We start from the raw sequence: 72,089 nt of genomic DNA, 5'->3' as shown, positions 1-72,089 counted from the left end.
TCTAGAGCACAGGCTCAGTAGTTGTGGCGCATGGGCTTAGTTGCTCCGCAGCATGTGGGATCTTCCCAGACCAGGGCTCAAACCCGTGTTCCCTGCATTGGCAGGCGTATTCTTAACCACTGTGCCACCAGGGAAGCCCTGACAGTAAGAATTTCTTGATGAAGAATGCTGGGTCACTGATAGACACATTAATACACAATGAGATATTTTATAGTTTGTATTCTAGAGTCCAGACTTAGTTGCATTTTTCTTTTTTTGCAATAAAAACCTTCCCTTATAGCACAAGCATAGCTAAATTTCACATACTCTAAAATAATTACTGCCTTAGCATTATATCAACGTGTCAACTTGCAGTAAAAACTGCTTGCTAACTTGATTTGTTCTGTGTTGAGCTTTTATGCTATGGATGTCCCGGTTCCTGAATATGTTGCCCTGTGGTGCAATTGTCAAGTGGTCCTCTACCTTCCTCACACAACATTTAATTTTAAGTATATTTCTTTATACCTTTTATGGAAACGATGCTTAATCATTGAGAACTTTATTACTTCATTAGCCGGTACATCTGTGCACCTAGCACAGTGTGATTTTGCACACACCATCAGTTATTACTTAAAAAGAACAAACTCAACACATACTTGTGAGCAAGCTAGCATGAACTCTTCTGGTCTTCATTTCTTTGGAATTCCTTCCCTCTCTTCTCTTAGATAACTTCTGCTGTCATGTTCAGAAAAGTCATGGCTCTTCTCAACAAGAAATCTAACGAAGCTTATTTCACCTTCAGTATTTTACCACTGAAATAATACAAAGTTTTCCACCCTTATTTAAAAGATAAGCTTGGAGGGGTGGGATACAGAGGGTGGGAGGGAGGGAGACGCAAGAGGGAAGAGATATGGGAACATATGTATATATATAACTGATTCATTTTGTTGTAAAGCAGAAACTAACACACCATTGTAAAGCAATTATACTCCAATAAAGATGTTAAAAAAAAAAAAAAAAAAAGATAAGCTGTAGGGCTTCCCTGGTGGCTCAGTGGTTGAGAGTCTGCCTGCCGATGCAGGGGACACAGGTTCGTGCCCCGGTCCGGGAAGATCCCACATGCCTCGGAGCGGCTGGGCCCGTGAGCCATGGCTGCTGAGCATGCGCGTCCGGAGCCTGTGCTCCGCAACGGGAGAGGCCACAACAGTGAGAGGCCCGCGTACCGCAAAAACAAAAGATAAGCTGTATATTTAGAAAAGGCTTACTTAAATTAAAATTATTGTAAAGTAACAACTTAACATTAATACTTTTTTTTTTCAGATTTGTATACACTTCTCGATTAACATTGGCTAACTTAAAATACCACCCCATGTGACGTGGTCTTACTGCACCTGTCTCTTAGGTGCCTTGCCATTTTGTTCAAGGATATCTGAACAGGTCTACAGCTGGAGTAAAGGTGTGAATGGAGTAGCAATTTCAAATTATTATAAAAGCTTTCAAATGCTTACTAGTGAGTTTTGTTCTTATCATAAACTATGGATGAAAATCTTTGGATCAGAAGGCGTGTGTGGACCCCACTGAGCAGAGGATGTATGCTACCAAAACAGGGAAGAAAAGCATGAAAGGGGAAGACACCAAACATATGAAGATCCAGAATAAACGAAGTCACAGGACAGCAACTGAGAAGCAGGCATAGAGCACAACTTCCAGATTGGACAGGAACAGAGGACTCAAGGAAGAAGCTGAAAGGAAAAAAAGTAAAACAGTTGCATTGCTGGCTCCCTGAAGTGCTTGACCATGTGACAAAGAGTATTCGAGAGTCTTTTAATGCACATGGAGAGCTTGGAAAGCATTAATGGTAATGACAGAAAATCATAAAAGCTAATAAAAAAGATGCAGTTGTTAGCTGCAGGAAAAACAAAGTCAATCATGCTTAAAACCATCAAAATAAAAGTATGATATAATTGCATTGGAGGATGTAAACAAAAGGATGCAGGGCATGGGGATGTAAGAATGCTTCTTGTTTTCCGATAGAAAGCTATTAGATGATGTCTAAGAAGTATAAATCAAGAGCTAACAGGAAAAGCTTATTATTTAGAAATAAGGAGGTGGATGAAATAGTAAACTGTTAAAGGAATTGTCAGTAGTTATTTCTGGGGAGCAATATGCAGACTAGAAGTGCAGTAGGAGACTTCCGATTTCAGGATAAGGTTTGTAAAGTGATTTGTCTTATAAAGCTTTGCACATGTATAAAATAATTTAATGAAGGATACTAGTCCAATTTAGTATTTTTATTCTTAACTGTATCAAAATTTTGATCTACTAAAATATCTGTTTCACACAGAGTTTTTCTAAATATGTGTATATGTCAATCACTATTAACTGTTTAAAATTACTCAATTATCGTGACTATGTCTAATATTCCAATATAATTTTAAGCCATTCTTAAAACTTTAAAAATTTTACCTGAAAAATAAATTAATTCTCATTCCATGAATCTTTGTGTTTAAAGTTCAAGAATTTCAATGGTCTCAAGGTTAAATAGGGTTATTGTTTTTTGTGCTTATGACTGAAAAGTGGCTTAGACTTCAAATTATCTTTTTAGAAAGTCACCTCACCTCTGAGCAGAGAAACCCCTGCCCCTTAGAGGGAAAGCATTTGTACTAATTTCAACCAAAAAGAAATGAGGTTAGAGTGGAAAGTATTTGGCAATGATCAAGTTTAGCCCTTGCCAGAATTACAGTTATTGTGCTTTAAGTTTGTAAAATTTCATACTTAATATAAAATAATGGTATTCTTTGAATACATAAGTTAAATTTTACATTAAAGCAGGTAGAAGCATAGATGAACTTGGCTTCATCAACTTGCTAACAAATTCTGACAATATCTTCATTGAGATTTCCTTTTTTATTATTATTTTAATTACAAAGATAATAAAACCTTGAGGCAAAGAGTTTAAACCAGGAGTGAATTCCATTCTGTTTAGTGACCTGGAACATTTTCCTGGGAAAGTCTTACTTCAGCCATGTGATCCTTTCTTGTTCTTTAGTCCTCCACAACCCATAACCTTTCAAGGATTCCTATCCTTCTAATGAAAAACCACTCTTTGGCTGCAAGTTAGGATCTCTGAAATTCCCACTGGAAATGCTACTTGAGGTATAGAGAGATGGGTGCCTAGAAGAAAAAAAAAAAAAACCACATAATAAATTGCCTTGAGTTTTTCTAGAGCAAAATAATACCTGTGTTTAAAATGGAAAAGAGCTTACTTTCCTGTGCAATACCTATGCTCCAAGTAAATCATATCCTCTGTCTGAAGATCCACTGTAGGGTTCTCATTGACTTGGAAGAAATTCAATCTGCAGGGGTCAAGGCAGGGGGGTGGTGTGGGGAGAGAAATACGGCATAAAAGCCAATTCATGACAGTAGTCATCCATTCCCAAAATGTGTGTGCAGTTGCAACCAGATTAATATGACAGTCACAAAGTAGCATAAGGAGGCCATGTGGAAATGCAAGGGACAGAACATCCTGCTTTGCCTGGATCATATCATGACAGGTAGATTTTAGTATTAGGCTACTTTGGCAGCATATTATGAAATTGAGACCTTCTTTTCTACTAGCTACCTTCCCAAGGCACTGCCTAACCCTCTGTTTCTGTGGAGTTCCTGAAGCCTCTGGGTTCAGGTTCACCAATTCAATTCCTACATCCCTGTTGTGATTAGTCACAGAGAGCATAACAAGAGAGAGGTTAAAGATCCATCAGATCCCATTTGATTCCCAGTCTGAATTACTCCAACCAATAGCTGATCTCATTCAATCCCACCCCCACCCAAAAGTCAGACAAAACCCTTCAATCCAACATTCTCAAAACTGAACTCACTTTCCTTTCTAAGATCTGCTTTATTCCCTTATTCCTTTAGTATGTGAAATCAAATTCTGATCAACCATGCAAAATAAAAACTTATTTTCTTTGATTCCTCATTTTTCTGAAAACCCAAAGTATTGTAGAATGTTTTTTCTTCAAATACGTATCGACTCTGCTGTGTCCTCTCCATCCTGTACTACTTCATGTTAGACTACTATGCAGATTTGAAGTTGGGTATGTGTCTCCCCTGGACCTATACAATCCCTTCTCCCCATGGCTGCCAGAGTCATCTATCCTCAGCATATAACTTCCCACATCACCCCCTTGCCTAAACCTCTTCAACAATTCCCTTTGACCTACAAGAGACTGAAGTACATGTTTCTCAATATCTCCATTATAATTTGATCCCCACCTTCCTTTCCTGTGTTATCTCTTGCACCATCTATCTTGCACATAATCAGCAACCACACTAAACCACTTCTAATTATCATGTTCCATGTGATGCTTCCTGCACCTATGTTTTGCCTGGCATTAATCACTCTCCCTGGAATCTCCATTCTCATCTGTGTCAACGTTCTACTCATCCTTAGTCTCAGGAAGCTTTTTCTGCCTCCCACTTTTACTTCGAGTCCTACAACATTTACCTACAGATTTAATTATTTTGCTCTCTTCCCCATGGAAGACTCATTACTTCTACCTGGGATTCAGGTCCATCCCTCTTTTCATTGTGATCTGGCCTCTGAAATTATCCCTTACTTTATGCATCAACATGATTGCCGGCTCCACTGGGTGTTTCCCTTTAGCCTCCAAGTGTGATCTATCTCCTCTTTCAAATGTTTTTAAAAGTCTTCCCTTGGTCTTACTTGCATCTCTTTTCTTTCCTTTGTCACCACAAATATGGGAAGGGTAGGCTATACTTGCTGCTTCAGTTCTCTCACCTTTTACTTATTCTCAGCCCATTGTAGCTATTTCAAATGGTAAACATAATTGAAACTGGGGTCTCAAAGTCACCAATTATCTGCTGATTTTAAAACCAAAGATTGCAGTTTTATCCTTATGTTATCCCATCCCCTTGAAATAATCAAGATCAATGCGTATCTCTGAAATTCGCTTTAGTGTGGTTAAATGACAGTGCCTCCTCCTGTGTCTACCATTATTCCTTCTCTTGCTGTTTCACCTGTTTCTCTCCTGCTTGTCCCATGTGTAGGAACTCCCCCCAAGTAACTGTCCCTCTCCTTTTCTTGTTCTTTTCATATGATGTAACTACAACCTTCACTCCTCTACAGATAAAACCCAAATGCATGTTGTTTACATTTCCTTGTTCTTTGTCTTCTGCATTTCAATCCTATGTTTCTAATTACCTCTCCAGTATCTCTCAAATTCAACAAGTATAAAAAGGACCTAATCAATTTTCATCTTGTTCTTTCTTGGAATGATCTTGCTCTCCTGTGTCCCTTCTATCAACTATGTTTTGGAGCCTTACGTTTATCTTTAGAACAGCCTTTTCCCCTTGCCCTCCACCATCCAGATGATCCCCTAGAGCCGTCAGTTCTATCCCTAAATGCCTCCCAAATAATTTTTCTCCCTTACGTTCTTGTTGCCATGACATTCGTTCACAGTCTGTCGTTTCAGCTTTTTAATAGATGCCTCACTGGTATCCCTTCCAATCCATTCTGTACATTGTCACCCCAGCGCTTTCTAAAAGCAGAGATCTGTCCACATCATTTTCCTGCTTACAGGTATGCTTTGTTTTCTTCTTGCTAACAAAATAAGTTTGAAATATAATTTAGAAGAAAAACCTTTTGAGGCTTAACATTTGTCATCATCTGAGTCAATCCTTTTTTCCAGCCTTGACTTTTCCAACCGTATCTCAGAATTAGTTGAACACCAGTTGTTTCAGAACTTGATTGACATATTTCCATGTTATTTCTCTATTTATAAATAATAATTAGACACTTGCTGTATACCAGATTCTATGCTGTGTACCAAAGAAACATAATGAATGTGGCTAAAACATCCCTTAATATTCATAGAGATCACAGTCCTAGTACAGGAAAAAATAAAAATAAAACAGTAAATAAAGGAAATGGAAGTGTATACCATGCTGTGCTAGAGGAAGTGTAAGATTCTAAAGCGTACATAGTAGAGCACCTTACCTCATGCTCCTGGTGGCAGTGGTGGGCATATGTTGGGCAGGAAAGTTGGTTATAGAAGTAGGCACTATTTAACTTGGTGGGGGGATAGGTGAGTGGGCTGAATCCTGGCAAGAGAAAATGGCCACACATAATATAAAAGTTAAATATGTTCAGCACAGTGATTGCTCAGAATATAAAGGGGAGAATGTTGACTCTAGCAGTGCTGGTAGGGTAAGAAAACACCAGATAATGAAAGGACTTGTAAACCAACACAGGTTTGGACCTTATACGAGAAGGAACTGGAAGTCCACTTTTTAAAAGGAGTGTGATAGAATCACATTTATATTGAGAAGAATCATTCTGGCTGCAGTGTGAAGGATTAAAAAGAAAAGATGAGAAGAAGTGGGAGCATTTAGTAGCTGTTGCTGAAATTCTTGGAAACAAACACGTTGGCTTTAATAAATTCTTTGTTATATGGACAGAGTAAGGTGGGTTGGCTTAAAAAACAGGTAAGAGGAATGAAAATCAGGATTTAGTGACTGCTTTATTGCTGGTGGTATACGATTAAGCAGGATGGCTGATGGTCAATGGGGAGTGGATATATAAGTCTGCAACTCAAAAAAGGAATCGGGGCCTGAGATGTAAATATGAAATCCACTAGCATATAGGTTTAGCTAAAACCGTGGACGTAGATTGCTCAGGGAGATATAGTACCTGAGAGGACCTGTGGGGATGCCAAACTTTCAGGTATCATTGAAAGAAGACAATGGTGGTCCTAGGAATGTCAGAGAAGCTTATTCAATGAGACAAAAATGTCAAACACTGCCTAGGGAAGATATAAGTTTACTTTTTTGTGGGGAGGGAGTATTGAGTGTCAAGGATATCATTAGTGAGCTTAATGAAAGCACTTTCAATAGAGGTTTGTGAGGGAGGCGACATGGCTTTCTTTATTCACCTATCTACACGTCCATGTCTTGCGTGGGCCAACTCGGCATCAGCCCTAGCCCTGCTCTGGGTGGTGGATGTGGGAAGGGGTAGAGACCACAAGCCACTACACCTTACATCTCTTTTTGAGCACAAGTGCAAGTCAGTGTTGACATTTCTGTCTTTATTGAAATCCCAAATACCCTATGGAAGACGACAGCAGCAAACCCCCCTTTCAAGTATGATTATCCTGGTCTCCCTGCTATAGCTGGTCGTTCCAGACCCCACTCTCTTGTAAGGACAGAACTACTTGCCCTCACCTCTCTGTTGAAACTCCATTCAATTTCAAGAAACAGATCAAATATCATTTCCTCCTAAAGACATCCTCACTTCATAAGAGAATTATTGTGTTTAAGTATTCCCAGAGGATTTTGTATATAAATTCCAAAAGCGTTTGAAACATTCTGCTTTGTAATATAGTTATATATGTAGGTCTGTCTTTCCCTCTTGGGATACCATCTTATTCATTTTTGTACCCCAGGTTTCACCTAGTAAGTTGAGGTATTTAATCCTTGTTTATGGAATTGAATGGAAATGTGTATATACCATTGTGTGTCTGATTACAGTTTTATTTTTAAAGTCCAGACTTAGTTTTTCCATGATGGAGAACTCCATTTTTGTAGAGAAAACAAAATTATAAGAGAGTTGAAGTTACTTTTGCTCCTTCCTCACACTATGAAGGTATGGTACTGAATCAAGTAGAGCTCTACTCTTTGTGTCTGAGCTAGGCTTAGTTAAAACTTTCTTGCATGCAGAGGAGAGAGATAGACTCCATAAATAATATTTAGTGGCTATAATCTGTGAGCAGCATTCCAAAACGTACACAGTAATCTTGGGTCTGCCTATAAACTGGGTTTGCTCTGAATAGGCGGCTTGCATCATACAACAAATAAAGAGACTTGCTGCTGGGAGCCATCGTCTAATTTCCCATCTTCACTTAAGTAAAGAAATTCTAAGCTAGTTCCTAAATGAGGTTTATGTTTCCCACCAATCTTTTGTCTTTAAAAGATATAATTTTTATTTATATGGTCTAGGACCTAGAAAAGTTATGTTTAGTACTTTGAGATGATTATTGCCATGTAATGTCGGATTTGTGATATGGTTTCTTCTCTGCAGTAGGGTAACATTTGAAATAGGTATAAATTTTCAAGTGTCAAATGAATTCTCAATATGCATGAATACCATAAAATTTGAACATCAACTAAAAATTTATCACTTCATAATGTAGCCAATAGCCTTAAATGAGTTGTGAATTTCAGGGTTTTTTTCTTTCTATCCAAAATATTGCCTATCTGTGAGCAAACTGATCCTTGGCTAAAGACTTGATGAGAATAAGTAATACTGGAAAGTGTTAAGAACTCTTGAAATGTCCCATGTTTTACTTGCTATTTGACCCCATTCCTCTTCCCACCAGACACAGCATAGAGCAAATCATATGATGGATATCAAATGCAGATTCATAATTCACCACAGTTAGGAAGACTTATAATGGTGTATTTTTAAACTCAGTGAAAACGCCCAAGCAGATCAACATCTTATTCAGTAGAGTTGGTGCTAGTATAATGGAATGTTTTCTTCAGTATATTCAGTGAAGCATGGTAAGGGCTAAGGTCCAATTATTTCTTATGGTGATGGAGGTGGGGTATGGTCACAGATGCAAAAGAGGACATGAATCAAATCTGTGTCCTCTCCTATAGAGTTTGTATGTGTGTGTGTGTGTGTGTGTGTGTGTGTGAGAGAGAGAGAGACAGAGAGAGACAGAGAGAGAGAGAGAGATTGAGAAAGAGGGGTGAGTCTAGGGAAAAATCTATCTTTAGGTATTAAAAATGGTTTAAAGTTCCTCAAGTGTTACACAAGGAAAAAAATGTCATTGGAAAAACAATACTTCTTTGTGTTAGCGTTATGATAATGTATTTTAATGAATGAGTTCCCTGCCATTAATACTTTAAGCAGAATATTTAGCAAAAATCTAATAAAGTGGAATCATTTCTTCAAGACTAACAATGAAACTTTGCTTATATTGGTTTACAAAGGAAAATGACAATAAATATTTTATACATTTTTTGAAAACAGTTCATTGAGAGTTTTCCATGAATAAATGATTTTTTTTCTCATGTGTCTAAATTCATTGCCAACATATTTGTGACTGGACACCTGGGACACTTGCTTCCTCCTTGGGCACAGGCCTCCTTCTCATTTCAAATACTGTTGACTCAATCAATTCCATCTGTTATAGTCAGAACCCACATGTGGCCAAATTCAAAGAGAAAAAACTTGGCATTGGTGCCCACAGCTTCACTTCCTGCTTCACTGACCCCGCTCCGTGGTGCCCCTCTAAAGCCCCATCCCTTCAAGGAGCTCAGGCACTCCTGATCTCCCTCTGTCATTCTTCATTAAGCTTCCAGTAGTATTCAGTTACTTCAGACTCATTGTGAATTTCATTTTATGGGTACTTTTCCAATGTCTCTGCATTTTATCCAAGCTCTGATTGGAGGATGAACGGCTCTGCTTCCCATAATGGGATTTCCAGGCATCAGTGCGCCGGTAAGAAAGCAATGGTACTTTCCTGGCCCTCAGAAACCATACCACACAGGCCTGTTCTGACTCCCTATCTTACTATGAATATTCAAGGCCATGTGACCTAGGACTCTCAGTGGCTATTGTCTCCATTAACTTTTAGCCCTTCTATATTTCTTCAGTTAACTTTGATAGCTTCTCTGTGGTCTGTACATTATATAAAAATCTATGCATATCAGTTTATAGCTCTATGCATACATATTTTGGGGGGAATCTTCTAAGCTTTTCTTGTAAAGAACCTCCCCTTTGATTCCATTTGTTCCCATTATTCAAACTTAGTGTGTTCTAGGGGACAAAAACAACCATTAGATCCAATATGGACCCGATTACAGGATCTTTTCTCCTGTTTTTAAAAGTATGTGCACAGAATTTTTATGAACTTCACCTCTGTCACTGCTGGGCACACGATTCTGCTGGAGCCACAGTTATTTTGCAAGTCAGCGAGGACTCCTCCAGCCCTGGGTTGGAGTTGTGTTGGTAACTTTGCTCTAAATTCCCCATTTAATGGAAAAAAACATGGATGGAAGACAGAGGAACATAAATCTTGCGAGTTGCTTTTCCGAGTCGAGCCAGAACAAACCCTAAATAAAGACAGTGTATGCTGCTGGCGGCTGCATTCTCATCCCGATTTCAACAAGTAACCGCCAGCCGGAGAAGCATTAGAAGGAAAAAGGGGATCAACCAGTTGTTAATCCAGTTGTGACTTTGGTTTTGGGTTCCTTTCTTCAAACGGCCAAGCCGTGCATTGTTCTGTGATTGAGTGCCTTTGTCCTGACAGAGCTTCTCATTTTGTACCTTTCACCATTGTTTTTGGCCACAGACCAAGCCTCACATCTTCTGGTCATAGAATTCCTTTCTACAGGCTCCACCGCAGGCCGAGGCCCCAGCGTAACCTGAGATGCCTTGATTTCCCCGCAGACAGCACATTAAAGGGAGGTCTGTTGGCCAGCTGCAGGAACAGGTGTTTTTCTCCTTTCATTCACACCCGCCCCCATTTATTTGTCTGAAGAATTCCTCTTCCAGGATTGTTCACAAATGCTGAAAGAATTGGGCAAATTGTCTAGGTGCTAGAGTCTGGGATTAAAAATACTTCACCTGCTGGGTAGCAGAGCCTGGTAAACAATGCTACCAGATGCAGTGCACCTTCGCTCTGTTGTTTTGCTCGCCCCTTGCTAATGAGCAACAGGGGATGCGGGTCACCTTGGAGGCCCACCACACCATGTGTTTACCGACTGAGATTCCACCTCCGCTCTTTGGAGAAGGCTGGCTCATGTTGCTTTCTGAGAAACTGGAGAAGTAAAGTAAACACTATGATTATTGTCCTTTTTTTTATCCACAGAGTGAGCCATGAAAACCTGTACTGGTGTAGTCCTATCAAATTTAATGTTGGTAGGGCTAATCCAGATCAATTTTTTATAGCTCTATTGTATAGATACAGAGGGTCAAATATCATAGTGTTTACTACAGACCCTGCTGTTACTTCAAATACGTCCTTGGAGATTGTTGTGGGATGTGGAGATGTGGTCTTTCTAGTATAGATCACCATGATCCATTATTACCTTTTCTGATAGTGGCAAATCTAAGCTGACAGAATTTGTTTCTCTTCCTTACCTGAAATTTGGCTGTAAAAATCCCTCTTTGAGTTGCCTCACAATTTTTTCACAAGCCACACTCCACGTGCAACCCTCTGCGTTATCTCCCACAGGCTTGGGTAACTGATTTTTCTCTCATTTGCAGGATTTGGGGGTAAATAGGAATATTTTCCAGAATTAAAGTAAAGGTTTTTAAATACCAATGAATATTATAAACAATTAGCATAAGATACTACTTTTTTGATTTCAATAATATAAGTAAATACTATGCACCAGCGGAACTACGAGACTACCAGGGTGACTGTGAGTTCATTTCATTCCTTCCTGACATTCAGAATTATCTTTTTTAAGATGTTTGGATGGAACATGGGCCACATAGGAGAGGATATCCTTATCCCTGTCTTCCGGAATTTCTGGAAGCTGGTCCTTAAAGAAAATGGTATGTTCTTCACTTGAACGCCCTCGGGTTATTGGTATCTTTGGACCCTTCCTCCCCTCCTTCAGGCGGGAAATAAAATAAGCCAGGCTGGTAGCAAGACTTCATAAGTGGACTCCTACCATACTGTTACTTTTGGCCTTTTGAAAACTCCTGTGTCTTTACTGTGCTTGGCAAACCCCACAGGCTGTCACAAAATGTCCTGTGTTCCAACCACAAACATCGCTAGGCACACTCTGAGCGTGCTGAGTTCTTCTAGGCCTTGGTGCTTTTGCACATGCCCTTTCCCCTGTATAGGCTGCTTCCTCATGCTCTTTTTTCCCTTTTTTTTCACTTGGCTAAGTCCTGCTTTTCTTGTATCCCTGAAAGCAAGCATCTTTTCATTTGAGAAAACTTCTCAACGTTTCCTAAGCAGAGCTAGACACTTCCTGCTCTCTCGGTCTCTTTACCACACCTCATTTTGTCACGCACCACGTGACTTTTGTGACCATGAACTGGACCCTTATTTCCTTGAGGGTAAGGACGGTACCTTATTCATCTCCGTGAACCTTTACACCCTTCCCTCCCATCTCCCATTCTACTGCCCGGCAGAGTCCCACACACAGTAGGTGCTCAGTTACTATTGATTAAATTAATGAGTGAACATAGCTGTACTTATAACTGGTCTTGAAAAGTTTGAGGGAGTGAAGGCAGCCTCTAAATCTGGGAAGGGACCTGAAGAAGGGAAGCTCCTAACTTCAGCTGCTCATTTTCTGGGACTTAGCACCAATTGGCTAAAATGAACTAAGTTATACATTTCACCTAACTTCTTCCTTTCCATCCATTTACTGCTGCTCTGTTCAAGAGGGGCACCTGATAAGCCAGGCAATGTGAGAAATTCACAGTTTGCCATCCTTCCCTCCCAAACAACTGTGATCATGGTCCATTTTATCTAGTGTTTCATATTTACAAGTATAAAAAGAGACTGATCTTTGCTTCAAAGTAAAATCAGGATTAATATATTGGTGCATCACATATAAATATCAAAGAGCACAATGTTTTTTTTCTTTGTTTGTTTGCTTGTTTGTTTTTAGTTTGTTTGGTTTTATTTTACTGTGTGTAAAGTAGTTATATTTCTGATCTCTTGATCTTCTTGTGCTGATGGATAGACCATCTTTCTTTCATTTTCTTTCTGTTCCTCTCATACAGCTATGGGCGAACAGTTCCAGGCAACGTTCTGAGCACTTTTAAAAACCCTCAAAGCAACCATATAATGGGAGTGCTATCAAGCCTCAGTTTTATAGCAGAAGAAACAGAGAAGCTGAGAGGTCAAGAAACTTGCCCAAAGAGCGCACAGCTGGTAAGTGACAAAGGTAGACTTCAAGCCCGTTCAGCCTGGGTCCAGAGTCACGCCATGATAAACTGTCTCTTCTTCAGAAGTCCGCTCTAATGCTGTATGAAGGAAAAATTATTTACAGGGAAAGAAACTGAGCAGCTAATGTAAAGAACCCCTATAAATGTTCCATAAAAGAATAAAGACAATAGAAAAATCATAGTTTAACTTGTATGCCAGAGCCTGGTAAACTTTTGAATACTCATGCAATTTGTACCTCAGACTAAACAATTGAATATTTCCTGAAGTAAGTAACTAGTTGTGCAACTTGGCAATAATCTGACTACTTAACCCATGTAGAAGACCACGGCTTATGGGCTAACGGCCCGAGAGTTTTAAGTCAATATATACTGAGACAGTGAAACTATTTTTATTGTTGTGGTGGTTTTACCCTTTCCTTCCACTTGGAAAAAAATTAAAGTTTCAAGCTGTTTATAAATTGTATTTTTCCCTAGAAAGCAGAGATCACAAAGATAAATGTTAGCTGTCAGAAAAGCCACAAATGAAGGTGATGTTCTTTTATTATGGTATCTGAGAAGAAACCCAGTAATCCAGAATTTTTTATTCCAAGTTTACTGAGATGTTCAAACTTGAGTGTGGCCCTTGGTAAAGTATTGATTTCTGAAAGGTAACTTTGTCTCATGGAAGATCTGGAATGAGATCTAGCAGAAATTTCCATTCAAGTTGAATGGAAAACACAAAAGGGAATGTTCTATGGAGCTCAGAATCTGGTAATGAAAGATTTACTCCATGTGTGAAAGCCTGGAGTGTCTTTCCCATAGTTGATTCATTAATTGGTTTATTAAGAAAATCCTACATGGTTAATGTTTCAGTACCTGCTTGAACATAGTTATAAACTCCTAAGTAGAGAACCCACAAATTAAATATGAACACTCCAATACCCATCAAATAATGTTTTTGCATTTATCTATCTACCTAACTATCTATGTAGTCATTTCCTAAGAAACAGTATTGTGCCTAATTTGAGTATAATACTGTGTTTTTATTTTATTTTTAAATCTAGATATATCTAAAGATGATCAAGTATTAATTTACAGGGAAATTATTATCCTTTTTGAAATAAGCCTGTCTAAATCTATGGCATGAAATGCACCCATTTATGACTGGATTACTTTAATGATACTCTCTCATTTGATGAGACTTCATGGCTCCATCACATAACTGAATAAATTACTTTCCATACATAGCCTAATTTCCCATAGTCATAACTCTTAAATATTTTTCAGATTTTTTTAGTAGGGGAACTCTTGTAAGATTATCAAATTCAGTATTTTGCTAAAGGACAAAACTTTACCTGAACTGTCTTAAAAGTGTCTCTTTTCAATTAAAAAAAAAAAAAGCTATAGCAATGGAAGTCTTCTATTATGTAACTCCCTAGGGTGGGTCCTTCTGTTAACTAACTCAAATTTTCAGGAAGCTTGAATTCCTCTGATTCCATACTAATGCCATTTATTTTTTCTCATTCTGTTTCAGTGGCAATGAAGAACAGCTGGCCACCATCCTCTGTGATAATAACCTTCATATAGTCGAAACTAGAGTGGTTTTGGACATGGTACTTACAAAAACATCTCCATGCAAATGATGTGGCCTATTTGGTATTTCACCCTGTAAATAGCTAGATTCCTTATAGCCAACCCGTCCACTTACTATCAGATTTTAGCTCTGTTTAGTATAATGCAAGCATTTTCTGCCTCATCTACTCAAGAATGTCTTCTGAGAAGTTTTCACAATAAAATTTACTGTTTTTAATTTATGACATACAATGTAAGAAGAATAGAATGCTCTTCTGTTAGGATTTGCATTGATAATGAAGGGTTACCATAGTGCTGGTCTGCTTTTACCAAATTTGCCAAATTCTGAAGGGAATTCCAATTAGAAGGCTGTAATGTTTTTCACTGCAACAGATTGAGACCAATACCTGGTGGTGAGGACCCATCACTGTTGGCCAGACCCTACTTCTAATTGGGAAGAAGGCAAATGCTAGATCATATAGTGTTTATGAAGTGATATCAATCATTCCGAGTCGTAGCCACACCCCAAGAAAGCTGAGGAAGTGATTCAGTCTTTCTTAGGTCATCTTTTCTATTAGTAGCAGGGGAGCCAAAAGTCTGAAAGCGCTCACATTTTGCTCTCTTTAGGAAAAAACAACATTGATTTTAGAGGCTTTTGTTATGGAGGCCAGGGGGATTTTCCCATTGCAGCACAGAGGAAGCTGGGTTTGGATCAGGAAGCCAGACATTTCTTGGCCTGAGTTTCTCACTTGAATGGGATTTGAGTGTGCCCCCTCCTCTCCTCTCCAACCCCCAAGCAGCTAGAAGCCCCACCTCCTCCCTTGGACCATATGGGGAAGCTGGCGCAGTGGCTGTTATTCTACTGACTCCAAGTTCACGCAGCTGTTCATTCCCTGCTTAATGTACCGGTAATTACAGCAATGTGCTCTTCTCTTTTTCCAATCATGTAACTTTTTCTAATGGAAAATGATTTGTTTTTAACAACTTCCATGCATTCTGTTCTTTAATAAGAAAGGGTGTTTTGTGGCATTGAGGGAAATCAAAATCAAAAGTTTCTCTCTCAGTTCCCAGCTCCATAGAAGGGTTCAGTGGGACAAGCCAAAACTGGGGCTAGGGAAGACTTAAGTGGGTGTAACTAACTTGATATGAATAGGTCAGTTGGGAAACAAAGCAAGCTCGTAGCCTTCTGCACATAGAGGTGGTGAAAGAACATTTTTTAAAAATGTGAAACTGAGAAAAATCAAAAGTACAAACTGAGCTCTGCTTTCATGATGCAAATTCAATATGCTCTCAAAGGATTTTTAAAAACAAATATTTGAAGAGCTTTACACTTATGTTGTTTCTATCTTTCAGAGCTGGCAAATTTTTGGCTTTGATGTTTGGGATTGGGTGGTGGAGTCAAATGACAGTAAGGACCGCTTCCTTCCCTTTAGCCATGCCAAGCTCAGGGGCACAGTGCAAACATCTGTTTGCTCACACTATCATTTCGTTTGTGGATAAAATAGATCAGCATGGGAATCTCTGCCCTTGTGTCTACCTAAATGGCACTGGGAATCATCTCGCACACACAAAAAACATTTTTTTTTTAAAGCAGTAAATGTTTCCACTCATTACAATGTTTCATTTGGGGATTTTTATTCTTAAAACTTAGTTAAGCAGCAGTTGTAGCGAAGAACACCAAGTCAAATCCCTGTGTGTGGATAAAGATCCTAGTTCTACACAGCAGATAGAGCTGATTAGATCAGAAGGCTGATAGCAAAATGAAAGTTTCCTTCACGAAAATTCAAAATTTGATGAAGTTGAGAGCACCACAGACTATGATTGCAAATTGAATATGCCTCATTTGACATTTCAAAGATTTGTGTAATTTAAGATTTAGCTAAAATTATAAGATGCGTACTCTGAGCCCCAAATCTTTTAGTGCTAAAATGTATCAATATCTTCTAAGGACATTAATTTTATTACTTGTGTATTACCTTTATACTAATAATGATTAGTAACAAAGTGATTGCCAGAAATCACCAATCTTTTCCTCTACTCTTCTTATCTAGCCCATCCCCCGACTCCCTACAAAAATCTTTTGTTTTTTTTTTCTTAGAGATTTTTTCAGAAATTTTTATTCACACCAAAGTGAGGAAATTTAATTTCCTCAAATTGAAACTTGGAATTAAATAATTTTTTTAACATCTTTATTGGAGTATAATTGCTGTACAATGTTGTGTTAGTTTCTGCAGTATAACAAAGTGAATCAGCTATATGTATACATATATCCCCATATCACCTCCCTCTTGCGTCTCCCTCCCACCCTCCCTATCCCACCCCTCTAGGTGGTCACACATCACCGAGCTGATCTCCCTGTGCTATGTGGCTGCTTCCCACTAGCTATCTATTTTACATTTGATAGTGTATATATGTCCATGCCACTCTCTCACTTCGTCCTAGCTTACCCTTCCCCCTCCCCTTGTCCTCAAGTCCATTCTCTATGTCTGCATCTTTATTCCTGTCCTGCCCCGGGTTCATTAGAACCATTTTTTTTTCTTTTTAGATTCCATATATATATGTGTTAGCATACAGTATTTGTTTCTCTCTTTCTGACTTACTTCACTCTATATGACAGACTCTAGGTCCATCCAGCTCACTACAAATAATTCAATTTCATTTCTTTTTATGGCTGAGTAATATGCCATTGTATATATGTGCCACAACTTCTTTATCCATTCATCTGTCGATGGACACTTAGGTTGCTTCCATGTCCTGGCAATTGTAAATAGTGCTGTAATGAACATTGTGGTACATGATTCTTTTTGAATTATGGTTTTCTCGGGGTGTATGCCCAGTAGTGGGATTGCTGGGTCATATGGTAGTTCTACTTTCAGTTTTTAAAGGAACCTCCATACTGTTCTCCATAGAGGCTGTATCAATTTACATTCCCACCAACAGTGCAAGAGGGTTCCCTTTTCTCCACACCCTCTCCAGGAAGAATTAAATAATTTCTTAATTTGTAATAACTTTGGCAAAACAGTTCCTTTCCTCCAAAACCACAATAGCCACAACAACAGCATGGCAGCATTTCTGTTTCTCTGAAGTCTTGGTTAGAAGCTCTATATGTGCCAAACGACAGCGAGAAAGATCTGTGCTTCATTCCTTATGAACACAGCATGTGAGTCTAGATCTGATTTCACCTGGTAGGAAATCATTGTTTCCTGTTTTATGAAAAGCAAACATGCTATTTAACATATTTAAGCAAGCTCTGAGAATTAGGGCCTTCAGAATTTGTAGCATGACTCTAATCCAGGTGTGTATGCTGCCTCATATTCTATTTCCTTTAATGTACATCAGTATCTTTGAAATGAATTGTTTTTAAAGCTTTGGGTCATTTTGATATATGTTAGACCATCAAAGCTATACATTCGATCTGATGAATGTCAAAATAAATAGTTGTATGAGGAATGACTTCTCACAATCCTCATTACACTCATTCATTCAACAAATGTTTTATTTTTTCCAGCTGTATTGAGGAATAATTGACAAATAAAATGCTATATATTTAAAGTGTATACTCATTCAATCAGCAAATACTTATTTAATTTTATTTTTTCCAGCTGTGTTGAGGAATAATTGACAAAATTGTTTATATTTAAATTGTACAACATGATGATTTGATATTTGTATACATTGTGAAATGATCACCACCACCAAATTCATTAACACTTCATTTTTAAAAGTTACTTTTTGTGTGTGTGTGGTAAGAATGCTTAAGATCTACTGTTTTAGCAAATGTCAAGTATGCAATACAGTATTATTGACTATAGTCACCATGTTGTACATTGGAATCCCAGAACTTATTCATTTCTTAACTGAAAACTTGTCCCCATAGATCAACATCTCTCCATTTCCTCCACATACCCCCTCCCCAGCCCCGGAAACCACCATTTCACTCTTTTCTATGAGTTTTACTTATTTTTTTAATTTATTTATTTTTTAGATTCCACATATGATGAGAGATCATACAGCATTTGTCTTTCTCTATCTGGCTTATTTCACTTACCATGATCCTCCAGATTCATAATGTTGTTACAGATGGCAGGATTTCCTTCTTTTTTATGGCTGAATAATATTCCATTGTCGATATACATCACATCTTTATCCATTCATCCATTCATGGATACTTAGGTTGTTTCTATATCTTGGCTATTGTGAATAATGCCACAATGAACATGAGAATACAGATATCCCTGAGATACTGATCTCATTTCTTTTGGATAAATGCCTAGCATTAGGATTGCTGGATCATATGGGAGTTTATTTTTAATTTTTATAGAGTCTTAATACTGTCTTCCATAGTGGCTGTACCAATTTATATTCCCGCTGACAGTGCACAAGAATTACTTCTTTTCCACATCCTTGCCAGCCCTTGCTGCCTCTTGTCTTTTTGATACTAGCCATTCTAACAGGTGTGAGGTGATATCTCATTGTGGTTTTGATTTGCATTTCCCTGATAGTTAGTGATGTTGAGCATCTTTCCACGTACCTATTGGTCATTTGCATATCTTTGTAAAAATGACTGTGTAGGACCTTTGCCCATTTTTCAAGTCAGATTATTTGTTTTTTTGCTATTGAGTTTTATGAGTTCCTCATATATTTAGATATTAACCCTTTACCAGATATATGACTGACACAAATTTTCTCCCATTCTATAGGTTGCCTTTCATCTTGTTGTTTGCTTTCTTTGAACATCTTCTATGTGCCTGGCATTTTCTAGGAATCAAGGATTCAATAGTGAACAAAAGAAACAAAAATCTCTACCTCATGTAGGTGACAGTTTAGAGTTATTAGTAAGAGGAGATGGACAAAAAAAAATATCAGTAGGAAAAAAAATTAGATTAAAAAGCAAGAAGAGTTAAGGAGAAAAAATAAAACACTGTAAAGAGATGTTTATTTATTTATTTTTTAGTATGAACTTAATACATATTTATTGAATATTTGAATAACAGTATGATTTTCAACTCACTTGGAAAATGCCTTTTTATTTAAACATCTTTATTGGAGTATAATTGCTTTACAATGGTGTGTTTGTATCTGCTGTATAACAAAGTGAATCAGCTGTACATATACATATATCCCTATATCTCCTCCCCCTTGCATCTCCCTCCCACCCTCCCTACCCCACCCCTCTAGGTGGTCACACATCACAGAGCTGATCCCCCTGTGCTATGCGGCTGCTTCCCAGTAGCTAGCTATTTTACATTTCGCAGTGTATAAATGTCTTTGCCACTCTCTCACTTTGTCCCAGCTTACACTTCCCCCACCCTGTATCCTCAAGTCCATTCTCTCACTGTAAAGTGATGTTTAGAAGTTACGGGAAGGTTAGAATTTTACATGAGGTAACAGAGAAGACCTACTAATAGAGACCTTTGAGCATATATTTGAAGGGAGTGAGATATGAGCTACATGGACATCTGAGTGGAGAACTGTCTAGGCAAAGAAAATAGTAAGTGCAAAGGTCCAGAGGAGGTGTGGATTTAATGTGCTCAAAGAGCACCAAGGAGGCCATTGTGCCTGGATTGCAGAGAATGATGGGGCAGATGTCAGGATATAAGGTCACAGAAGTAGGAGGGAACCCAATCACACAAAGTCATAGTTCATTATAAGAACTTTGGCTTTTATTTTGAGATATGGAAAGCCATTAGAGATTTTTAAACAGAAAAGTGACAGAATCTGACGTACTTTTTCACAAGACGACTCTGGCTGTTATGTTGAAAGTCAATTCAAGGGCAGCAAGGGAGGAAGCAGAGATCAGTTAGGAAACTAGTATAATAAGCTGGACACAAGGCTAAAAGGAAGAAGTAGAGATAGTGGATATTAAGGGAGTTCCTACTGTATACCAGGCACTCTTTTAGGTTTTGTAGATATAGCAGGGGGAAATAGAGTGTCTGTTCCCAAGGGATTTACTGAGAGGAAACAGACAATCAACAAATAAGCCAATGTATGCATAAAATATCAGGTAGTGATAAGTTCTATTTAGAGAAATGCAAAAGACTCTCTGGAACATATTCTCAGTAACAACTCAGTTCCTGATGCAAAGTTCCTAGAAATAAGTACATGCCTCTACAGAGGGGACCAGAGAAGTAAATTCTGGCACATTCAATCAGGGAAATGAAAACGAGTGACCACAATTATATGCAACACTATAGACGGACCTTAGCAATATACATATAAAGAAAATATAAGCATATAGATATTTTAAAAATCAAGATTTTTTTCATAAAGTCAAATACATATACAACAAAACCATATACTTTTAAAGGAACACACATGTGTTAAATGTATATAAAATAAATTTTTAGAAATTGTTAATACTAAATTTGGAATAGTGGTTATCTTGGATAAGGGGAAGCTTGGAGTGATCACATAGGTTTCTATGTGTGTTCTAGTTTCCATGTTGGATGTTGGAGTCATGGGTTTAATTACATGTTTTTGAAGGAGAAAATGAAGGAAGAAAGAAAAGATGGATGGAAGGAAAGAAAGAAGAAATAAGGAAGGAAGAAGGAGAGAGGAAAAGAGGGAGGGGGGAATGTAGGGAAGAACAGACTTTTGTGAGCTAATTAATACTGAGTGTATGCCATGAACGAAGGATTACGATTAACTTTCATGCTCCTGGGGTGGGGAACTGGGTAGAGTTATGGGGTATTTGTTTTCAGTTTGTTTGTTTGCTTATTTTTTGATAAAGTTGTCGGGGAAGTCCTCTCTAAGGAAATGACCTTTGGGCAAAGACATGGATGGGCTGAGAGAGAAGCCAGCAAAACAAGGAGATGCTGTGGCAGGGATGGAGTAAGTGAGGGGACCAGCAGCGGGAGGTGAGGTCAGGGAAGTGGCAGGAGCAGGTCGTCTTGGGCTCCACAGACCATGAGAAACACTTGGAGGTTTATTCTAAGGGCAGCTGGAAAGCACTGGAAGACTCTGCGCAGGAGTAACATCATCGGTTGTATATTTTAAAAGGATCACTCCTGCTGCCGTGTGGGAATATACCGGCATTTCTCAGCACCATTGACATTTGGGCTGGATCCTTCTTTGTTGTGGAGGGTTTTCTGTGCATTGTATGACATTTAGCAGCATCCTTGGCCTCTACCTTACAGAGCTATATCACACCTGATGCAGCTGTGGCCACCAAAAATATCTTCAGACATTGTCAAATGTCTCTCAGGGGCAAAAACACCCCTGGCTGAGAAACACTAGGAGGCACTGAAGGAGACTAAATACAGAATCCAGGAGAGAAGGTAAGAGAATGTTTCTGTGTCCACTAGAGGCAATGGCTGTGATGATGGTAGAAGTGTTTGGTGTCTCCTCTTTCATTTTTTTCCTTTTTAAAATTTATCTTTTTTTCATTTTGTTTTTCATTTTTTCAGCTTTATTGAGCTATGGCTGACAAATAAAATTGTAAGATAATTAAAGTGTGCCTCATGATGATTTGATATACGTATCCATTGTGAAAGAATTCCTTCCATCTAGTTAATTAACACACCCATCACTTCACATATTTATCTTTTGTTTGTGTGTGAGAACAAGTAAGTTTTACTCTCTTAGCAAATTTCAATTATACAATACAGTGTTAGCAACTTTAGTCACCATGTTATACCTTAGCTCCTCAGACTTTATTCATTGTATAGCATGTCTTCCTCTTTTCTATATAACACACTTTCACAGTTTGGGTCTATACTCACATGTCTGGAATCTCTACAGTTTTAGGATAATCCCCAAAGATGAGCTATCAAATATTCATTCACATTCAAAACAAATATTTTACAGGTGCTATAGAAACAGGGTATATTTGAGCATGAAATCATTTACATGGTTATTCTGTAAGGACTAATTGTATACTACCCACTTCTTTTTCTATTGTTTTTTTTAGCAAGTTCTACTACTAATTTTCTGACTTGCATCCAGGTGAGTTCCTGAAGCCCTGAACTGATGCCCTTCTATACACATTAGCACTTGGTCAATCTTAAGATAGTCTGATTGACGACATTTTTAACACACTGTTTTAAAAAAAAAATCACAGGCACACTCTCATCCATAAAATGCTCACTTCTGAAGGCAGGTTTCTTTCAGAAGGTACAGGAGGCTGTGACTGTGATCATCAGAGAATCAGCCTTGCACCCCAAACATGATAGGGCAGGGGAGTCAGATGGGAATTTTGTTCTGTGCAGGATGCTGGGCAAAAAGGCAGGGTCAATACATCAGTTACCCAGGAATTAGGGAATATTGTAGAACAGGCAACAACAGAGCCCGAGAGCAGAGCTGACAGCACGAACCTTGAATGCTTTCCCCTGAGGACTCTGTTCTGTTTTCACAAAGTCCTCTCAGAAAGCCAGATATGAAAGGTAGAAATGCAAACACAAGGACACCGAGTGGCCTTTGGTCTGAGAGTGAGCCCCACAGGCTCCTATGTAAAACAGTTTCTAGTATTCCAGAGTGATATAGGGAAATTGTTTTATAGGAGAGACAAATCATCCAACTGCAGAAAATGCAACGGCACTGAAGCAAATCCAGCTTCTTCCCTGACAAGGAGAATGTAATTAAACCTTTCAGGACCCAGAGGCTTAGCATCCTCTGCTGCTGGGGGTCTAGACTCATGCATATTGCTGGTAGTTTACCAGATGACATTCCTTTCCGGATTTGATGTGCTAAGGTAGCCCTACCTTTCAGAAGGCCATGGTGCACATGGGGAAAGGAGATGGATGGGACTGGGTTTTTATTTGACTCTTCATCTCTCATATACACACCTGAGATTAGAAGCCCACACCTTCCTTGGTTTTTCCAAAATAATGACTCTAATATAACTCCAAAAAGAGCTGTGTCAACTCACCTTTGAGAAGTAGGCAGAGGGACATACATCATAATAATAAGGTGAGAGAAAGGAGTAATTATAATATTAAATGTTATTGTCACCAGCCAGACAGTAGTCCCATGGGATGAACTGACTTGAGCACAACTCATGATGTGATCAAAATGCAATTGTACTTTATTTATCTAATTAATTAGTTGCTCACTTGTATTTCAAAAATATAATCACTTGCAGTAACTACCCTATTGGAAATGAAAACTGCAAGAGGTACATGAATGTGCTACTCATTTTGGCCCTGTAGTTACTCTACATCACATAGCCTTAATTTAGAAAATGAAATGTTCTGTCCAAGATTGTAATCAAAACTGTAGCTTGTTATGACATCAAATATCAATTCTTCTTCCTTCCCAGTTTAGACCTGCTTCTGGCTGGAAATCTACAAAAGGAAAATGGCAGTGAGAGCAGGGTTTGGGATGCATTTAATTCCCTCTCTCTTTTTTTTATAGCGCAGTTCTTCCTCTCTCTCCAACAGCTTACCAGCCAGTGTCCATCATCCAGATCACAGCAGTTATGAAACAAAGGAAAAGCCTTACTTGAGCTGGCCCTCTCCTTGACAGTCTTCAAGTTTTCCGGGTCTACCAGATGGTTAAGTTTAACTTTTTCCTTCAAGAGTCTTTTGCATGGATATGCCTAGGACCCTACTCCCACAGTCCCCTTGATGTGAGCAGATGCATCTGTAATTAAGATGGTAGATTGTGAAGCTTTGCAACACACAAGGATATGCATTTATTTCTATATTTTCCTCGTATCCCTGGCTCATCTAGTTGTTATTGTTAGAAGGACTTCAGAGCTCCACTTTGGTTCTCTGTCCCAGGTAGCACATGTAAGTAAGATGTGTGTTTCCTTACTTCAGCACTCTGGAGTGCAGTCCGGTCCACCCCAGGGCTGATACACCTACTCTCCTACCTCAGGCTGCTGGGGCTTTCTCAGTCATGAGTCAAGCTGAACCCACATTTCACCCACATGTCATGACTCTGAGTTATTACATGGCCATGCCTCACTAGGTTTGGGACAGATGGATTATCACTACTATCTGAGAAAGGATGGGCACCACAGCCAGCAACAATTCTCTCCCAAGACAATTCTTCAGTACATTCTCTTTCCAGTCCCTCTGTAAAGACTTCTATATTCTTGAAGGGAATGAAGAGATGCAAGAATCATGCAACAGATTCTTACCATTTTCTTCGTAAAATCTGTTTATGGAAAACTCCTTCACACACACTGTTATCTGATGTTAATTTTCTTGGGACCTCCTTCAAAGCTAAATCAGAAAGAGGCACATTTCAACCTGCTAAATTTGTAAAAGAAAATTGTCCCCAAATAAAACTGTAAAGAAAAGAAAGTTGATTTTCTGTATTCTTCCATCCTTGGTCTCATATGCTCATGGACCCCCACCCCTCATCTTTTAAATTAGTTCTTCACACCAGGAAATATGAAACCGATGGTTCCCAGCACACGACAATACTCCACCACCATCTTCAGTAACAGATTTTCTAAACCTTTTATCTCCACTAAAGTACTCTACCACAAGACACCCTAAGGATCCGGTGCTGTGCACACCAAGAGACAGACCTTGAGTGGATATCTTGTGCACTATCTAGAGTTCTAGATGCAGAAGGGGATGAAAACAATTTTGTGCCTTAGAAAATTTCAATATTTATTCTAGTTCTTTTCATTAGAATCTGAAACAGTACATAGTTTTGCCAATATGTTTTATTCAACACGAAAATTCATTTTTACAAAAGTGGGGTGTGCATACAACATATTGTGATGTTGGCTGTAAAACTGGGTCTAAAGATTGAGTTTGGACATGTGGGGTGGGATAGGGCAGAATATGCTCCTTTAGGTCAAGAGACTAGCCAGTGCCACTGAAAGGATCCCTGTTTACTACAAGCCATAACAAATTTTAACTCTTTGTATTTTATTTCATAAGACAAAGTCAGGGAAATAAATACTTCTACTCAAATCCTCAAATAGTACTGAAAGAATACCAAATGAATGTGGTTAAAATGGTATATATTAAAAATTGCTCTTTAAAAATTGACATTGACCTTCTAATCCCTTCAATGTCACCCTAAATTCCAGTACTAGTAACTCAGAGAATTTAGCAACTACTGGTCCATTTATTATTAAAGAAAACATTATAGACTCATTCGGACTGGGCTGTTAATTGTTGATTTTAAGGTTAATGGTTGACACTAGTTTTTCTTAACCTTCCAGGATAACATTTGCATTTTATGTTTTTTAAAAATCTTGAATGTCCTTAAACCTGAAGGACATTGTTAGATAAATATTTGAGGAACCATGTCAAAATCAGCTATGATGATGTTTTGATAAGGGGATTACAAGTACTAGGCAATCCCCCCCGCTAAAGAAACGTACTAAAGTCCAGTATTGGTCCTTGGAGACACTGACAATAGAGGAAGTATCTGTGGAAAATTGAAAATGAAGATTATTTGAAAGACAGATTTGGCTGTACCACCTCTTTAAGCAGGACCATATCTTAGCCAATAGGGATCAGTTACTGAGGATTTAAATATTTAACCATTCTTTTCTGAAAATATGTGACATTGAATTTTTAAGACATGATTTTTTAGCTTTGGGTCTATTTTCCATTTTGAGAAATTAGCTCATGATGTGTTGCTGAACTGGGGACAAAATGTCAAGATCTGAAAAATAATTGGTCAAGAATGGCCAAGAATTGATAAAACTCCATCTGGTTCAGGCCTTATGATGTTGCCCCTCCCTAGAGAGAGTTCCAAGATGAACTCTCCTCTCCTCACACTGCTGTCCCCCCAACAAGCTGCTAAAATGTACAGTGTTGGGTAAGGGTTCTGATTTTCAGGGCCTCGACAAACCATATTGGAGCCTGCAGCAAAAGGAATAAGGTACACCCTTATATATACTTAACAAAATATCCTACCATGATTTGAGCCAAATAGAAAAAGTTAATAAAAGCTCCATAATCAAAACAATGACTGTATGTAAAGCTCTGCATTGCCCAATCTGTTTGTTCACCATTGTCAACCCTCATAAACCAGCCCAGTGGTGGAAGCCAAAGACCCAGAATCCGGGGCTGATTGTAAACGACTGTTCCCATTGCCCAATAATGCAGGGTCATAAAATAAACAACAGCAGCCTGTCTTAATTTAAAATTCTGATATTTTGTTCAACATGAATTTTTCAGAAATATTGCAATAAAGTATTATTTATCTTGATTACTGAGTTTTTTGAAGACTCCTTTTGCATCAGAAGCGAGTACATCCCCTCATCTTAATTCTGGATGCTGGTTTGTTGCAATCTGCGTCTAGATTTGTGAAAGCAAGCAAACAAACAAATGAAACAACCGAAACCTGCCCTCAGAGACGAAGGATGTCCCTCAATGGAAATCTCCTGGAGGGTCTATAGATGATGATGCTTTGTCTTGGTCAGGGAACAATATGCATATTATAATGAATGAGAACTCTGGATCCTTCTTAACCAGATTTAATGAACAGAAAATGGGCAGAAGAAACTGAAAGTAAGTGGCAAGAATGGCTGTAAAGACTTTAAAGGCAATCTAAAAGATTTTGAACAGTAATTATATGTGTGTGTATGTATAATTTTTTTCAAACAGACTTTTGTGGCAGAGAATAATTTTCAGAGATGAGTAAAGAGTGAGGGCAGGTTTCCAATCACTGACCCTAATTTAGAATTTTCCAACTTTCCTTGCTTAGCTTCTAGTGCCAAGCTGCCTGATAAATATTTTACATTGAACACAGGCCAGATTTCCTAAACTTTGCATACAATTTTTTTCCATATGAAAAAAAGAATAGATTTAAAAGTTACATAGTAAATTGAACATTAGATTGGCTGAAAAGTCTTCCTGAATATTTGATGTATAATGATGCTCAGAAGTGAGACCCACCACATCAAGAATTCAGAATCCAAAAAAAAAAAAAAAAAAAGAATTTAGAATCCACTGATGTCATCAAGGAATATTTTTGAACAAGCAAGGCTGTTTTCTAGGATGACAATATAAAAAAGTGGAGTTGAGCCATAAAATCTACTTACGTTGTCATGCTCATCTTTTATAAATCTATTATCCATGAAGTAATTTAAACTTTTACTATACTATTTCTATTTTCAGTAAACTTACTTTTACTACATTTACAATATTCCATTTAAATGTGTTTTTTAATGTTGTGAATATATTTGATTTTTTAAAATTGTGGTAAAGAACACGACATAAAATTTATCTTAACTATATTTCTAAATATACTGTTCAATAGTATTAAGTATATTCACATGGTTGTATAACCAATCTCTACAACTTTTTCATCTTGCACAGCTGAAACCCTATACCCATTAAAAACAACTCCCTATTTCCCTCTCACCCCAGTCCTTGCCAACCACCATTCTAATTTCTGTGTCTTTGAGTTTAAATACTCTAGATACTTCATATAAGTGGAGCCATACAGTACTATATTTAACTTTTTGTGACTGGCTTATTTTATTTAGTACAATGTCTTTAGTTCATCCATTGATGGACTGTTATGTTGCTTCCACTTCTTGGCTATCGTGAATCGTGCTGCTGTGAATACAGGTGTGAAGATATCACTCCAAAATTCTGTTTTCAATTCTTTTGGATATATACATAGAAGTGGGATTTCTGGATCATATGGTAGTTTATTTAATTTTTTAAGAAACTTCTGTACTGGTTTCCACAGTGGCTGCAGAATTTTATATTTCTGCCAACAGTGCACAAGTTTCCAATTTCTCTTCCTTATCACTAGTATTTGTTATTTTCTGTTTTATTTATTTATGTTTTTAGTAGCCATCCTAATGGGTGTGAGGTGATACTGTGATTCTGATTTGCATTTCTCTAATTATTGGTGATGTTACGCATCCTTTTAATATGCTTGATGGCCATTCATACATTCTTTTTAATGAAATAGCCATTCAAACTCTTTGCCCATTTAAGAATTGGGTATAAATGGTTTTTAGTGTTTATCTTAAATGTGCTTCTCAGATTTTAGTTTCTGAGTTTTGATGAGCATGGCATAATGTCCATAGACATGGCTCTCAGAGCTGGAGCCTGGTTGTAGAAAGATTGATTAAACTGAGCAGAACCAGAGCCCAGAACTCACACAAGAACAGGAAAGACAGTCCAGAGAGAAATCTGTGTTTTGATCTAGTGGTCAAAAACTGAAAAGCCTTTGGTTTTGATAGGAAAGGATAGCAGAACCGAATTAGGAGGTAGAGTTGGGGAAATATAAAAAGAAAATAAATCCATGTTATTTAATCCTCACTAGAACCCAAGATATGGTTGCTACTACAATTAGCTCAGATTTACACATGACAGATGTAGAAACTAAAGAATGGAGAGGTTAAGTAACATACTTGATAGAAGTAGAATTCAAGTTTAGGCCAACTTACTCCTTGTATCTACTGTGCCCGAATTGCACTTTCCGATTGTATTTTAAATACTTTGTTCATGCTTGTTTCTGCTTCTAGAACAGTGGTTCTCAACAGGAGGCCTGTTAGAAAGTCTGGAGACATTTTTGGTTGCCAGGACTTGAGGACACTACTGTCATCTAGTGAGTAGAAACCAGGGACATTGATAAATACCCTACAATAAACAGAACAGTTCCCTACAACAAGGAATTATCCAACCAAAAGTGTCAATAATGTCGAGGTTGAGAAAACATATTCTAGAGTATGAAACACTAAAAGACAAGAATTATGTCTTAAAATTGTATAGCATCTGGAACAGAGTTGGCTGAAAATAAATGTTTATCAATGAAAAAGGTAACAAACATGTCAAAAGGAAGGCATTGTACTTAATAATCAATAAGGTACCCTTCGGCTCTAACCCAGCAAATTAATTCATACATATGTACCTACTGTGTACCTGCCCCTTAACTGTGTGATTTCATAGTGTGAAATTTGTACTTATATAGAAAAATAATCCAGATATACATGGAGTACATTCTGTTTTTGTTTTTTTTTTGCGGTACGCGGGCCTCTCACTGTTGTGGTCTCTCCCGTTGCGGAGCACAGGCTCCGGACACGCAGGCCCAGCGGCCATGGCTCACGGGCCCAGCCGCTCCGTGGCATGCGGGATCTTCCCGGACCGGGGCACGAGCCTGTGTCCCCTGCCTCGGCAGGCAGACTCTCAACCACTGCGCCACCAGGGAAGCCCTACGTGGAGTAGATTTTAAAGCAAGAGAGTATAGGTGGATATTATTAGGAAATAGGTAAGTAAACATAAGTAAATACGGTGAGTTTTACAAATATAAGAAATAGATGGAAAAATGATAATCTCATACTTTAAGAATTTACCAACTACAAGGGAAGTATAACATGTACAAAATTCTGGAAGAGTTTTATAACGTATTTTGGCTTATAGCAGTACAAATCATTAGAAGGAGATACAGTTTTACTTTAATGAATCTTATTATGAAAATTCCTCTTGTAAAATTTTTTGTGCTTATAGAACAACAGACAAAGACTATGATTCCTTAGGTTACCCCAATCTGATTCCCAGATTTCTTGGTGTCTAACTCATGAACACAAAACCCACACTAGCTCAAAGATAATAGCATCACACCTCCCCTTTGCTTTTACTGCCTACTGGTAAGGTGCCCTGCTTGCTCTCTCTGTGGGAATGCTAAAATAAAAGCACTACACAAAGAGTAATCACTTCAAACTGATATCATCTCTCTTTCATGGACTTTCAGAAAACAGGCAGCCAAGATACTCTTGTGAACTAGCTCCCTAAGAAACAGAAAATAGGAGATGTTCTGACATCACTAGTAAGGTATTGCTTGATTTAATAGGAGTCAGTGCTCTTAGAAGCAGTTAGTGCCCTGCCAGGACACTTCTTGCAACTGAAGAGTCTCACAAATTCAAACTTCTTTCTTCTTTTAACTTTCACAACAGTGGTAGCTCAGAAATTCTTTGGCCTGCTCCATCTTCATGAAATTTTGATTTTTTTCTGTTTTCCTGGAATCAGGGTCTGAAGCTCAAACTTGGGGGCAAAGTGAGCCTAAAAGAGTCAGAGCTTCCAGTAACAGAAAGCAGAAAACCCAGCCTATTATAATCAGATCCTCACCCAGCCTCAGTGAGTATAAGCAAAACACTCGCAAGGAAAGCTTCCTCTGGAACAACACAATACCATAAAAAGCAATAGAAGATATTACTAGGAACAGAAGCATTTGGGATTCTCCTATACTAAGCTAAGGTAATAAGACAATATGTCATCCTCTGTCCCAGAAGTTCTGAAAATGCCCAGGGCAAAGCAATCTCCTCTGATCCTGTGGACTGACAGATCCCTCAAAAGACCCCATAAGGCTGTCATGAAACTCACCTGGGCACCTTTTCAATGATCAGTGACCACTAAATGTAACCACCAAGGCACCTCTCTATGTGTCCATAGATCTCCAGTTCCAGGGGAGAGTTTCACCTTCAAATGTCATTGAAAACATAGGTTCAAATTCCAAGCCCATAGAGTTGGCTTTACTTTCAAAGTCTCAACCATGACATTTTCATGGGAATAAACCACTCTGAGAGATCCATTTAATATGTATCATTGTTTTCAGAGTTAACAATATTATTTTGTGGTTTTTCTGATAGTGTTTTCTTAGCATAACATTTTTATGAGAGAAGTTAACTATTCCTAGTTAGAAAGGAGGACAGCAATAACAAAAAGACCACGTTGCAGGTTATCTAGGGCCACAGAGACCTTTATATGTATGTAATATAATTATTTTTATGGTAATGCTTTAAATTTATTTCTAATTGTGTCTTTCACATCAATGATTCACATCACTTATTGCCTTTAAGTATTGTTTATTTTATAACCAGAATATATCTCAAATAAGTGGACAGCTCTCCATCTTCACTGCATAGCCCTAGTCCAAACTACAACATCACTTCCTAGGTCACTGTGATAGCCTTTGTACTTAACTTCCACAGTTTGCTTAGCCAATTCATTTTTCATACATAAGCAGCTGTGGTGTTATGATCACCTAATGATTTTTTTTTGGAATCTTTCAAAGACCTTTAACTTTCCCTAGAATAAAAACCAGATTTAAAAATATGACTTACACTGAAAGGGAAAAACCTGCAACCTAGGATGCTCTACACAACAAGATTATCATTTAGAACTGAAGGAGACAATGAAAAACTAGAAGAGTTCATCAATACTGAACCTACCCTAAAAGAAAAGTTGACAGGTCTTCTCTAAGTGGAAAAGAAGTAAAAATCTATGGAAAGGGAAAACATCATTAGGAGAGGCACATATACAGTAAGGGCTGAGGATCAACCACTTAAATAAGCTAGTACAAAGATTAAAAAATAAAAAGTTATAAAAGCAACTATAACTATAATAAACAGTTAAGGGATGAACATGAAATTGTAAAATATGACATCAAAAACACAAAATGTGGAGGAGGGAAGTAAAAAACATAGACCTTTTAGAATGTGTTTGAACTTAGATGACTACCAGTTTAAAACAAGTAGAAATAGTTATAGGTCAACATTATGAACCTCATGGTAAACACAAATCAAAAACCTACAATAGACACACACATAAAAAAAGAAAGAAATGTAAGCATACCATTAAAAAAAATCATAAACCAAAAGGGAAGAAACAAAAAGGAGAGATGAACAGAGAAGAACTCCAAAAATAACTGGAAAACAAGTAATAGAGTGGCAACAAGTGCATATCTATCAATAATTACTTTAAATGTTAATAGACTAAACGCTCCTATTGAAATACAAAGGTGGCTGATTGTATTAAAAGATCCATCTATGTGCTGCCTGTAAGAGATTCACTTAACAACTAAAAAACACACACAGACTGAAAATGAGGTGATGAAAAAAGATATTTCATGCAAACGGAAATAACAAGAAAGTGGAAGTAACAATACTCATATCAAACAAAAGAGACTTTAAAACAAAGGCTATAACAATAAACAAAGAATATATGATGATAAAGGGATCAATACAAGAAGCATATATTATACTTGTTAACATATATGCACCAATACAAGAACACCTAAATATATAAAGCAAATATTGACAGACATAATGGGAGAAATCGACAATAATACAATAATAGTAGGGAATTTTAGCACTCCACTTACATCAACGGAAAGATCATCTAGATAGATAATCGCTAAGGCAATAGTGGTCTTAAATGACACAATAAGCCAGTTGAACTTAATAGATATATACAGGATATTCCATTCAAAAACAGCAGAATTCACATTCTTCTCAGGTGCACATGGATCATTTTCGAGGATAGGTCACATGCTAGACCAAAAAAAAGTCTCAACAAATTTAAGAGGATAGAAATTATATCAAGCATTTTTTTCCCACCACAACAGTATGAAACTAGAAATCAGTTACAGAAAGAAAAATGGGAAAAGCATAAACAAGTAGAAACTAAACAATGTGCTACTAAAAAACCAGTGGGTCAATGAAGAAATCAAAGAGGAAATAATAAAATACCTCAAGATAAATAAAAATGGAAGCACAACTTTCCAAAATCTATGGGATGCAATAAAAGCGGTTTTCCTTAACCAACCCATCTAAACTATCTATATAGCAACATTATTTTGTTCTTTAGGTCATGCTGCGCAGTGTGTGGGATCTTAGTTCCCTGACCAGGGATAGAACCCAAGCCCTGGCAGTGAAAGTGCAGAGTCCTAACCACTGGACCACCAGGGAATTCCCTGTATCACATTATTATCTTACAAAATAACCTGAATTTTCTCTAATAACACTTCTACTTATAAATTGACTTTAAAAAATTGTTCAGATTCTAATTCTCCTACTAGAGAATCTAATAAGCCAAAGATTTTTCTATTCAATTTATGTCTGTATCCTGAGTGCTTTCTCAGTGCCTGGTGTATTATAAATGCACAGTAAATATTTGTTAAGTAAATGAAAAAATGGCCAAATTAACAAATATGTGACATAGTTTGTTTCTAATGATGCTGAGTTGGAGTTAGTGCATTCTACTGCCTGTGATACAGTGAATCTTTTAAATCTTTTAAATAATTTTCAACTACCAGTCATTTCAGTCTCTCAACTTGAAAAATATAGTCACAAATAACAAACTATTAACATTCATAAAAGGATAATCCCAATTAATTAGGTGACCGGTCTGCACAAAACCTCACCCCCGTATATTCAAAGAGAACTTGGTGTCTCTTTGAATGGAAAGGGATGGGGTGTAGTGAGGTATCTGATACTCTAGTGAGACCATACAGGGTCTATATGAGGCTGGTTGGAGGCTGAATTTGAGAAACAAGTGTAGGTTGAGCAGATCTAGCTGGAAACATACAGACACAGAAAGGCAGCTTTAGCCAGAAATTAGATGGTAGCCTAAGAATTAAACATAAATATTGTGGGAGAGAATGTCGATGTTGAGTAAACAAAGACAAACGCCTAGACAGCATTCAGAAGATCTGTTGGAACAGCGTTTACTAGGGTAACATAAAAGCAACAGGAGCATTAGCAGGAGTGGGGGTCCTTTGTTGCAATCTTGCAACTGGCAGAACCAGAATCAGATGGTTCCTTCAAAAGAAAAGATGCCAAAGTTTGACTTGTAGAGTTTATAAGCACCAACCTCTCTTCTTATAAGATCAGAGATTGGGTCCAACATCAGTGTAATGTGGCAGAACTTGGTTACAGCCTAATACCACTGGCTTAGCATGTATAGTCTCAGCAATCCCAGCTCTTACCATGATGGAATCAGTGTGCTGGAAATAAGTCTTGTGGATATAATTCACATGATCTAGTAGATGGATAACCTATTTCACCACTTCAAGACCCTCCCAGGATTGAGTGCCTTAAACACTTGACTCTAAACGGCACTTTGTGAGTAGCTAATATGCAAGAAATCACTCTTGGATGAGTTGCTCCTTTCCTCTCAACTCTTGCTCTTTAATAGATCTGTGATTCCTCTTCTTCCCAGACACACAATTAGACTTTATTTCTCAGACTCCATGAGGTTAGGTGTGGCCATATTACTGAGTTTTGGCCAATAGAATAAGGACAGATGTGTAATATATAATTTCTAGATCTGATTTCTACCAACTCTTGGCCATTCTTTCACCTTTCCTTATTGTCTGCTGAGAATTCTAAAGCCGTAAATGTAAAGGAGCCATACAATTGAAGGATTCTGGTCTTGGAATGCCTGTAGAAGCTAAGTATCTTGCTAATACTCAGTGAACTTGTTATGAGCAAGAAGTAAATCTGGGATTTATTAAAGCATTGAGATTTAAGGAGTGGTATATTATGGTGGCTAATGTTATTGTTACATACCTTGACTAATAAGTACATAAAGTAAGACTCATGTAGTCAAAGATAAGCAGAGAGCTAGAGAGAACATGAAACACCTGAAAGATCAAGCCCACTTTTTGCAGATACACAGATGCTACTGGCAAAAAAGTACTACATCTAGGGCTTCCCTGGTGGCCCAGTGGTTGAGAGTCCGCCTGCCGATGCAGGGGACACGGGTTCGTGCCCCGGTCCGGGAAGATCCCACATGCTGTGGAGCGGCTGGGCCCGTGAGCCATGGCCGCTGAGCCTGTGCGTCCGGAGCCTGTGCACCACAACAAAGTACTACATCTATTGTCCATTTTTGAGCTTGTTCCCTAAATTATAAAATTAGGGATATACATTTTGACATTGAAAATCTGCTATTGTATCCTGATATATTTAATGGAATTGTATGCTGAAATATCCCTTCTCTTCTCTCTTTTCTCTCTCCAGTACCTCACCTAATATCTTATCAATTCCAAACCCAGTCAACACAGATTTGTGCAAATGCTCCTAAGTGAGTACATCCAACTAACATTGCTGAAACCTCTCTATGTTGCTGGCACTACTAAGTGCTGAGACTGCAAAACTAATAAGATTTGTTCTCTGCCTTCAAGGCTTTGAGAACCTACTGTGAAAATATAAATGCTTAAATGAACAGCTAACTCTACGTGCTATAATTAAGATACATTCAAGGCAATAAATGAGAAACAGATTAGTTTCCTTGAGGAGGTGGTGTGGGTTGGGGTCTGAGAAGGCTGCAGAGAATATGAAATATTTGACTTAAGTTGGGCAAGAATGCACATGTGTTTTTGGAACTTGGAACAGGTTTTCTAAAGGGGGGGAATGTTAGGGACAAAGGCACAGGACAGAGATGTGAAATGTGAAGGCATTTTGCAGGGGAATGGAAAATTATTTTGTATGGCTAGAGATTAATGTACAAATAGTGATAGAAGCAGCAAGGAGATTTTGGTCTTAGACTATCGGTTTTCTCATTTCCAGTGAGCTTATCTTTCATCTTATCTCAGCTAAATATTTCTATGTTTATACCTCAAACTTATCTCAAGCAATGTGCCATTTCTAGACTCTCTGCTGCGAGCCATTCACTTTCTGATTACCACCTCCTGTCCTTCCAGCTCACCTACTCAAGTGCTTTAACCTCAGTAATTCCTCAACATCATTAATATCTTACACTCAGTGTTACTTTTCCTCATTATCAACCACCTCTCTCATATTTTCACTTCCTTACTAACCCAACTTAAGATTTTATCTTCTATTATTAGACTCAGTGATAGGTCCTTTACTACATTTACTTATCCCTCCTAGGTGATCTCATTTATTCCTTTTGTTTTGAATGGCATCTAAATACTTAATAGTCCATAATCCATAGATACCACTCCAACTTTCCAGAGGCTCAAATTTATATATTCATTTAGTATCTCCCAAATCTAAATGTTTGCTTCATTCTTCTTATTTTCTCCTTCCCCATATCCAGTCATTAATAAGATTTATCTACTCCATCTTAAAAACATATTTCAAATCCAAACATCTCTCTCCATCTCAATAATTACTACCATACTAATCCATCCAATTCAGCTTCTTGCCACTATTTTGCACCAGAGATGCCACAATGATCTTTTCAGAATATAAATTGTTATGTCATTTCCTACTTGAAACTTCTCAGTGGTTTCCTCTTCAATTTAAGATAAAGACCAAATTCCTTAGCAAGATTTGTAAAGTTCCATGGTCTTTTCCCTGCTTACCTTTCTGACATATTAGTCTTCAATTCAGTCTCCACACCAACCTTGCTGCCCTTCTCTCTGTTCCTCAAGCATGCCATGTTTGTCTATGCCTTGGGACCTTCATAATGCTATTCACCCCCACTAAGAATGCTCTTCCTAAGACTTTTGCCCTCCCTCCATTTTTTCGGGTATCAAATTAAAAATAACCTATTTGATGTCTTTCCTGACCCCAACCCCATTACAGAAAGCCATCTAGTTAATCTCAATTACATCATTCTATTTTAATTTTCACATAGAATCTACCACTTAAGTGTGTGAATATGTGTGTCTGTTTATTTGTTTTATCCCTGACCTAGAATGTAAACTCCATCAGTATTACAAGCTTTCCTGTCTTTTCCTTTCAGTATTCCTGGTGTCTAGAATATTGCCTGGTGATACTCAATAAATATTTGTTGAGTAAATAAATGAAACTAAGTCAGTGAACTTTGTTCCTACTCAGCTGACATGAGAGATCTAACATCAGGCTGAGGAATTTGGACTTCATCCTGTAGATGGTAGGAGTTCCAAAGAGTTGTAATCCAGGGAGTGACACGATAAGAGTTGCATTTCAAAAATTCACTGTGGGAGCTAAATGGAAGATAGATTTCAGAAAGCAAAGCTGGTGGCATGGTAACTAGTTAGGAGATGACAATAATAACCTAAGCAAAAAACTAAACAATGAAAGTATCAGTGAGAAGAGAAAGACGTGGGAAGTAACGAAAGTGACCAAGGAAGGAGAAATGATAGGACTGAAGGATTTATTTGACATGGTGAATAACAGAGAAAATAGAAGGTAAAATGAGCCCCAGATTTTTGCCTGGAAAATTATGGATATAAGAGTATTGAATAATAAGCAGTTTTGAAAGAATAAAATAATAAATTAAACAAATAGTTTGAGTTAAAAGTGCTGGTAGAAATTGTTGCCTGAGGCAGCAAGAGGCAGTTAGAAACATGGAGTTGGAACTGAGAACATAGTTAAATTCTGGAGGTAAAAATCTGTGAGTCTTCTGAACATAGGTGGTAGTGAAGAACTGGGCAAGCATGAGGTCACCCAGAAAGAGTAAAATCCTTGACCAAAGAAGGATGACATGTCAGAACCACCCGAGGAAATTTTTAAAATTAGACACATCTCCCTTCTCTAACTTAGCTTTACAAATATAATATTACTGCTGCATATTGGGGTACTCATTGTGCTGGTTTTGAAATGTGCTTGAAAACCACTAGACTAGTAATGATGTATGATGGCCAAGGAAGAAACCTTTGAAAAGAAAACAGTCTTAAGAGTTGACTCAGTACTATGGAGTATCATGGCACTTGGGTTAGCTAAATGCAAATAGATGGCAGAAAACCAGTTAGAGGGCTTTTGTAGCAATATAAGTGAACTAGGTCAATGGTATTAGAGAAGAAGAGTGGAGATTGAAATGAACAAATATTTTGGAATGAAAATCAATGTGAACTTTTGATGGATTGGAGATAGAAAGTGCTGAGGAGAAGACGCTTAAGGAGCTTCCAGGTTTCTAACTTGAGTGATGGGGTTGCTGATGTTAGCCATTAATCAAAGTAAGAAATAATAGGAGAGCTAAACTGGAAGAAAAATAATTCAGGTTGAGATATGTTAAAATTGTGGTCAGAAGAAGTTTTCAGGTAGATGTTCAAGGAAGTATGGGGAAGGAACTCAATAGAGAAAGCTGGAGTAGTTATGTATGTCAGAGATTCCTTGGTAAATGGTCTTGTTATAACTCGTGGTGTCTTAGAAAACAGTCATCTAGAGTGAAAAGAGAAGCACATATTGGATCACAAATATGAGAAATTTATTTGAAGATAGTCAAAGGAAGAGGCATTTATAAAGAAGACTAGAATGCCATGATCAGAGAAGTACAAAGAAAGATAAGTATTATTAAATTTAAGGCCTAGTGTAACTCCAGAGTTGGGGGTCAGTGAGTATTTATTAAGTTCAATTGACTTAGTGACATAAAGTGAGACCAATAAGACCAAGAAGATTAAATTAAATATGAGTTTAGAAATGTCCATTTAACACATTGGCTATCAGTTGGCATCTTATTGACCAATTTTTAAAAATTGTGGTCCAGATGGAAACAAAATTTCAGTGGGTTAAAGACTGAAAGGATTGTATGGAAAATTTAAAACAAAAATGTGTCAGTTTTTTTGGACATTGTCTAATTTCTTGTGTTTTTCTTACTTCTGAAATATTTAAATAGACTCATTAGTAAGTATTCAGGACTTGTAAGATAACTCATGATGATATGAATTTCATGTCTTCTACATTTTTTTCGAACGAATGTTTCATAAGTAGATCAGCAGAATGTAGAACAGGGTTTCAATGCAAGTGTACCATGATGGATTCATGTTAAGTGTGCCTTATCAGACACTGAGCATTACTGGATCACTTTGGAATTATTTTTGAATTTGCTTTTAAAATGAAAATTTGACAAAAAATATTAAATAAGCTAATGTTTGTCAAAAACTTCTTGCCAGGCATCATAGCTAGTATTTTTATAGATGATCTCATTTAATTCTCATATCACTTAACTGGTGAGTACTAATATTGTTCTTATAGTATGAATGATGAAATTAAGGTGCAGAAAAGTAAGTTGCCCATCGTGGCCTAGCTGGTAAGTCATAGAGTAAGGTTTTGCCAGGGCATCTGATAATTACACCTGTGATCTTAATCACTATACCTCACTTTCTCTTGTAACTTTACATATTCCCCTGTGCATTTTTTTTTTAACACAAGCAGCATGTTATTGGAAGTAGTTTTAAAATATAGTACCAAAGAAAGTGTTTTGAAAGTAATAATTTTTCAAGAAAACAAATTAGAAGTTAGGAAGAGAAATAAAATATGCTGCTCCTACATCTTCAATTTTAGTGCCCCATACAAGACAATAAAAAATAACTGAGCAGTTTATTTTGCTAAAACAAGGTAAGCTTCTGAAAATCTCTTGTGTTGTAGCTGGCAAAATTCGTCTGTGCCTTTATTGTGAACATTGCTGTGTCAGCATTTTTCAAGTAGATAATTCTATGCACCAAGACTGATCTCTGAGTGTTTAGGTTAGTTAGTTTTCTGAAATTGAATTCTACCAATTTATACAAAAAACTAGAGCTTATTTGAAACATTAATTTTCTTTTAGTGCTTTTAGTTCAAGTTCCAAACTTCTATTCTTACATTACCCCAGACAATACTGTTTAATATTTTGGAATAATTATTTTATAGTATGAGTTTATCAATAGACCGTGCCTCTTAGTATTTACTGAGAAATATTTGACTAGCATCTTTTAAATACTTATCACTCAGATGTAGTGAAAACAGTAAACTAGTTAGACAAGAGCAGGGTAATCACACCAATATGCATTCCACAATTCCACATAGCAACACTGGATATTTTATAAAATTTCACTGCTCATTTGATCTCTAATCCTGGTAAATTCTTTGCAGGAAAAAACCCCACCAAAAAACAGAAGGAATTGAAATTATTTTTATGGATTTTTGTCTTAAGTCTCTCCAGTTAGTATTTCACTACATAATTTTCCCTATCTATGTATCTATTTATCTATCTAATTCTTCCAAATACATACTATATATGGGGCAGGCAGAGAAAGCAGAAACTGGAGAAGTTGAGTGTTGTTCCAGTTGTATCTATCTATCCAGAAATAAAGCTGATACAGAATCATTACAATTTCCACTGGGTAGTAGAATTGATTACCTGCAGATGGTTCATGAGAGAATCAAGTGACTGACTCAGGTTTCCAGCAGTCATTACTACAGCTGGCTAGAGATGACAGGCTCCACTGTAGTTCCAGAAAAGGAGCTGCTACTGATAACTCACACTTCTGAATATATAGTCATAACTATAATCTCACAGCTTAGATTCAATATCAAGATAACACTAGACATTTTGTTCCTGAAAGTGCTACTGGAATTTCAAAGCCAGAGATGAAACTTCTGATATAATCTTTCTAGGCCTGATTCATTTCTACCTCTTCCAGTGACCCTCCCCTTACTCTCTATAGCAGAGACATTGTGAAGTGGCTCTCAAAGACTGTTTCATTGTCTTTCTGGGCACTCAGAAAGACTACATTTTGCACTTGGACTCCCTTAGAGCAATTTAGTTCTGGCTATCTGTTTTGAAAATAAATATGTGGTTGGTCAAAGAGAAATGAAATAGAAGAATTAGGGGGTCACCAACTATTATGCCAGAGCTGTTAAAGTCATTCCTAGAGTAATAAACAGGTGATATTTCAAGATCTGACCTACAGTAATCATGCATGTATGTGGCCATAGACAGTATGTAAATGACAATATGTAAATAAATGAGCATAGACAATATGTAAATGTAGACAATATGTAAATGAGCACAGCTATGTTCCAAAACAATTTTATTTATGAACACTGAGAGTTTATTTCCCACATTTCATTAAATACCATTACTCTTTTTATTTTTTTCAACCACTTAAAATGTAGAAAATATCCTTAGCTCACACACAAAAACAGATGGGGGCCTATTTGGCCCATGGGCTGTAGTTTGTCCACTGCATGACGTTAAAGTCATGTCAGTCTATAGATGGTTCTTAGTCTCTCAATAAACCAAACAGTCATGGCTATTTTCTTATACCTGATTTTTACTTTTTTGTTAATCAGTGACTCATTTGAAAATGGTCTATTTATAGTATTAAAATTTAGGTTTAGCTTTCAATTCTACATTTTTGCTGATTCAAAAAGAAGTTAGCTTTTTTATTTTTGTTTTTAATTTTACCACAAGAGAATAAGAGAGAAATATAAATTGCTGGGTTTTGTAAATTGGAAGGAATGTTAGGTATTGTTAAACATATAATATTAGAATCAACCTATACGATAGACATCAGGAATTCTTAGTTTTTTTCAATGCTTTAGAACCATGACTCAGAAGAGAATTAACTCAAATATTGAAAGATGTGTTGAAAAATGTGCAAAAATAGGGGAAATGTCAAGAGGATATTAATTATTAGTGTTGGTTGCTAAGCATCTGAGAAAGGCACAAAACCACAGAAATTTTTCTTGTGTGAGTTCAAAAATGGAACTTTTCTGGGGTAGATGTTTGATCAAATGGCAAGGGGATATTTTATGAGTGACATCTACTTTTACTACGACATCCTGAAAATACAGTTTTAAATGTTTTGAAAGGCATAATCTGCCTTAAATAGGATCACTGGGAATAGCTTTACCAACAGAATTTCCCTAATAGCCTTTCCTGTCTTCTGCTTTTCAGGATAGAGAAGGAGCTGTGTTACAAACTTTAACCTCTAAAGCAAAAACCACAGTGGTAAACAAGGGTAGAGTTCAAATTTCAAAAGATTTTCTGGTTAGAAAAAAAAAGAACAAAACGAAAAAAAAAAGCTTTTGAAACTGAAAAACAGAAATAGCTCTTTCCTAGGTTAAAATTACCTTTAGATTTAAAAACAGAAAATGCCAGGCAAAGCACAACTGAACATGCAATCAAAGAAGTTATTGTTTTACAAGCTGGGAAGCCCACATTCTTGACATTCCTCTCTAAAATACACAAGACCCTTGAGACATCTTTCTGCTGCCTCCCACCTTTTATGTATTTTCAATAAAACCTGAGAGCTCTTTAAAACACACCCCTAAAATATTTACATATAAACAAATAACATTTTCAGATTTTTGTCTGTATATACAGATATGGTTAGGAATTAAATTTTTGGTAAAAATTCAATAAACAATGTTTTTTATTTTTTATATAATTTTCAAAGGCTACTTTCCATTTACAGTCATTACAAAATATTGGCTATATTCCCCCGTGTTGCACAATACATTCTTAAGCCCATCTTACACCCAATAGTTTGTACCTCCCTCTCCTCCACCCCTATATCCCCCACCCCACAGGTGATAACAGCTAGTTTGTTCTCTGTATCTGTTTCTTTTTTGTTATATTCACTAGTTTGTTGTATTTTTTTAGATTCCACATATAAGTGATATCATATAGTATTTGCTTTTCTCTGTCTGACATCTTTCACTTAGTGTAATGCCCTCCAAGTCCACCCATGTTGCTTCAAATAGCAAAATTTCATTATTTTTATGGCTAAGTAGTATTCCATTGTGTGTGTGTGTATGTATGTGTGTATATATATATATATATATATATATATATATCTCACCTTCTTTATCTTTTCATCTTTTGATGGACACTTAGGTTGTTGCCATATCTTGGCAATTGTGAATAATGCTGCTATGAACATTGCAGTGCATGTATCTTTTTGAATTAGTGTTTTTGTTATTTTCAGATATATACCAAGGAGTGGAATTGCTGGGCCATATGGTAGTTCTATTTTTAGATTTTTGAGAAATCTCCATACTGTTTTCCACAGTGGCTGCACCAATTGACTTTCCCACCAATGGTGTGAAGGATTCTCTTTGCTCCACATCCAAGCTAACATTTCTTATTTGTGTTCTTTTTGATGATAACCATTCTGACAGGTGGGTAATATCTCATTGTGGTTTTGATTTGTATTCCCCTGAAGATTAGTGATGTTGGGCATCTTTTCATGTGCCTGTTGGCCACCTGCATGTCCTCTTTGAAAAAATGTCTATTAAACTTCTCTGCCCATTAAAAAAAAATTTTTTTTTTGATGTTGAGTTGTATGAGCTGTTTATATATGCTAAACACATTAATCCCTTAATGGTCATATCATTTGCAAACATTTTCTCCCATTCTATAGGTTGTCTTTTCATTTTGTAGATATTTTCCTTTGCTGTGCAAAAGCTTTCAAGTTTAATTATGTCCCATTTTTTCACTTTTACTTTTATTTTCTTTACAAGACAAATCCAGAAACATATTGCTGTGATTTATGGCAAAGAGTGTTCTGCCTATGTTTTCCTCTAGGAGTTTTATGGTGTGCAGTCTTACATTTAGGTCTTTAATCCATTTTGAGTTTATTTTTCTTTATGGTGTTATAGAATGTTCTAATTTTATTCTTTTACATGTAGCTGTGTAGTTTTCCCAGAACAACATATTGAAGAGACTGTATTTTCTCCATTGTATATTCTTGCCTCCTTTGTCACAGATTAATTGCCCATAAGTATGTGAGTTTATTTCTGGGTGCTCTATTCTGTTCCAGTGATTTATGTGTTTGTTTTTTTACAATACCATACTGTTTGGATTATTGTAGCTTTGTAGCGTAGTCTGAAGTCAGGAAATGTCATTCCTCCAGCTCTGTTCTTCTTTCTTAAGATTGTTTTGCTCTTTGGGGTCTTTTGTGTTTCCATACATATTAAAAAATATTTTGTTCTAGTTCTGTGAAAAATGCCAGTGGTAGTTTGATAGAGATTGCATTGAATCTGTAGATTGCTTTGGGTAGTAGAGTCATTTTCACAATGGTGATTCTTCCAATCCAAGAACATAGTATATCTTTCCATCTGTTTGTGTCATCTTCAATTTCTTTCATCAGTGTCTTATAGTTTTCAGAGTACAGGTCTTTTGCCTCCTTAGGTAGGTTTATTCCTAGGTATTTTATTCTTTTTGATGTGAAGGTAAATAGGATTCTTCCTTAATTTCTCTTTCTGATCTTTTGGTGTTAGTGTATAGAAATGCAATTAATTGTGTATTAATTTTGTATCTGCAACATCACCTAATTCATTGATGAGATCTTGTAGTTTTCTGGTAGCATCTTGGGGATTTTCTATGTATAGTATCATGTCATCTGCAAACAGTGACTGTTTTACTTCTTCCTTTTCAATTGAGATTCCTTTTATTTCTTTTTCTTCTCTGATTGCATTGTTCTAAAACTATGTTGAATAAAAGTGGTTAGAGTAGGCATCCTTATCTTATTCCTGATCTTAGAGGAAATGCTTTCAGCTTTTCACCATTGAGTATGATGTTAGCTGTGAGTTTGTCATATACAGCCTTTATTATGCTGAGTTATGTTCCCTCTATGCCTGCTTTCTGGAGAGTTTTTATCATAAATGGGTGTTGAATTTTATCAAAAGCTTTTCCTGCATCTATTGAGATGATCATATGGTTTTTATTCTTCAATTTGTTAATGTCATGTATCACATTGATTGATTTGTGGATATTGAAAAATCCTTGTATTCCTGGGATAAATCTCACTTGATCATTGTGTATGATCCTTTTACTGTATTGTTGGATTTGGTTTGCTAGTATTTTGTTGAGGATTTTTGCATCTATGTTCATCAGCAATATTGGCTCATAATTTTCTTTTTTGTGATATCTTTGTCTGGTTTTGACATCAGGGTGATGTGGGCCTCATAGAATGAATTTGGAAGTGTTTCTTCTGTCAATTTTTGGAATAGTTTTAGAAGGATATGAGTTAACTCTTCTCTAATTGTTTAGTATAATTCACCTGTGAAGCCATCTGGTTCTGGACTTTTGTTTGTTGCGAATTTTTAAGTAATTGATTCAATTTCATTACTGGTAATTGGTCTGTTCATATTTTCTATTTCTTCTTGGGAAATTGTACCTTTCTAAGAATTTGTCCATTTCCTCTAGGTTGTCCACTTTTTTAGTGTATAGTTGTTTGTAGCAGTCTCTTATGGTCCTTTGTATTTCTATGATGTTCATTGTTAACGTCTCCTTTTTCATTTCTGAATTTATTGATTGGAGCTCTCTCTTTTTTTTTTTTTAATGCCTCTGGCTAAAGGTTTATGAATTTTGTTTATTTTTTTCAAAGAACCAGCTTTTCATTGATCTTTTTATTTGTCTTTATATTTGAAATGATAAGAAATTGACCTCCAGATTTTCTAGGACCAGAAATTGCCCACCATTTCAAAAAAGAAATAAAGAAAAATATGATTTATTATTTACTTAAGGAAAAGATTGAAAAAACTCTATAGCTATTGAAAGGCAAGCACATAATAAAGCCTTATGTATTACATTTTTTTAAGTGAAAAAGTGAAAATTAATTGCTTTGCAGAATGATAAGGTATCCGTGGAATATATTAAAATACAAGTTAATTGACAGCTAATATAGGTATATCTCAGGGATATACAACTTCATGGTGGCCTTCAGTTCATTGATAAGCTCAGAAACAAAGATGCAAAATTATGTAAAAATAGAATATGGTAATGATAAGTCAAATAAATGGTATTGCAAAGAGCAATAGGACTTGGGAGGAGAGAATCAATGTGGGCTGCAGAGTTAAACAAAATATTGCTGAATCAATGAATGTGAGCCAGACTAGCTGGGTAGATGGGGTTTACAGTGCACTGGAATAAAACAAATACAGGCTTTTCAGGAAAGAGCAAATCTGGAAGGCAGGACCTGACTGGGATTCTGTGACAAAGGCAGATTAGCTGGAGTAGAAGTTTTATGTATCTGAGGAAAGAGACAAAGATCAGTGTAAAGTTTATACTGAACATACAGACTCATGTGTAACCATAATTTCACTTAATTTTTCACGCTACTATCCCTTTAAAATTCAATAGAGGAATTTCTTTCTCTGCCTGAGCTTAGATGACAAAGCTAATAAGAAGTCCAATGGATCCTTAAGTCACCAAACAGAATCTTGATTCAGAAGTCGGAATGTCCAGAGGCATTTAATATACAAAACTACAAACTTGATTGAAAGTTAAATTTTATTGTCTCCCCATGTTGGGAACTGCAGACAGGAAGCCAAGGGTGGGGATGTGGTCTTCATTGCCTCCACCCTTCATTCCCCACCTTACTAAGAGCGTTTTCTGATTCTAAGCCCTGCTCCAGCATCAGGGGTGGGGTGGGAACCAGCAGGGAATACAGACAAGAGATGGGTCTCACTTGACTCTCACTGTTGAGAAATGACTCAGGTTCTCTGGGTCTGGCAGGTGTTCCAAGCTGCCTCTTCCCTTGTAAGTATCTACCTGGGTTGTTTAGAGGCTCCCACAGGAAACATGTGACTGCTGCCATGTTGCAGGCCAGCACTTCCACCTCAATCCTGGTGACTGGCCACCACTCACAGACTCTCTCTGTCTGGTTACCTCACTCCTCCAGTTGTTCATGGTGTTCATTTTTAGAGTTATCATAACCTTTCTCCCACAAGCCTACATTTCTACAGACCAAAAGAGGCCCCAGGGAGAGTCTTAGGTCTGTGTTAAGTCTCCATTCTTGAGTAAGTTATATATTTAGAATATGTCATAATATTTGACATATTTAAAAACACATCTTACAAGACTTTATTTTAAATGTCATGGTTTTTAGATACTACTGTTGCATCTAAACCTTTGAAAGTGGGAAAAAGAATTCTTAAATGTTGCATGGGTTCATTATAGTGATCTGAACAGCTCTATGCCTACGTATTGAGATCATACACACACAAACCCTTGAGGAACATTGATAGTGGTTTTGCCTAATGGATTCAAATTTATATAGCACAAAAGTTCTTAGGTTTTTTGGTGCCATGGACTCTGCAGTATGGTGAAGCCAACAGACCCAGAAGCCTACAGACCCAGAAAAATGTTTTTAAACACAAAATAAAATACAAATAGTTCCACAGGAAATCAATTTTATTGAAATACAGTTATCAGATTATTAAAAAGTGATATAATAGTGTATGCATTTCTTTATTACATAACAAGAAATAGTGGCAGGTCCAAGAATATTATATTTTGAAATAGTGGTGAGTGTAAACAGTATTTCAAAACACCTCTAAAACTGAAATGTGATATTTGTAATTTCTGTTGGTGACACAGACAAAGGTATTGCAAATACTGCTGTGGGTTGTTTCATAAATTGCTACTTAAATAAAGTGCTAAATTTCAGTAAAAGAATAGGGAAAATGAAGGTTTCTGAATTCCTTCCCCAGTCAAAAGCAATCTATTTGCATTTTGTCACTACCTCTTTCAGTGAAATATTGCTATTTGCTCTATTGAGGATGGTTAGCTGGTAGAATTCAATGAAAGATATTACCCTTTCCTTGAATCACTCCTTCAATTGATTCCTCCTATCCCTGCTTTTCCCCTGGGAAATTGTCACAGACTTTTTACACCACTCAGTTGGGCCTGGCTTTCCCCATCAGCAAGGTGTGGTCTCTAGCTATTGAAAAATATTACCATTACACAGAAAGGCACTTTATTTTTTCTTAGAATTTCCCTGCACATTGGGTACTTGTCCACACTGGCTATGACTTTTGAAACAGCAGGAAAGATTCTATCTGAACCAACAGTTTTCCTTTTGCCTAATAAGATGATGATGGCATCACAAATAAAACACCTCCCCTCCCTCTTGGAAATGCAGGCCTCCTGATGGGATTTCCAATTTACCTCTTCAGCAGTGTGAAATGACCCAGGGAAAGACTTAATAAGTGGATGTCAGCCACAGAGTAAGCAGAAAAAAATGATAAATGGACCACTGGACCACCTTACCACGGTGCAGTTTGGCCAAGGACTTTGCATTTGATTCTGCAGTTTTTCTGCGTTAACTATGGTCAGGGATTCCCAAGTAGTTTCAGCCTGAAGCTATTACTAATAATTGAGACTGATGAAAGGTCGTTGTATTCTTACAGCTTAGCTGTGACATGCAATATATCACTTTGCTTCTGTCAAAGAAAATATTACACATTTCACTGGCAAAAGGTTGGATCCTGAGTTTTTCCTCCCCACACTGTCTACAATGTATTTGCTTGAGTTTACCAATAAATTTCACATTTAAAATGTTCCAGAAAATTGCCTGGTGCCAGAATGAGATCATTCAGGTATAAAACAAATGTGTCAGCATCATTAGGAAATTAATTACATGAAATGATTGACATGTTGCCACCAGAGGGGAAGTGTTACGCACAGCCTTGCTCTTTTGAATACAAAGCCATAGATTCCTTGTGAAAACTGCTTACTCTCCTAAAATAGGAAGAATAATTTAGAGTAAAAATCAACAGTTTAGAAAACTGTACATTCATAGGATTTCGTAGTGTTTATTTTCTTTTCCTACTTATGCTTAAAATATTGGTAGCTGCTGAATTTTTATGTAAGAGTTGGCACCCCAGCCATCAGTGCTTGGGAATTTTTTTAAATTAGCAAGATATTTTATTATTGTTTGGACAAATGAAGAAAATCTGCAATAAAAATAAGTTATTTATGATAAAGGAAATAGCAAATAATAAAATTGAGGGCATCTGTACAAAGAGGTATTCAGAGGAAAATTCATTGTGTCAAATTCTATATAAATTGAACTACCTATACAGAAAAATAGATAATATGTGAACTAAGCCTGTAACCTAAGAATTCTCTCAAGGTCTTAAAGATTTCAAGGAAAACTGACAATAAGGATAAAAGTAAAAATAATTATATTCTTTAAAAAGAAGAATAATTTAATAAATCCTAGCATTATTTATTTATGAAACTTTAGGCAGACACCTTAAATTTTAATTGAAAAAAATCAGCTAGAAGTAAAAAAAAATAATAATAATCTATATAATTAGATGTAGAATGCCATAATGGAAGCTTTCATTTCCTGTTACAAAAGTGGGCTCAGGTGGGCTGCTGGCTATATTCTCCTGAGTCAATTCTGGAGAAACTACAGAAGCTCATGGGACACATGGGTAAGGAATACTAACAAAAATTGAGAAAAAAAAACCCAGAAAAACATGCTGAGAATCCAGACTACCAAGAAGCAGTGCCTATAAAGGGAGGACCTTGATGTGTTTGCAGCCAGAGCACAGGGTAATCAGGGGCAGGTCAGAAAGAAGAAGTTGGAGGAAAACTTTTTAGTTCTGCTTTTACCTTTCAATGCATTACCTTGACATCACTGCCACTTGTTCCTTTGCTGTGAGAGATGTCAGGACAGCCCAGGCCACTGGTGGTGTTGAGTAGCAGGACTGCAATTGATGAAGGGTCTGACTTGCTGCTGCCCTTGGACATTCACTTTTCAGTCCTCTTTCTCCAAACCTTCAAACTGGATTTATAAACTAAACAGGAAACCTCTTTCTAAACTGCTTATTCAAAATAGTTTAAACATGCATCTATGACTAGAAGACTGGTATGTAACAGTTAACATGATTCTTGGGGTCCAGGTCTCTCTGTCCTGGGGCACATCCTCTCCTCTCTCCATATATAAAATGGAGGGGCAGACAAGGGCCTAGCCTTTGGGCTTATCCTAATACATATTTCTAGAAAGAATAACTGGTACTCGCAGCTACTTGTGTACCCAAATTCCTAAGGGTGAACAGATAAATGAACAGCGGTACAGCCAGACAATGGAATATTACTCAGCACTAAAAAGAAATGAGCTATCAGGCCATGAAAAGACATGGAGGAAACTTTAAATGCCTGTTACCGTGTGAAGGAAATCAATGTGAAAGGCCTACATACTATATGATTCCAGCTATATGACATTCTGGAAAAGGCAAACCTTGGAGCAATGGTGGTCAGGGGTGGGCTAGGGAAGGGATGAATAGGTGGAACACAGTGGAATTTTAGGGCAATGAAACTTTTCTGCACAATACTACAGAATACAAAGAAGCACAAATAAATACATATGTGATAAAAACAAATGTAGAAAAATGTTACTTGTACAATTTAGTTTGTGGGCATATGGGTGTTCATTCTGAAATTCTTTCAACTTTCCTGTATGTTGGTAAACTTTCATCATAAGATGCTGCAGGGTGAAGGAGGACTAATAGAATAGGGCAGAGGAACCATTCCTACCTTTTGTGTGTGTGTGTGTGGACCCTGTTGGAATCAAATACGTGAACCAAATATGAAGGACAATTTTATGTATTAAAATTTTTGTGATTCTTTTAAGATGTATAGTACTTTAATTTTTTAATGAATAAACTATATTTTTAGAGCAGTTTTAGGTTCATAGCAAAATTGAGCCAGAAGTACAAAGAGGTCTTATATACACAACCTTCCCCACTATCAACCAGAGTAATACCTTTGTTACAACTGATGAACCTGCAGTGACACATCACTATCATCGGGGCCTAGTTTACACTAGGGTTCACTCTTGGTGCTGTACCTGTCACTATTCACAGTTGCCGAAACACCAAAAATGTACAATTAATATTTTACTATACTTGTTTTTATCACACATATTTATTTGTGCTTCTTATTTTTTAAATGCATTTCGAAGTAAGTTGAAGACTTTAGTGCATGTCATTGTATACATATCATTAGTATACACATCATTAATTAGAATTCAGTGTTTATGATTATTCTTTTTTTCTTTTCAGGTAATATCTATATACAACGAAATATACAAACCTTAAGTGATCATTTGATGACCTGTTAGTAAACAGAACATGATTGTATATGCAGAATTCACTGACGCTCTTTCCCAGTAGATCTCCATCTCCATGCTCATAATAAATTTGTTTTGCCTGTTACAGAGCTGTATAAAGATGGAATCTCTGAGTGTGTAATTTTTTGTGTAAGACTTATTTCACTCAACACACAATTTGTGATTCATCCATGTTAGAGTATATATTAGTGGTTTATGCTTTTTTATTGCCTGTAGAATCCCACTGTAGAAACCCACTGTAGAAACATAGGATAATTTATCTATCCATCCTCCTATTGCTGGACATGTAGGCTATTTCCTTTTTTGAGTTATTATGAATAAAGCTGCAATGAACAATTTGTGCAAGTTTTTTTGGGGGGGGCATATGTTTCTTTGGAATCACTGGGTCATAAGCTAGGTGTTTGTCTACTTTCTGAAGAAGGTAGGAGAGATTTTTCTAAAATTATAACATTTTATAATGCCATCGACAGTATATGAGAGTTCCAATTGCTACACATTCTTGCCAACATTTAACAGTATCTGTCTTTTGATTTTAAGTATTTTATTGGATATATGGTTGTATTGTATTATAGTTTAAATTTGAATTTTCCTGATGTCTAATGATATTCAGTGCTTTTTAATATGTTTATTATCCACTTGTATATATTATCCTTTGTGAAGCATATGTTTTATTTTTTCCCATTTTCTATCTGGTAGCTTGTCTTTTTATGATTGTCTTATAGGAGTTGTGAGTGTGTGTGTGTGTGTAAAATATATTCTTCTTACCAGACCTAAGTCAGGCATATGAATTGCAAATGTTTTCTCACAGTCTATAGCTTGTCTATTCATTTACTTACAGATGTCTTTTGATGAGTTGAAGATGTTAATTTTTGTGAAGTATAATTTATCATATTTTTCTTTCTTAGACTTTGCTTTCTGTGTCTTTTAAAAGAAACTTCTTTTGCCTATCCTCAAACCACAAAACTATCTTATGTTTTCCCTTAAAAGCTTTATAGTGTTAGCTTTTATGTTTAGGTCTGGGATGCATCTCCATTAATCCAAACATCCACTAAGGTTTGTGGTAATATAGAGGTTAAGGTTGATTAGAATACCTAGTTGTTCCAGTACCATTTGTTGAAAAGCTTTTCCTTTCCTTTTTGGAATACTTTATCACCACTATCAAATATTAAATGATTACATGGCATGAATCTATTTCTGGGCTCTCTATTTCATTGATCTAATTGTTGACTTTTGCCAGTACCACACTGTCTAGATTACTGTATTCTTATAGTAAGTCTTAAACTACTGTATAATAAAATACTTTTGATTCAATTTTTAATCAAAATATATATATAGATAAGTAATAGGATAATCATATTCACTTAATAGAAATATTTTTTATTACTTAACACTTGGAGGGGAAATAAAATGGACAAAAGTGTTAATGAATAAATCTGAGAAAAACACATCACACAAATACAATCAACGCATATCACCACTGTACTTACAATAAAAATGACTGACGTAGCACTTCACATATTCCAAAATAGCAGCATTTTTTTTTCAAAATGGCAGTATTTTAAGTGATTATATTCATTGTTGATTGCATTCATATACAATTAATTTGGGCAACAGATTGGTGTCATATATCTGGATACAATATTGGAATATGTATATAAAGACTGAAAGAAATAATTTTGTCTTTTGACCCAGTAACTCCATCTTTTGGACTCCTCTCCAGAGGTGGAGAGCAATCCATATGCTCAAATACTCCTGAAATTTCTTTATAATTTTGGTACCTCAACTAATTTCAAATTTCTTTTTGTAATTAAAAGTTGGGCTTTTGAGAAATGTTCATAGATATAGGGAAATACTCAATATGTGAAAAAGGCAGGATTAAACATGTATGTTAATTTTCTAAAATGAAACTTTTATACATACTGGGCAAAAAAAGTTCTGGGAAGAAATATTTCAAGAATTTGACTATTATTTATTTAATACCTGGTACTTTAGATAGTTAAGATTCAAAGTAAGCTTTGTTATCTACTTTATACTTTTCTGTCCCTTCTGTATTTTATAATGGATATTTATTTTTATAATTTAGCAAGATAAACCCTCTTTAAAAAGTTAATCGGCATAAGGAGTAACAAAATACTGTGACAACACAGGTCCTCAGAACATGTCTGAAGTAGAGAACAGGTAATTACTTACAGATGAAGGAAATGGGGTGCATTGGAAATAGAAAGATCCAGCACTAGAAGGCTTTGCAAGAAAGAGCTTAGTTAGACACATAAGCTCTTGTCTCTTTGGGCTCTTCTACTCTTCAACACTGCCTCTTTAGATAATTTCCAAATAACTAGACCATTCAACCTACCGGGTTGGTCATATCCAGTAACAGTTGGTTAATAGTTCTTCAAAACTCCCTGCTATTCTATTTGACTACACAGAAGAGCAGAAGCTAATGATAACCATACCTACAAATTTGTCTTCATATAGAAACTTTACTGTGCTTAGCACCTTGTTGCATATAGTCAGAATGTGTATATTTACTTCATGCCATTATATAAGATCTTTGGGGGCTCATGGATAAAGCTAGCACAGGCAGAACTAATAACTAGAGCTGCTTCACGAATGACCGGGGTAAGGCGCTCCAGCAGCCCCTGGAGCTGTTTCTTGTGTGCTGTGCCTGCTCTCGGAGCATCAATCCACCAGCTGGATCTGAAGTTTTAGCAGCCTCTTATTGCCAAGCAAAATGTAGTAGATGCTGTTGGAGAGAGTAAGAAATAACATTTAATTAAGTATAAATTGTTTTAGCAATAAGCATTCACATATAATGCCCTATAACCAAAGCAAATGTATATATATATATATTTCTCATCTTTGATTCCTTTTGCATCCGTTGACAGAGTGCCTTGGAGGATGACCTATATGTTGTCAAGTTAGTGACCTGGACTTATAATTGGGAGAATGGAAAATGCATAAATATATCAGAGACTTCCTTGGAACTGGGCTGGTTTCTATCAGATAGATGTTTTTGTGTTTTAAAAATCCAATTGATATGCCTGTTTTATAAGCATAAACATGTGCACAATAGCTATAAAATAAGTAAATGTCTTGGGGGAAAGAGCCCAGGGTGGCAGTTTATATGCTAAAGGTAAACAAAATCCAATTTGGCTAACCTCTCCTCATCCCGTGGAAGGTACTAATCACAGTAAGACTAGACTGAGGAGAAAATTGATTTGATTTTTCTGATGCAAAAGAAGAAAACCAATTTGATCTTAGTTTTAGTGATTGGATAACAATGAGAACATCATGAACAACACAGTATATAAAACTAGTGAGATCTCATTTATAATTCAACAAACAACTTCTAGTGAAAACATTATTTTATTCTCAAATGCAGAATGGAATATATTAGGCAAAATGTCCTTGAGTGACTGTGTTTGTTGAATTGTCTCATGCAAAGTATCATGTATTAAACCCTGTATTAAACCCCTGTGGTTTGAACAGTCAGGCCCCGCTCACCATGTGGAGAACCTGGAGTTATCGCTTTCCTTGGAACATTCACATGATCATTTGGTGCTAAGATCTTGGCAAAAATCAAAAGGGGTGACCTTCCACCCTGACTTTCTTCTATATTTCATCTTATTTTCATGCTGGGGTGGACTTGTTCATTCCTCTTTCATCCCCTGCTAGAGCATTCCCTGCTCTCCTGATTTTGCAGACAAGAGTCTCTCTCCCACTTGATCGTACCATCTGTCTCCACATTACAGTTTACTCTGCATGAGTACCAGGTAGCAGGCGCGATTTTGCCCAATAGCAAGTACAGTGGAAAGTCTTTCACAGGCTCCCCACAATCTGTGAACATATGATCAGTCTAGGATAACACGTTGTGCTAAAAATATACCAGAGAAATGTTCATGTGGTGATAAACAAGGAACCTGACTCAAGTGGGGGATACGTGCCATGTGCCATGAGCTTCTGAAATGTATGCTTCTATGTGCAACCGAATGACGATGGTCTGTCAGTGGGAGATGACAGGATCAGCTAATGTTTGTTTCTTTATCGCAAGTGTTAGTGCACATTTAACAGTGTCGGCATCGTGTATTTGGCCTAAAACCCAAACTGTGAGTTAAATGAGGGGAAATCTAAAAGTATTTGTCATGAGGTGGTTGGTTTGATAAACAGAAATCTGTATAATTTCCAGGATAACTTCTGACACTGCCCCTTGATGTTAGAAGGAACATCACAGTAGGTCTGAAAGAACAACTTTAAGAGAAAGGATTGTGTCTACTATGTATTATGCTGCATTCATTCTTTATTTATCTATACTACCTATTTAATAGAACTTGACATTATTCCTCAAATGTTAGATGCATAGAGACCTTATGCATAGAGACCTTAGGCACGGTGATTGTCAGTTTATGCAGAGAAGACGTGCGTAGATTTTTTAATATTTCATTTTATTACTGGATACTGGGAACTAATTTTGTGAACTTAGAACTTGTAACTTGCTTTAATTCATCAGATAATCAATATCTATTTTTATTTAATCAGCTAAAATGGACATTATCTTCATGTCATACCTCTTCTCCACCTCTTATTTCCATTTCTGTTTTCTTGGGGAGTATAAGGATAAGCAATTTTCTGTTTTCTTGAATTGGTCAAATGATGGTGTCTGGGTTTTAATAGCACCATACAGACCTGGATCTAAATTCTGGGTCTGCAGTTGGTGCAGCTATTTTAATTCTCACACTAGTCATAAAACTTCTGAACCCCAGATGGTATATCTGCTCTCCCAGGTGCAGGGGAGCAGTGTGATGTAGTAGAGAGGTAGTACCCTGGTGGTCAGAAGGTTGCTATTCACACGTGGCCTTCTCCTCCGTATCTGTGTGGCTTTGAACCACTGATTTAAATTCTTTGTGCCTCACCTATAGAATTTGGAAAATAATATATATTCCATTGTGTCATTGCACATTAAAATGCCTGGTTCATAAACTTTCTTATTTGAATTTGTGATCTGTGAATGTGCCTGAACTGGTGGGTGTTTGTGAATCATCTTACATTGTATGCAAAATTAATTATGTTTGTGAACTTTTGCAGGAAAGGGGTCCATAGTTTCATCAATGTCCCAGGGCATCCTGTGGCCCTAAACAGTTTGGAAACCATTAACATAGATGCTCTGTATAATTTTATTATGAGTATTATTTTCAAAAAGATCATTAAACCTTCAAAGTGATAATTGCCCTGGATTACATGTACCTTGGACATTTGCTTCCTTTTATTCTTGCTTCTTCAGTTTTGTTCAATATCTGCTGCCTAAAGAAATACAAATGCCTTCTGTGAACATTATATATACAACACCACCCCCAGGAGACCACAATATGGTCAATCAGATTCCTTTAATGAATTATTTGGCTCTCATGTCAGCATATAATCAGTCTTGCCAATTGAGAGGTAATCGATCATTAACTTATCTAGAAAAATGAAATTGACAGTAACCCATTATATGCCTGACTGAGAAGCCTAGATGTCACCTAAGGTCTCCTCTCTCCCACACCCCACCTCCTAAGAAAAGAGTGGCAAAGTGAGGCAAGTAGCAAAATAGAAGCTTGACTAATTTCTAGAGTACACATTATTTTAATTACTTTCTGTTCAAATTACATTTGGCCTTTAATTTGTTATTTAAACGTGTAGAAGAATGGGGACACTTTGGATCTGTTACTTTTAAATGATTAAATATAAGATTTCTATTAATTTTCTTGTAGTCATTAGAGTGAAGGCTGTGTTGATGCAACAAAGAGACCCACAAGACAATGATTTCGCAAAACAGAACTTTATTTTGTGTCTTCTATGGCACAGGGCAGGAAGAATTTCCAGTCATCCCCTGAATGGTAGGGCAGCTCGGACGTCCTCAAAGTGTAGCTTTCAAGGGAGCCTTCTCATTATCACTTTCAGCAAGGAGAGAAAAAGTGAGGAGAGTCCCAGACCAGGCGTTTTCTAAGCAAATGAGGCAGAAGTTCCCTGTTTCATTTCTGCTCACACTCCATTGATGGGAACTTAGTGGCATGGCTACACCTAACTACCAAAAAAACAGGAAGATGTGGTACACCTGAGCAGCTGTGCAGCCAGATCCAGCCTGATACTCTAGAAGAAAAGAACAGATTTTGCTTAACAAGTAACTGTTACTGTTGGATAGGTAGAATTAGGATTTAGACACATGCATCAAAACTGGGCAATACCAACTGCTTTGGGGACCTGATGAATGAATTCTTTGTTTCTCTTTCTTCTGGAGGCACTCAGTAATCTTGAGTACTGTAAATTCAAAATACTCTCATTGTCTAAGAAGAATGGGAAAGCCACTTAAGGAAATGAACCAAACATAGGTTTGGGTTTCAGCAGGATAGACAGAAGAGGATGATCAGGAACCAGAGATAAGTCAGCCCCATTTGGACAAGATAGGTGATTATGAAAGATCCAGGTACAGGCTAATAGAGAGCATAAGAGGGGGCTCTGACAGCAAGCAGTAGGAATATAGGCATGATGCCCAGGGCTGAGGTGTACATTGCTGTAGCTCCTGCAAGATCTCAGAAGGGCAGGCCAGGAAATGGAGCTGAGAACTAGAGCCACTGGCAGAAACTTAGTTCAGGAAATTTATGCCTGGTTGCTGAACCCTGTTACATGGCCACCAAGAATAAAGCAAGAGTCCACTGACTGTAATCAGGATGAAAGGAAAACCTAGATCAGCTACCGAGGAGTTTAATAAGGTGTGGTCCAGCTAAGCATGTAGGTTCTTCTTAATCCTTATTCCTAGAGGCTTAATGAAGTCCCACAGGCTCAGGTAAGTTATACCTGTAGGTGTCATTGAAATAAACCCAGCTGCAGATTTAAGGAGCTGTGAGAGGCCAAGGAGCTAACCCATCTCAGCCTCTTGAATAAAACAGAATAAAATTCTAAGCTCTGGATTGTTTTGAGGAGTGAATGATTGCTTTCTAGACAGGAAGACAAAGGTTATAAATTAGGAAAAGAATCAAAGTGAAAACAATTTCTAAGCAATGAATGGTGTTGGAATAACTAGATACTCACATGAAAAAAAAATGAAGCTAGACACAGACTTTACACCTTGCATAAAAAATAACTCAAAAATGGATCATAGATCTAAATTTAAAAAGCAAAGCTATAAAACTGCTAGAAGATAACATAAGAGAAAACCTAGATGAACTTGGTTGGGTATGGTGATGACCTTTTAGATACAACACCAAGGGCATGATACATGAAAGAAGTAAAGGATAAGCTGGACTTCATTAAAATTAAAAACTCTGTTCTCTAAAAGACAATCACAAGAGAATGAGAAGGTAAGACACAGACTTAGGGAAAATATGTGCAAAAGGCATATCTGATAAAGGGCTGTTTCCCAAAATATATGAAGACTTCTTAAAACTCAACAAGAAAATGTAAAACCTGATTAATAAATGGGCCAAAGACCTTAATAGACCTCATCAAAGAAGATATACAGATAGCAAATAAACATATGAAAAGATGTTCCATGTCATATGTCACCAGGGAAATGCAAAGTTAAAAAAACTGCAAGATAACACTACACACCTTTTAGAAGAGTCAAAATCCAAAACACTGACAACACCAAATGCTGGTGAGGATGTAGAGAATGGGAACTTAGACGCATTGCTGGTGGGAATGTAAAATGGTAAAGAAGACAGCTTGGCAGTTTCTTACAAAATGAAACATAGTCTTACCATATGATCTAGAAAGTGTGCTTTTTGGTGTTTGCCCAAATGAACTCAAAAGCCCATGCCCACACAAAAACCTGCACATGGATGTTTATAGCAGCCTTTTTCACAATTGTCAAAACTTGAAAGTAACCAAGAAGGTGAGTAGGTGAGTGGATATATAACCAGTGGTACACACATGCTATAGAATATTATTCAGTGTTAAAAAAATGAGCTCTCAAGTCATGAAAAGACATGGAGGAAACAATGTTTTTTACCAACTGAAAGAAGTTGAGCTGGAAAGGTTACTTACTGTCTGATTCCATCTATATGCCTTTCTGGAAAAGGTAAAACTATAGAGACATTAAAAAGATGAGGGCCTTCCAGGTGTTAGGGGCAGGGAAGGATTAATAGGCAGGGCACAGGGGATTTTTAGGGGAATAAAAATATTCTGTATGATACCGTCATGGTGGATACACTTCATTATACATTTGTCCAAACCCATAGAATATACAAAGCCAATAGTGAACTATAATGTAAACTATGGCCTTTGGGTGATTATGTTATATCAACGTAGGCTCATCAGTTGTATGAAATGTAACACTCTGGTTTGGAAGTTTGTAATCAGAGATAATCAGGGAAGTTTTCATTGTTGAAGTTAAAGGAAGTTAAAAAAAAATAGTAATACAGAGAAAACCAAATAAACAAACCAACAAACCCATGTGAAGAGAATGGAAAGGAGCCCCAACCAGAAGCCTGCTAAGATTGGCTGCCCAACCACCTGCTGCCTCCTACCAGTTCTCTTTTACTGCTCTGTTTTGGAATAGAAATTCGATGTACAGCCATCTTCTTACATTCCTGTTACCAAAGCAAGCACAGAGACATTTGTTTACATATTTTTAAACCCTAGAGACTATAGATAAAGAGACAAGAAAGAAACACACCTGGTCTCACCTCCCCTTCTCTTTTTATACCTGTGAAGATGGCTCCTGGCGACCCCTGCCCCCTGATGCTCACACCCTTGTGTATTTCTCCCCCCTTTGAACAGGGACTGGACTTGGGACTTGCTCCAAGTGAATCAAACACAACCAAAGTGCAGGGCTGAAACTACCAAGGTTAGGCCACAAAAAGACTGTGGCATCTGTCATCAGCTCCCTTTCTCACTCCCTTGCTGCCTTGTTATGGAGGAAGCAGCTGCCAGGCCTTGAGCCGCTCTATGGAGAGGAACAGGTGGTAAGGAGCTGACCTCTACTGCCAGCTGCCAATAGCAGAGAGCAGGCTTGGAGTGGACCTTCCCTGCAGCCCCTGCTGACATTTGCACAGGCAGCCAGTGAAACCACACCCACACCTCTACCCACAGAAACTGAGATAGGAAGTGTTTGCTGTTTTAAGCTGCTAAGTTTCGGGAAATTTTTCTTCACAGTGATAAATGACTAATACACACCTGAAAGGTGTACATCAGTGATTCTCAAGCAAGGCAGGGTAAGAAATGCCCTGCTTATCAAAAGGCGCAAAGGCAGAAAAAGCTGGTGGCCGAGCAAGATCCACGACCACCTTCTCCAGGGCAGGGCTGTAGCCGGAAGCAGCTGTCAAGCCAGGGACCACATCGTCCAGCCTCACCTCCACCCTTCTCTCCTAGGTAGGGCCATGTGACTAGTTCTCCCACTGAGACAGGTGTGGGAGTGGTGAGGGGCACTTCCAGGCCTTGGGATGGACACTGTAGTGCCATCTCTACCATCTCTGTCTACCTGCTAGGCTGGATCCCCGAAAGAATAGGAAGAAGAGTGCTGACTCTCTCTCAGAGGACAAGAGCATTTGTTCTCAATTGTCATGAATTGAACGTCTGTCCCAGACATGAAATGCACTTCTAATGGGTTAAGTCACTAAAATGTTGGAGCTTCTAGTTTTTGTTGTTGCAGCAGCTAGCATTACTCTAAATAATACAGGGATACAGAAGCATAGTTCAAAAAACTTAGATGAGACACCCCCCCACCCCCTGCACCATGGAGGGTGCCCACATATTCAGCAATGTTTAAAGGCCAAAATCAAATGCGGTTATATCTCAGAGCAATTCCCATTATCCCAGGTGGGTGTGGCCTCTAGGATAGGCAAAGAGGGAGGATAATATGACATGGATTAGAGCTGGGGATCTCACTAAGTCAAGCATCACCACATCATCAGGAGAGAGAGGAGAAAGAAAAACCTTTGAGAAGTTCATCTTGTTTTCCCCCTCAAAGCTCATGTGAAGTGTCGGAGAATATGGGTGGTTTCGTATTTTGAACTGACTCTCAGAAGACCAGAAAGGCAGGGAGCAGAGAGACACACACAGAGAGAAAGAGACTGAGAGAGAAACAGAGAGACAGAGGGAGACAGAGAAAATGTTTGTAGGGAGGCAGAGAGGTAGAGAAAAAAGGGAAGCGAAAGGGGAGATCATAATCTGGGTAAATATTGTTCTATTTTAGCAAGATTGGACATATCATAAACTGTTTCTGGAAAACCCTAAACTTGAGGCAATTAACTTGGGGTACAAAAAGGAGCTTCAAAAGTTTTGAATTCCTTAACATTTTCACAAAATTTCGATGCTTACACACCCACATGTTTTTCTGGAATTGATGACCCCTCAAAAGTTTAAGAACGTCTCTAAAGTTACCTTGATCATATTATTTGGGACATTTTGATTTAATCTTGTTCTTGCCAATTTTTTTTCACCTCCTTAAAAGTCTTCCTTAAAAGTTATTACCAAAGGGAAATTTTATAAAAGCCAGATGAAAATGTGTTTTTCAGAGCGTGTTTGAACAATGCTTGTTCTGTCTGTCTCTCTGTTACTTTCCTACATTATAAACTTGATTGAAACAGGAACCATGTCTTTCGTGGAAACCTTCTTTTATTGGAGTACCCCAAACTAGTCCCATGTAGGATAGAGCATAAAAAAATGTGATTGGTTCTTGCTGATGAAGTGGCTAATCAAGTTCTCCCAGGAGTTAATGCAAGTACTAGAAATATAAATTTTGTTTTCTATTCCACTGCCTAGTTAATAAACTCTGACAGACATGTGTGATTATTTCAGATGCAGGAAGACAAAAGGATGGATGAGAGGAAACAATTGATAAGATGGTATTGACTTAAATAAGGAAGTTAATTTTATATGATGGATATATTGTACGTAAAAGCAAGAAGCGAACATGATCATTCTTTTATCCTAATGTAAGGTGACCTATTTAAAAGGACGGACGACTATGGTGATTTAAGTCATGTCTTCTGTGCATGTTGCATGTTAATTATGTTATCCCCAATCTAGTTTTTGCTCCACTGCCCTGAACATCTTCCACTGTTGCCAAGTTGACCTGAGGATGCCCAGAACAAATAGGACTATTGGTATGATTTCACTACCGGATTAATTTGTCTCCTTTCTCCTAGAGTGATTAAATGACACAATTGTTGGTGCTTATCAAGTAAACGATATGAAAATTAACCACTATTATTACTTTAAGATCCCTGAAGAAGATAATAAAAAGGGAAATAAACACCTGGATGGGAGTTTTAGTTAAAACCTATGAAAACCAGTTAGTTACTAATCATTTTCTATTAGTGGATTTTTTAAAAAGTAACTTTTACAAATGAAAGAATTGTGCCACTCCTTTGTTTTGGTAGGACCAGCTTTATGAAGTTGAATGGCTTGGAGCTGAGAGAGGCCTAGAGAGATCATGAGGTGCTAGATTTGGAGTTCTGATCTATCCCTACCCAGAACGTGATTCAAGATGCCAGCAACAAGAATTTAGGTTGATCACGATGCCAGCGGTTCTCTAAGAATCTATTTGTAAAACTTAACATAGAGAAATGATGGGGAAATGGAGAAACCAGGATGATGTGTGTGTGTTTTTTTTTAATCTTCTGCATGTCAGTAACTAAACTTGACCCCTAAAAGAATCACAGTAAAGAGGAAGATCCCGTTTGCTCAATAAGCTTCGTGAAAGGAAGAGCACCAGCAGCTCAGCTCTGAGGTGTCGGCACAAAGTGCAACGCAGTTGGAGAGAAACACATTTCCTTACCTCTGACAAGAATGCACCATGATTCAGCTGGTGCAGAGAGGACTGAAGAAGAGACAGGGCTCCTTGGTATCTTGCATATTTGCACTTGGGAATGCCCTGGGAGACAGCATTCCTGGCAGGGGAGCAGTGAGCACAGTGAGATCACCTCCAGCCACATCCTGGCAGAGCACAACCCTCAAGCGGACGGCAGGCAGTGGACGTCCATAAGAAGGCCAGTTCAGAAGAGCAAGTGGGGGATTTCGCCTAAGCATATGTGAAACACACCAGGGAGTGGGAGAAGCAGGGCAGGCAAGGATGAGATCTCAGGAGATGACTCTCACGGATTGCCCTAGTAACTGACACTTTGTGCTGCCTCAAGGCAGAGGAGCTGGGCTCTGAGATCTCCTCATTTGTTTGTCAAGTCGGCCATTGCCTCAGGGTCTCCTGACACTTGGTGAGCAGGCACAGTAGCTAAGCGAGGTAAGAGAGACTTGAGGGGATCAGAATAGAACTTTACCAGTGTTTGCGCTACCATCTTAACCAGAAGCAACTGGGGCTGACCTTGGAGAGAATGATAGAGGTGCTGAGGGCTTGCAAATCTGTGGTCAGGGACTGGTGAATGTATGTGACCACAGTGTAAGTGTAAATATGACCTCATTTATGTTTGCAGAGTGGTGAGCCTGAATGGGTTACATATCAATCAAAGAATTTCAGAGCTGGAAAGGACCTTTTGGGCCATCTAGTGAGAATTCTCCTTTTCCATCTTGTAGCAAAGATCCCAAAGGACTAAGAAAGATAAATGATTTGCCAAAGCCAGCAGCTCACTAGTAGCAAAGCCAGGATTAAAATTCATGTTTTCTGCTCTCAGCCCAATTTTTTTCAAGTATACATGATACATTATTATACTAGACACATTATGATATGGAAACATTTTATCATTTGAGGATTTGCAATTCTTTCCCTGAAAATGTGTGAAAGAGTCTATGCTCTCTTTCGTACAGTGTGATGGAGCTTTGGCACAATGGACTTATGAATCTTATATTTTGTCTATTTCTGTTCATATTTTATATTATTTAATGTTATTCTGAATATGAACTATTTTAATATCTATCTATATTTACCACTGTCTAGCACCCTCATTCTGTAGCACCACCAACTTGAGTTTTACATTTACATCTTGTCTTGTTAGAAGAAAGAATGCAATGTCCCCTTTTCCCCCTAGGGCTGGTTTTCCTAGAATAAATCCATTTTACTTTTCTGGAAAATTGGGCAGCCCATGTCTAACTGTCTGGCCCACTGGTTTCTGGAGATCTGTTAGAGATTGTTACACAGCTCCTCAAGGTTTACTTCCCTCAAAAGCAGAAGGTGGCAGGATGCCTTCTGTAACCTCATCTGAAAGATAGAGAGAAAAAATAATGCTTTAGGAAGTGTTAGGTGGATCATGGAAGATCCTACAATGCAGCTGTGACTTCAAGTATTAAGGCCAATGGGCTGCTCTGTGAGCATAGCAGCTCTGTGCAGTGCAGAGTGATGACAGAGACATGGCCAGGGAGGAAAGCGAGTGGAGGTAGAGCGAAAGTCATCCTACTGAGTAACCCTGACTGCCTGGGGCAGAGCCTCATTCCTCGCAAGATGTACCTGGCTTTTCCCTGCCCCAGTTATCACGCGGGCAGGGAGGGTGTTCTCCGTGGTGTCCACACTATTCTTAGGCCTGATTCAAAGGGATCATACAAAGTCACAGAAAGTAGGTTTGGATACAGGACACTTATTTGAATTCCAAATCTGTCATTGGCTCTAGGACATTATCATTAATTTAGATATGCCATATATATACACACACACACACACACACACACACACACACACACACACATACACTCTGCTAGAATATTTCACACGTTACACATTACACACATGTATATAGATAGATGTACATATTTGATTTGCTGAAAACTGAGAACAATTCGAGTACTGGAAATTATAATACAAATCCCTGGGAGTTCCCTGGTGGTCCAGTGGTCCAATGGTTAGGACTCGGTGCATTCACTGTCGTGGCCGGGGTTTGATCCCTGGTCAAGAAATTAAGATCCCACAAGCCACAGGGCATGGCCCAAAAATAAACAAACAAAAAAATAAATAAAATAAAATTGATCGTGGTGATGGCTACACAGTTCTGTATACATACTAAAAACCATTGCATTGTACACTTTAAATGGATGAATTGTATATCAATAAAGCAGTTATAAAAAGTCTTTAAAAAGAGAAATTAGAAATCCTAGCGCTCTTCGGTGACAGTGCCAGCCCTCTAAATTTCCCTCTGTAGCTTCTTTGTCCTTCCTTCTATTCTCTACCTCTTGGAGCCACACTTTTCTGTACCAGGTGCTGCATTCATCCTCTTCTTTTAGTTGTCTTTTTTCACCCTTTTTAGGTCTGTCACATCTAAGGTCCTCTCTTTATTATTACAGTATGGAAAAATGAATTCTCTCCCTAATAATCATCTTGAATCATCAGCAAAAATTTAGATCCACAGTACATTCTATTAGGACAGGTTCTTCTATAATACAGCATAGGATGTGTTTCATAGTAATGAATAAAATTAAATAAAATGTTGGAGCTTGAAGTAGTCACATTCAGGTACCTGGAAAATCCAGTTGTGTAGCACACATTGGTTCTATGCCATGGCAGATAGATAATACTGTAATTGAATTAAAATCTCTATTAGTTTAGAAATAATGATATTTTAAAAAATACCATTAGAAGAAAATAGAGATATGTTCAAGAAGTAAAAGTCAAAAGGAGATTGAGAGAGTGTAGAAGGCAGCGACTTCTTAGTTCAGCCTATGAGACTCGAGTCTGTGGGGAGGTGGCTGTTCTCTAACATTCTGACGTGAATACCTTGGACAGCAAACACCAATGTAGGGCGGGCACTTCATTCTCAGCAAGAGAGCCAACTGGAAGGATTTCAGAGAAGTCTTGGGAATGTTGGGATGGCCTATGATAATCTCCAAAGAAATTGAGAAGGTTCCACTTCCTTGGTATTTTAGACTGGCCTGGTATTTAAATTGTACTTTCCATCATTTGCAAGAAACCTCTTCTAAACAAATAAACACACAAACAAAAATGAACCACACAAGTCTTTACATACTTTTTCTTTTGCTATGGCTCTAGAAACTAATTTGATTGTTGACAGATTGTCTTTGTAGCTATATGTGTTAGAGTCTTTCTTGCAGTTAATATTAATTGTGCCCTACGTTGTTCATAACAATGTAATGTGAAAATTCCATTGAATATATATTTAATATAACTCATATATATATGTTGAAAAAAATTTTTTAATATATATGTAGTATACATACTGAAAATAACTCAGTAAACATTTAGCAGATGCTCTTTGCCTAAGTCAAGGCTATTTTTCTCTTTCCCCCTAATCACTATTTAGTTTGGGCATCTGCTCTTCCTTCATTTCATTCAGAGCCTAGCTTTAAAAGCAGACCCTGACTGGTCTAAGACCAATCCACTGTGGGTTCCAAACACTTGTAGAAAATAAATCAAATTAGTGGGACACATTATCCTGTTAAAATGTTACAGAAAAGGAAATACCAGAGTGTTTCATATAGATTAGGGTAAGGGTAAGAAAATTTCATAAAAGTTTTTTTAAACAGTTATGTATACCTATGTACTGAGCCTTGATGTAAAAACCTATTTTCATTGTCACAGTCAAAGAGTTTGAAAAACATTGGAGCGAACTAATCATCATGGTCCTGTTTCCACTGTGATTTGTTTATTTGTGAATATGCACCATAATTTTGAACAATGGCCTCTGTGGGGAAGCTTTCTAAGTATTGTCCAGAAGATTTCGTTCGTGGATTATAGTAATCACAGGGTAAGAGACAACCCCATTTCTTTCTCTATATATTTTCATGTGCAGATAAGATAATCCAAAATTGCTACAGCATCTTTGCAAACACAAGATGAGCTGTTTTGTGGAAGAGCCAATCTTCTCAGTAGGACCAAACTGAAATGAACCTGACTTCTTAGTGACATCAGTGAGCTGCAAGTGTATTCTGATGCCTTCTTACCTCTGAAGTTCTTGTTGTAAGATAACGCAGTTTTGTAACTATTTAAGCTACTCGGCTTTTGGGTTTCAATTTTTTCAGCTGAATAAATCTTAAGTGACATAACTACCATCTTACACTTTGGTGCAAACATTGAAACTATGCCTAGTTTATTCAGTAAATTATGTATTAAGTGACTATTATATGTGAAGTTCTAAGTGCTGAGCATATAGCTGTGAAGAAGATAAATAAGGTGTTTGCCTTGATAAGTTATATTTAAATGATGCTGGCAAGTAATAATGAAACAAATAAATGAATTTAGATTATGATTGATCTTCTAAAGGAAATAAATAGAATGACAGGATAGAGTGATTTATTTGGTTAACAAGTGCTTCTTTGAGCAGGATAATAACTTTTCTGAGGAGGAAGAAGCATTAGTGCTGAAACTTGACTGAGAAGTTAGTCATAAGAAGAGTGAGGGAAAGATCATACTAAAAAGAGGGACAATACACATAATAGACTGTGCTGTTAGGAGAGTGTAATCACACACTTTTTCTATTTTTAAACATTCAGTCCTGGGAAGTTTGAAATCTTGGTAAACTTTCTATTGATCCCTTGGTAAGGACTCTAATATCTCTTGGAATGTACATGTCCAGATACTAGAATTACTGGATTATCCCTCACTAGACTGATTATCCCTTACTTTACTGGATTATCCCTTATTAGAATTGAGTCCTACTCTCTGAACAGCCAACTCAGCACCTGGACATTGGCAGGGCTCAGTGTTGGTTGACTAAATGAATTAATGAATGGAAACTCCTAGGGATATTACCCATCTGTTAATGACTGATGGCTTGTGGAAAACTCAAAGACCCTGAGAAGGTTTATTCAGGTTACCATGGTCCACTGCTAGGAGAGTGTGTCATGTAACCACAAAAAAGAACTCACAGGTATGACTATGCTATTTCTCCTTAATGAATCTCACTCAAGTTGCATTATCGCATAGAAAAATAGATTGGTAAAACCCATACCAGATGTTAATGATAAATATCACTGGTTTAGGAGATGTTTTTGGTGGTTTATATAAACATAATTGTATTTTTTCTCCATGTCTGATTTGGTATATTTACATTAAAGTTTGGAAGATATCACTTCTGTGTTAGAAAAGGATCTGTGCATTGAGTGTCTCACTAGTTCCTGAAACTACTTCTGGAAAAACTTCTCCTGATTTCCCTTTCTTCTCTCCATTTCTGAATAATTGATTATTCTTAGGAGTCTCCATTGTACATGTAACATGCAATTCTGAGATGACAGTGACTAAGTGTATTGTAACCCTATATTGGCTTGTGTCCCTCACTAAATTATAAAACATTTCAATCCAAGATGTAGGTTTTATTGTATTTTTACTCCAGGGTATACCATAAGGCCAGGATATGCTGAGGTCTCAATAAATCACAATGAAAATCAAATTCCCTGTAGAATTAAATTGTTTTATTTTTATGCTATTTACTGAACCTCACTATAGGCACTGTGGTTTCTTATCTCCATGATTGCAACAACTTTCTACCTATTTTCCCTGACTCTCCCTCCTCCACCGTTCATAACTCTTTAGTATTATTGTACAATATAGGAGGGCTTTAGAGTTGGAAGTTTGAATTTTAGCTGTAACATGTATTGACCATGTGATCATTAGCAAGTTTCTTAACCTCTCTGAGTCAGAAGATTATGACTTAAGTGGGAATTTTAAAATCTAAATACTTATCAAAATGAAAGACATATATTGGCTCTGTGATCAGATTATTCCATTTCTTACTTCAAAAACTTTACAGTTCTCACTGTTACTTAATTTTATATTTAATCACTCTCATTTCCCAAGTCAAAACTCATGATAAAACTTCCAAAGTCCTCTATGTATTAATTTTCACCTGAGTGAGAGCTTTCCTCATGGGAAGTTCTGTCCTTCTTCAGTTCTGCCTGAAACCAAATGGATAAATCTATCAAATTTGCGGATTTAACTGGCAGACCCACCGGGGCAATAGACAAAAACTGTGTTCTCCAATCTGACCTTTTTCGGTAATGAAAGTGATTTTTGGTCCCTTTTTAAAATTTTTCAACTTTTTCATATGTGAGGTAGAGAAAAGTATTGGTATTTACTGAAAACTTTTTGAAGATTCCAACAAGAGCTGGACTATTTACTATTTACCTGGAGTGATGATGCATATTTTAGACACTTTATCTTCCCATAGATAATAATTATTTGAAGCACTGTTTAAAAACAAACAAACAGATTCCTTTGTCCCAATTCAGACCTATAAATCACATTTTCTAGGAGAGGTCCAATAGTCTGTTATTTAAGATATACTCTAGGGAAGCCCTATTTTCAGGGAAGGTTTGGGAAACACTGAAATATCATATTTAATATGCACACCAAAATGGATCAAAGAAAGGTTCTTATAAGGAAAAAGAATGGAAACTATCAAGAACTGTGAAGGGTCTCAGACTGTATACTACTTGCCAGCTAACAAGTCCACCTTCTACAGTTTCTTGAGTGCTGGCAGAAAACACAAGACTACTGAGTCAGAGACAAAAGGCATTTTATTACCCAGAGCAATAGTAGTAGCAAAAGTGTCAGAAATTTTCTTCTGCTGGTTCCTTAAACTTTTATTTGCAGCAAGAGTTATGTGATGCCTGCAGAGTAGTGGAGTATGTTATGGAAGAAACCTGAGCTCGCTCCAGGAGGCATTCTCTCTGTCTTCCTAAGCTGTATGCTATACACCCATCCTTGAGGATTGTCTGGAACTAAAACCTCTGATCTTTTTTTTTTTTTGGCTGTGCCACATGGCTTGCAGGCAGGCATCTTCGCTCCCCAACCAGGGATTGAACCCAGGCCCTTGGCAGCAAAAGCTCAGAGTCCTAACCACTGGACCACCAGGGAATTCCAAAACCTTTGCTCTTAAGATGTGTAGAAACACAGGACATCCATAGAGAATTGTCTCCCAACAAGCTGGACTATGATATTTTCAAGCAAGAGGAATAGCTTAAATAAAAGTTTAGAGAGAGGAAAGGATGGAAAATATAAAGCCAACAGCAGCGAAAGCTTGAGTTTTGCAGGAGACTGAAGAAGGTACAAATCATGTTTAAATTCAGAAATTATGTACAGAACTTCTGATGACTGAATTTGCTTCCTACTTCTATGACTTCCAACAGAGCAAAAGCTACCCTGGAAGTATAAGACCAAGGTTAGCTACCTTCAAAGTCCATGACCCAAAATGCGTCTCTCTGTTCTCAGGTTTGAGAGACATGTAGGTCTGCATTAATTGCCTAGCAATTCAGTTCATCATACGCCACATTCCTGGAGCTATGTTATTGCATGCAAATTTCAGAAATAAAATTAAGAAATGGAATGGAATCAGAAAATGAGTAAGACCAATAACAATAGAGATATATCATGGCAAAGTTTACCAAATTAAATGTATTAAGTCTTAGAAAATAATAATCTTTGAATACCTCCACAATAAAAAACAGAGCTCTGGGTCTTATTATATTTCATTTTATTTTCTAGCTGGGCAACAGTAGTATAGATAAATTAGTTAACCTTTTTTGTATCTAATTCTCTGAAGTCTCTTACTTAGAAACCTAAATGCTTCCAGTTTTGTTTCATTGGTAACTTTCTTTTTCATCACTGTTTACTTCACATTTTCTTATCTTGCCACTATCCTGTGCCAAAAGTATTGCACATACGCATTAATACATACCATCTGGAACATCCTTCTCGAGAAGAGAAAGAAGAATGTGAGGGCTGATGGATTCAATGCAATCCCTGGCCAACATCTATAACACCCTCTCCCTCCAAAGAGACTTGTGGGTTATAGTAGGTCACCTTAGATTTAATCTGAGTGCCATTCACCCTCTGCCTTTTTCACAATGAAAGAGCTACTCAGACTCAGAAGGATTTCCTGGATATTTCAGGAAGTGGTGAGATTTCCACCAAACCTTTGAAGCTAAATAGCTTCAGAACTGAAGGAAAGTTTTGTCACAATCTGTGAAATGGGAAGATGTAATAGCAAAGAGGCACAGCTCAGCCATAAAGAAGTGATACTGACTGAATTTTTCTAGCGCTAGCAAAGGTTTGAATACTGTTGGATATACCCCATGAAGGATATATATCTCAATTAGGTATACAAACACATCGTTTTACTTATTTAAGCATCTTTTAAAGAGATAGTTCTTGGGCTTCCTTGGTTGCGCAGTGGTTGAGAGTCCGCCTGCCAATGCAGGGGACGCAGGTTCGTGCCCCAGTCCGGGAAGATCCCACATGCCGTGGAGCGGCTGGGGCCGTGAGCCATGGCCGCTGAGCCTGCGCGTCCGGAGCCTTTGCTCCGCAACGGGAGAGGTCACAACAGTGAGGGGCCCGCGTACCGCAAAGAAAAAAAAAAAAAAAAAAGGATAGTTCTTGAAAGGTCTGTTATAAATATGATTTTATTCCAAAGCACAGATTAAGATTCAAATACAGGTTTGCATATTCCTGATAATGACAAAAGTAGTAGATTAAGGGTGGGGCCATATAGATTAAATTTAGTAGCTGAGAAAACCTTATGTCAATAAAGGAATTGGCATCATAGAAATGAAAATCTTTGCCCAACGTTGAGAATAGACTACTAGGTTAACACATATTTTATTCAACAGAGAAACCTATACTTCAATTAATATTTGTATAATTTTTCTTTACTAATTTTACAAATGAATAAAGATATTATCTTTAGTGAGTAATCTTCAGAAGTAAGGAACTATAAAAGAAAGTCTCTATTTTTTTTTCCCACATATTTACTTGGATGTCGTTCCATAAAGTAATTGAACACACACATCATTATAATAAAGTTAGACTGAAAAAAATAGCACTTCTGAAGTCTAAACATATGCCCCAACCAGTGGCTGACTGATTAGGAGGGATATTTTACTGTCTAAAATATGGACTCATTCTACGAAACCTGGTCTTTTGTCGTTTTACCTGCCTTAGATGAGGGTTTAACTTTTGGCAGGAAGATCCTTTGCTTCATATGTCAGGAATCATCCAAAAGCACTCAAGAATTCCCTCACTGATGAGGCAAAGTATGATAGCAATTGTTACTCTTCTTGGGGACAATCTTAATTGCAGTCATAGACAGTCCCATCTCCCTTCTTGAGAGGTTTGAGAAGAAATGGTTGGGTTGACAAAACGAGACAAGGTGAAGGAAAGCACTCATATCAAGGCAAAAGATTATTTCTCAAAAAGAAAGAGAATGCAAACAGTGTACCCAGTCAATTGATTTCTTGCTCTTACTACTCCATGTATTTCATCTGTAATAGCAGTGGGCACTATTTGAAGTACCACAAACAAGCATCATGAAGCTTTTTTCATCTAAATTTTATTGCTTGGCTGGCTCATCCCCAGGAAACAAAGACCGTTCACATGAGTTAGCCATTACATTGACATTTGAATTTGAGAGGAAAGAGCCAGTTCAGTGTCTCTACTGTGCAGTAAAAGAATTGCACTGAGGCTATAAACACCCTCCAGCTAATATATGACTTGGGTAGATGTGTTCTTTAAATG

This window comes from Orcinus orca, chromosome 7 (assembly GCF_937001465.1).
Source record: "Orcinus orca chromosome 7, mOrcOrc1.1, whole genome shotgun sequence".
Lineage (NCBI taxonomy): Eukaryota > Metazoa > Chordata > Mammalia > Artiodactyla > Delphinidae > Orcinus > Orcinus orca.
The sequence above is the reverse complement of the archived record's forward strand: the minus strand, read 5'-3'. Positions refer to the sequence as shown.